The sequence below is a fragment of the Cataglyphis hispanica genome, chromosome 10 (assembly GCF_021464435.1).
Source record: "Cataglyphis hispanica isolate Lineage 1 chromosome 10, ULB_Chis1_1.0, whole genome shotgun sequence".
In the NCBI taxonomy this organism is placed as follows: Eukaryota; Metazoa; Arthropoda; class Insecta; order Hymenoptera; family Formicidae; genus Cataglyphis; species Cataglyphis hispanica.
In genome coordinates this window covers 605,601-677,689 of record NC_065963.1, presented here as the reverse complement: position 1 = coordinate 677,689, position 72,089 = coordinate 605,601, and the positions used below count along the sequence as shown (strand labels likewise).

General features: G+C 31.3%; 1 protein-coding gene across 8 annotated transcripts; it reads right to left on the bottom strand.

The window, feature by feature from the left end:
* Positions 1 to 29,000: 29,000 nt before the first annotated feature.
* Positions 29,001 to 66,654, bottom strand: LOC126852224 (transmembrane protein KIAA1109). 8 transcript variants are annotated; one of them, XM_050596769.1, is made up of 49 exons: positions 66,387 to 66,654; positions 66,183 to 66,326; positions 65,734 to 66,056; positions 63,343 to 65,621; positions 62,946 to 63,241; positions 62,528 to 62,831; positions 61,947 to 62,264; positions 61,201 to 61,588; positions 60,628 to 61,131; positions 60,049 to 60,307; positions 59,641 to 59,982; positions 59,482 to 59,558; positions 59,058 to 59,391; positions 58,761 to 58,942; positions 58,452 to 58,674; positions 57,983 to 58,362; positions 57,752 to 57,913; positions 57,526 to 57,651; positions 54,708 to 54,846; positions 53,681 to 53,929; positions 53,050 to 53,306; positions 48,527 to 48,556; positions 48,115 to 48,418; positions 47,577 to 47,975; positions 46,988 to 47,497; positions 42,555 to 42,970; positions 41,977 to 42,421; positions 41,651 to 41,898; positions 40,343 to 41,040; positions 40,055 to 40,215; positions 39,760 to 39,971; positions 38,719 to 38,948; positions 38,439 to 38,657; positions 38,235 to 38,306; positions 38,009 to 38,164; positions 37,758 to 37,937; positions 37,428 to 37,632; positions 36,961 to 37,343; positions 36,480 to 36,880; positions 36,052 to 36,381; positions 35,650 to 35,961; positions 34,605 to 34,797; positions 33,901 to 34,124; positions 33,542 to 33,826; positions 33,267 to 33,455; positions 32,958 to 33,167; positions 30,311 to 30,441; positions 29,993 to 30,204; positions 29,001 to 29,914 (listed from the first exon to the last, which is right to left on the bottom strand). In XM_050596769.1, exons 1-49 carry the CDS (start codon positions 66,637 to 66,639, stop codon positions 29,695 to 29,697), a joined length of 15,114 nt encoding a protein of 5,037 aa, XP_050452726.1. In that variant the 5' UTR covers positions 66,640 to 66,654; the 3' UTR covers positions 29,001 to 29,694. The 8 variants fall into 8 exon arrangements, with proteins under 8 accessions (XP_050452726.1, XP_050452732.1, XP_050452727.1 ...); XM_050596775.1 differs by lacking the exon at positions 54,708 to 54,846 and adding an exon at positions 57,058 to 57,103 and having other exon boundaries at positions 62,955 to 63,241; XM_050596770.1 differs by having other exon boundaries at positions 62,955 to 63,241.
* Positions 66,655 to 72,089: the final 5,435 nt, after the last annotated feature.

Genomic DNA, 72,089 nt, shown 5'->3' with positions numbered 1-72,089 from the left:
TATCGTCGCATTTAATATAATAAATTAAACTATCTGTATCGGTGTACATGACTTTACAATTTTCGCGATATAACGGTAACATGTATTCGTGATGAAATTCGTACAAACACACTTTCGATATATCAAGTATGCACATACCGACGTAGATCGGTTTATTGAATTTTACCTCAAGTTTACGCAGTTCAATGGCGATCAGATTCTCAGGAAAGACACTTCTGCTGTGAAAATTCGGTTTTGCGATCATTGCCTCTGCATCGTATCGTCCGTCTCATTTTGTTAATAATTTTACATCAACGTGATTGCGCACGTTTTCCATAGTTTTACCGAATACCGCGTTATTCATTAATTTGTACAAATTTTTTTCGAAATCATTTCTCGCGAGTGTTCGAAATTTTGTATTGAGTTCGATGTAATCGCGGAGCCATGCGGATTGAGCAAATTGCAATACGGGATGTATTTTTGTGACGCGAAGACCATGACGCATACACTGCTGCAGGTTGCGATAATGTATGACATAACGTTTTTTATCGCATAGAGTCGCGAGGAGCTTGTCCTCCCGCTTACCGGGAGGTTTATCGCGTATTGGGCAAAACGGCAGATCAGCATGCGCATCATGAAGATGTTGCGGATACTCCAGATCGATCTCGAGAATATAACCTGTTGGCGAATCCGAAGCGATCGCGCTAATGTTAAAATCAGAGATGTCATCAAAAATCGACATAAGGCAATGGTTGACACATTGCCCATCCATATAAGTTGTTTACATCAAAGTACATTAAATACGATGAAGATTTCGATAGATCGTACGACTGCATATACTTGTTATTAGCATGCGCGTATCTGCTGGAACATTGACTCAAACCACCGCGTATCCTCCATTCGATAAACATAACCATGTCGATATCAGTAAATAATTCGAACGTAATATTTGTATGTTTCAACATGGCATCCCACGTGTAACCGGGGAGAGTAAAGTAATACGCAGGATCGAAGCCATAACTTTTAATGCAACTTTCGCGGAAATTTTCAAAAATATCTGCTAATAACAAGACATCTGTTTTTAAATATAGATATTTAATATTCGCCTAGCGTTCAAATAGAGAACCGCTTCCAGACTTAGCGTGCGCGTAATCGCTCTCGGATACAGTGTCACCGGTCAAAGAACTGTGAAATAAATCGCGCGGTGGTAAACACGTATCTTCCAGCCTGTCGATGTAGTCGATTTGTACGGAAAGACGCCCTTCCGTGTTAATAAATTGAAATTGTCTTTATTTTGAAATTTCGATTTTAAAATGTTGAGTTTATTTTTATTTAAAAGAGATGCCAATTTGTCAAGGCTGGCTGAAAAAAATTTATATGAATCTATAAAACGCAATTTGATATGATTTTTTTTTTCTGCAAGTTTAACATTTTTTTGTAAAAAGTATTTATTTTTCTTTTGTTATCGGTAATATGTCGATTTACCCTCCGAACGCTGTAGCTATTTTCTTGATAATAAAATGTGAATCGTAACTGGATAAATTACGAAAAACTGATGGAATGTAAAAAGAGTCCTTATAATTTAAATTGCAATTTGAATGCGCGGGACCTCAGTACCGCCCAGTCAGATGGCAATGATCGCGTACTCGTGTATTGTCTGGCGCGAATGGTTTCTCGCAAATGTGACAATGCATCGCGCTGTGAAATGTCTCCCATTGTTCGTGCGAGAGAGTTACCATAGGGACATTCGTAGATATTATATTTTTTACGCGGTGCGCTAATTTTTCAAGTTCGTCAGCGAATGCGATACAATCGACTCTGCGATAAGACCAATACGCGGATAATGTTTCGTCTTACGAACACTGCATGTAGTATCCAACGCTAAATACCTAATGTTGAAATGTGTACATAGACGTCGTCGGATCACTGTTGGTCTTCTTTAGCACGCCACTCCAAATAAACAATGAATGGAAGCCGCTCCTTTCTGTTATAATTGTCGAAGCTGAGCCACTTGTTGTTCTCGTTCGGTAAACGGATGGCGCACTCGTTCATTTCTCTATAGTCCACCGTATGTGACTGCAACTTGTTGTCGGATTCAAAATAGTGTAAACATCTGTAAAAGAAAAATAAAATTTTTTTTTTCATTTAATTTTTCATTTGCATATATTTAATAAAAAGAAAAATATAAAATATACGTACCGATCGTAAATGTATTTTTGACCATTATGTTTGCTCAATTGCGAGCTCACGAGCCGGGATAAATTCCTGATCCACGCAAAATCCGGCGTTGTCGTCCCGTGAATCTTGCACGTAAAACAAGTTGTCGTATTTATCTCTCTTTAGCTCGCTCAGTCGAATCGGGACAATGTTTCTTTCTTCGAGGCAATATACATTTATGGAGATATCATTGATACATTCAAATTTTTTAATTTGATTCACAGTTACTGGAAACTCAATATCCTGGAGATTCAGTACTGTCGTATAATGTGGATACGATGATTCTCGTTCTGCATTTCTTTAACTGGATATAGAGCAGCAACCACTGACCACGCGAAACACGCATTATCATTAGATTGCACGTTTATTACTGCTCTCTTCTTCATTATTTCTTGCGGTAATTTTACGTGACATCCCGCGCGCATTGGATTATATTTGTTTATGTTTATAATTAAATCAAGTATTCGCGACAAAGCCCACCCACTATCGCGTTCTTGAAATTCTTCGAGCGATGCTGGGCTCGATAAAGCGCCGCTCGTACCATTCGCATAAATCTGATGTACGAAATAGTTCATAGTTTCTTGTATTTATGCTTTTATTTGCGCGCTTGTCACCTGTCACAAACTCGCCGTTGAACACAATATTCACTTTCACATTAAAATGTTTTTTTATCGCGTTTTGCATGTGTTCGAGCACAATGTCTTTGATGTCCTCAAGAAATTGGCGCGGTTCGATATAGTTTGTGTTAATCACTGCACCGGTCAATATGTTTTCGAACGCGGTATCGATCTCTCGCCAAACCAGTCTTTTTCGCGTTATTGTTATCACTATAATCACCAACATTAGGTATAAACTGTCTCTGTAATCGAGTCTTTACATCTTCGAGTCGCGCGATTCTGGCCACCAAAGATTGTCGAATTCCGATCGAGAAACGTGGACGCTTGGCACGATTACTTTCTTCGAGCTGTTTGATAAATTCTTTGTACCGCTGCGCCTACGCGAAGTATTTGCCTAAGATAGCGACTTGGTGCGACAGCTCCAACAGGTCGCGTTCAGTCTGTTCGGTATTTTCCATGTTTTTTTCTTCTTTTTATTGTGTACAAATTGGGCACATATTACACGGAAAGATCTGATACAATGGATTGCTGCAATTGGAGCAGAATCGATCATTCACTGCATCATGTAACTCAATCACATGCCTCCAAATTGCATACATGTATCCGAAATCAATATCTGATACAGCAATCATGGACGAAGTGCATAAAGGTAAAGCACCACCTGTGGAATAACAAAAGTAGAACACTTTGTACGTCCATTTAGCACAATGATTTCCGAATGAGACACTACCCTGTCGACTATTTCCTCAACTTAAGATCTTCACTTTGATCACTAATATAATTACTGTCATCGGACAATGCATGATCTTCATCAGACTCGTTTAATATTGCCTTGAAATTATTATTGTTTACTTGTTCCATTTTTCTAGATTATCACCAAAGATTATCACAAAATCTTCTTCTATACTGAACACTTGACACACAATACAGTATCCGCTATACTTTTTTTCGATCGATGTATACCGTCTCAAATCGTATACTGCAGTTTTGACGCCCTTCGTTCTTCATTATATATATTTCATTCGGCTATCAAATCATCTGTGAATGCATCGATGTCTGTCGTTGAATGAATGTTGCTACGCAAGCGCTTCTTAAGGATAGATACTAGTTTTCCACCGCTTTCGAGAAACACTCCAGTGAATTCCATCGTACACGCGATACACGAACGTGAAATCAGTTTAAAAAAACGTCATACAGATGATCTATATTATTACCTTTTTACAAGTAATTTTTTTCTTAAATACCTTTCATTTAATGACTGGCGAGTTCGTAATTTCTGCGTAACAGAATTCAATCCTGGTTGTAATGCAGCAAATAATAATGGTTAATTGAATTTACGTAAGTTATTAAATTTTATAATATTACTAAATTTAATAATATTACTAAAAATATATTTATTAATACAATTTTATATTACAGAAGAAGAAGCCCTTCCCCTACCAACACCACCATCGTTCCGCAGGCACCACTGCAGCATCATTTCTACTTTTCATTTTATTTTACGCACGCACACATGTATATACACACTTTTATAAATAAAAAAATGTATTAATATTAAAAATATTAATTATTTCTATATTTCCTTCTTTCCTTTTCTCGTCTTTGTTAGATATACAACCGCGGAGTGATGGGTGGACGAGGGATAACGCGAAGCGTTCGTAAGGCGGTGCGTTAGAGAGGAACAGCGCGAGGCGTTCGTAAAGCGATGCATTAGAGAAAGATAGCGCTAATGGTTGCATGCATGTGAAAAATTATATTAATATTAAAAAAAACATCTCCTTCTTTCCTTTTCTCGTCTTTTGTTTATATCTGTGCCGATAAACGGTTATTCCTATAAAAAAAATTCTCAACGTTCAGACCGCACGTGCAATATACGCTATTTGTTTATAATGTTTATAAAGCAGCCAGACATCGGCGCTCGCCTTTATGCACCGGTTTAAACATGTCCCATGATAAGCGTCTCTTCGGCTCTTCCTAGAAAAAAATTCCCTTCATACCGCACGTGTAATAGATGCTATTTGTTTACAATAAATATAGCAGCCAGACATCGGCACTCGTCTTTGAAATATGTCCGCTTCCGCGATAAGCGTCCCCTGCCCGCGATAAGCATCCCCTGCCTGCGCGATGTCATACCCCCCGCGCTCACAAGTTCCCCGCGCGGCTTCCTCTCGACCCGCATCCCAGAGGACCAAAGTTTGAACTCTCATAGTATTCCTACTTCCAGTCATCCTATAATATATATAGGATATTCCAGATCAATAGGAACAAAACTCGTGTGCAGATAGAGTGGATTAAACTGAGTCGAAAAATCCTTTATAATTTTTTTTGTATAACGCTTAATAAAAGAATTAATATTGAATAAAGTCTGATCAATTATCACCGATCTTTAGCCAAGCGCACGTCGGTGAGTCGCGTTGTACAGCTGAGCGTTCACGCACATTACCAAGCGCGCGGCTCACCGACGTGCGCCCAACTAAAGATTAGCGATGATTGGCCAGATTTTACTCAATAATAATTCTTTTATTAAACGTTATACAAAAAAATGATAAAGGACTTTTCGATTCAATTTGGTTCGCTCTATTTCGCACACGAGTTTTGTCTCCATTGATCTGGGACACCCTATATATATATATATATATATATATATATATATATATATATATATACTATGTCTATATATATATATATCTATATATGTATATATGTATATATATATATATATATATATATATCTATATATGTATATATATATATATATATATATCTATATATGTATATATGTATATATATATATATATATATATATATATATATAGACTTTATTTATTAATTTATGTTATTATAGTAGATATGTAACAAATGTTATTGCATATAACATAAAAGTTTTGTTTTTTTTTAATTTATTTTAGGCAATTTTTTTTGTTGAAAATTTTTTATGAGATATAAATATCATTTACGTGAAAGAAATATGATAAAGAAGAAAGGAGTAATCTTGAAAAGAACTAGAAAATAAATTGTTATTTTAAAATATGAGAAACTTATTTATTACATTTTCAAGGAGAATGATATTTCCGAAATTCCTCAATATTTGATATGTTCATTTGATAGATTTTTTATAAAAAGATCGCCGCAAATGACGCGCTACGATCAATAGTTTTCGATTTTTTAAAGGTGTACAGTGTGCATTGTAGTTTGCGACATTCTCTTTTTAATAAAAAATCCTATGAAACTAAACTATTAAATTAATAGATCTCGGAAATAACATTTTTGCCGCATTTTTTATGTGCATATACAAGAGTGTTCGGAAATTCAACCGACAAACTTTCAGAGATTGTCGAAGGATCATTTTTTGCAAATGGACCTAGAGTCGGAAACGTGTCATTACATCGTTACGATATACCATAGACATATATAACTAGACAGAGCATTGCCTACCCCCTTCTAAAAAAAATCTGTCCCTCAGTAAGTAATAGGACTGCGATAGAAACAGGAAATGTACGGACAGTCTCTCTCTCTTCGCGCATGCGCTGTTTTGAAAAATAAGGAAATAAGGAATACACACACACACGCATGCGCGCATACATTATCTAATAATAAATGTATTTTGGCTAACAATAAATTTCTATCATGTCTTTCATATAAAATAATTTCCTTATTGTTTTTATCATTTCATATTTTTATTTAACGTGTAAAAATTTAATTTATTTAATTTCTAAATTTAATTTGTAACTTTAAATTTTATTTTAATAAAATTAAATTACTTATATAAATTAAATAAACTCTAAATTAAATAAATAATAAATTAACAAATAAATTAATTATATTAATAAACTAATTTAAATAATTATTTATAATTTAAATTTCCAAATCTTAATTAAAATTGTTATATAATATAAAAAGGAAAACTCTTTTTGTAACAACATTAAAAGACAAACGCATTTATTTGTAAAATATATTTTGCTTACATATAATTAAAAAGACTATTATTGCAACATTAAAAAATAAACGTATTCATTTATAAAATATAAATTGCTTACATATAATAAAAAGAAACTATATTATTGCACCAAAATTAAAAAACAAACGCATTAATTTATAAAATATAAATTGCTTACATATAATAAAAAAACTATTATTGCACCAAAATTAAAAGATAAATGCATTCATTTATAAAATATAAATTGTTTATATATTAATTTGCTTGAATATATTTTATATGTAATATATATACATATATATATATATATATATATACATATATATATATATATATATATATATATATATATATATATATATGTAAAATATTAATAATTTATTGATTTTTAAAGATAATCAATCTTGAATGTATGTGTTGATCTTATTCGTTTTGCGGCATCATTTTTAGCTTTTGCTATATGATTTAATCTTACTATTAAATATTTTTTTATAATTAGTTTTATTAATTGATGTCGATGATTTTCTAAATAAGTTTGCTCTAAAATATGATTTAAATAATCTTTGGAACTAAAAATACTGGAATTTATATTTTTTAACGTTTTCAAGCATAACATGGAGATTACATTCTTTTTTATTACTTAATTAATCTTTTGGATTAGTTTTTAAAATTTTTTCAGTTATAATGCATATTTGTATTACATCAGATGAAGTATTAGTAAGAGCTCCTCTATATTTTTAGATTTGCAATTTAATGTTTTTGTGCCTGTTAAATATTTTTTACAGTTTGTACAGCACAAATATTTTGCTATACTTTTTGATACAAAACCTGCAATATATATAATTACTTCATAAGCATATTCACTTAAATTAGTTTCGAAATTAATGCAATAGTCATGTTCCTGAAAAAATAAATTGGTTTCATCAAGAATTTCTTCTGATCGTTCTTCTAATACTTTATCATTTATGACTAGTTTAGTGTCATCTAATATATGACAATTTGGTGTTATGTAAAATGCGCACATCTGCTTTCGCCATTAATCGTTTCAAAGCAGATTTGAATTCCCATGCAGTAGGATTATTATTAAAACCTCCTCGGCTGTGGATTGCACTAAAAAATGTTTCGAGGTAATCTTGTGACAATTTATATGTCATCAAGAATTTGAAATGATTATCTTCAAACAACATTTCGGCAATACCAATCGTACTTTGTAAGGAAATTATCATTCCTATGAAACCTGTTTTTCGTGAGGAATTCAATATTGATTGTTGTTGGTCGCGTAATGAAGACAGGTACATAATGCAATCATCAACTTGTATTTTAATATTGTCAAGATTTTGTCGTGTAATGCATGTTTTGTAGAAGTTTTACAAAATAAATTTCTGCTATTTAGTAAGTCAAAAATATTGTTTATATAGATACAAAAACGGGATGTTGCAGCGGATTCTTCTCTGGATATTTTAATATTTCTCTACAAAATATCATTGCATTAGCTACACTTAAACTTAATGTTTGGGCAACAAGCGCAACTTTCATTTTTTTCTTGCTCCCACATTATGTGGCGTTTGCATATTTTTGTGCCTCTTTTTCTTGTAACTGTACAAGTTTAATAAAATATAACCAATTAATTATATTATTGTCTCTATCGATAAGAATACCTTTAAAAGCTAAACAATTTCTAATTAATTTGAGCATATGACAAGGATCTAAAATTATGTAAATATTTTTTTCTGTTGAAGGATGAGTAAAAAATTTAAGATTAAAAGGTTTAAGATTGTCAATATCGAAAGAAGCACCAAATTTTTTATAATATAAATATATTTTTTATAAATATTAATAAATTACATGCAGTACCATCAGCTGTTATAGAAACAACATTTGCATCGATTGCATGTAATTCTATTAAACATTTATTAATAATTGCTACACGTTCATCGCCAGATAAGCTAATAATTAAATAATATGCTATAGGAAGTTTTCAATCATCATTTATTAACTAATATTACAACTAACGCATAACGTACTGTAAGTTTGTTATTATTTTCAATATTAATACCAATATCAACATATCCACAACATTCTTTATCATATTCAATATTAGATATTCAACTTTTTCTTTTATAGATATTTCATCCATTGTCATACTAAAATATAACGGTTTATTATTTTATCTTCTCTTCTTGCACTTTACCTTTATTGATTCGATAGCTTGTTCATTGATACCAGGTTCACAATTGATATTTTTATACCATCTTGAAAGCGTTTTGGGATGAGGAAGACTATTCATAAAATTATTTTTTATATCTTCGTATGCTTTTGCTGAATAAAAAAGCGTTACTGCAAAAGATTGGAGTTTTTCTGAATATTTTTGTTTCGACGACGTTAAAGTTCTATTAATTAATTTTATTACTGGCGCACTAACTGATCCCTAAATAAACATGGAAGATATAAAATTTATTAAAAATATTAATATACAATTTCTTTATTTCTTTAGAAGTACAATATTGTAATTTATAACAATATTGTAATTTCCTGTAACCTTTATCAAAAAAAAAAAAATAAACATATATATATATAAATGTATATTGAATAATATAACAATGAGTTTTAATTAATAACAATTAATTAGCGATGATGGCAAATAATTTAGGCGCGGTAATTGTTGCACAAATATTTTATTATCTTAATATGGTAATGTAACAAAAATTTTTTTATTATTACCAATTAATTGCTATGTTAGAGTTTAAATTATTTTATAGAGAAACTTATTATATCCATTATTTTATAAAGAAACTTATTATATACATATACTGAGTATTCGTTCTATATCGTCTGATATTAAATTATTCTCTTTTAAATGAAACAATAATTTCTCCAAATTCGTTATTTTTTTCTTATAGCTTTGACATCTTTTTTTAATGCATTGATCTGTTTTTTTTTTAAATTTGTAATATGTTTTGTTATTAATTCCAAATATTGTTTTAGTCGTTCAGGGTTTTCTAAATTCCATGATTTAATATCTCCAATATAGCGTGGCTTTTCTATCCGAGGGCGTCTAATGGGAACGTTATGTTGCTTTTTTCAATGAATTTATTTTGTTATTAATAATTTTATTTTTATTATTTATAAAGTAGCAAGAAATAGAATAAAACAAAATTTTATTATATTAATAATAAATATAATAATTATTACTTTATTTTTCTTTAAGAGATTATGAAAATTATTAGTTTGTTTTATATTTTTATTTTTATTTATAATTTTTGCAAATAAACTTTTATTTATATGTGGTTGTTCTTTATCAGTATATGTTTGTGTATTTAGTTCTTCATCATTTTTTTAAAATGAACTTTCATTCGTTGTATGCGTATGGTTGTTCATTGTCAGTACATGTTTGTGTATTTGTTTCTTTATTATTTTTTTGATATAAACTTTCATTCGTTATATGCGGTTGTTCTTTGTCAGTACATAATTGTGTATTTATTTCTTTATTATTTTCTTGAAATAAACTTTCATTCGTTGTATGTGGTTGATTTCTGACAATATATATCTCTGTATTAATTTCTTTAGTATATTGATCAAAATTTGTATCAAATTCTATATTATCTTTAATTAATATTGATGGTAAAGTATCTGATTTTAAATATATTCTGTCCGAATTTGATATTACAGAAGGTTTATATGACGAAGCATCAAAATGTAATTGACAAATAAAAGTATTCTTGATTTCTTGCCACGATATTCTATGTTTAAATTTAATAAATTCTATCCATTTTTTTAAATTTCTTCTTTAGAAAGTAATCTGTAATAGAAAAGAAGAAATTATTATAAAAATTATACTAAATATGATATTAACAAATTTATGATATCACATTAAAGTAACTCAAATTCCTTCTGCATTTAGATTTATTGTCTTTTCCTATAATATCATAATTGTAAATAATATATAGCAATATTTTATATAAAATTTATCTGAGATATATTTGAAAACATTTCTGTGTATAGAATTGTGAAATGTCAAAACTGATAAATGAGAGTAGCAATTATATTGTTATATATATAAATAAATACATGGTAATAAAATAAATACTTACTTATGAAAAAGTATTCCGTTAATTTGCTCACAATTGCAAATTGCACACTTTCAAGGCATTTTTATATATTTGTAAGAGATAAATGAATAAATTGTATTTGACTTAACCAATGTACGCATGCGCGATGAGAGAGAGACTGCCCGTACACTCCCTGTTTCTATCGCAGTCCTATTACTCGCCCAGACATGTTTTTAGCGGCATGCTCCGTCTATTCATATATGTCTATGCGATAGACAGAGTATTTGAAAAAGGTCGGATCTCGAAATATCTCAAAAAATTTCAGTTTTATAAAAAACTGTTTTAGACAAAAGTTGTAGGATAGTTAAAAGATTTATTTACTGACTTTATGAGTTTGACCTAATACGCGCTTTAACAACAGTGTATAACAGTACATAACAATACTATTCGGAGTACAACAATACACAACACTATTGTTTGGAGTATGTAAAACTCAAGTCTACAAAAAAATGAAAATTTTTATTTACTCGAGTCTGTAATAAAAAATGGGTTAAAACATCATACGACGCATTCGAGCGATTAGGATAATAACGTTTTGAAAAAGGTTACAAGAATATAATAAAGAATAGAGCGATAATAAAGAATAGAGGATTTTATTTAAAAAAATTTAAGGTGTTCTCGATCTGACCTTAGCGATGCCACTCAAGGTCAAACTCATAAAATCAGTAAATAGATCTTTTTACACTCTACAACTTTTGTCTAAAATAGTTTTTTATAAAATTTATATTTTTTGAGATATATTTCGAGGTTCGATCTTTTTCAACATTGCGGTAGCGATGTAACGACATGTTTCTGACCCTAGGTCTATTTGCAAAAAAATGACAATCTGAAAGTTTATCAGTTGAATTTCCGAACACCCTATATATATATATATATATATATATATATATATATATATATATATTTCAAAATTTTTTTTACACTTTTTAAAATTTACTCTTGTATCATTAGCATTTTTTAAACTTTAATATAAGCTGTTATTATAATTTTTATATCTTGATACATAAAAAAATCTCTAATAATATTATATATAAAGTAGAAAAAGATGCACATATGTAATATATATAATTATATATAGTATATATCTATAATAAGACATATATAAGTAAAAATTTTCAAGTTCTACTCTCTTTTGCATACACTTTTTTCTGCGAGTGATAAATTTATATTCATAATTATATTGTGTTTCTATAACATGATTTGTACATTTATTATTTTATTTGAAAGAATTATAATTTTTTTTGTTTTCATACACACGCACATGTATATACATGTACACTATCGCTCAAAAATATTTATTTAAGTATTTATTCATCTAAAATAATCGTTCTATAAATGTTAGAAACAATTAAAATAATGTAGTAATCATGTGAAAAGTACTTATTTATGTTTATGTATTACCAAAAATTACGTAATTACTAAAAAGGTATGTGCGAAGTAATGTTTAAGGATGTATGGTAGATACAATCGTTGCAAAAAATAGCTGAAATTCAATATTGACGAATATATGTATTTCTTATGTAGTTTTTTTTTTATTAGTACTGATGTCTTTCGGCCCCAGTCTATTATTACAATCTGGTCATTAAGGTCAATTAGCAATTTAGTTCTAACTTAAGATTACTAGGGTTAATTAAACTTAATCTAAAGTCTGCCCACTGGCATCCTTTTAGGTTTTAATAACTTAATTGCACTGGTTAATTGCACTAATATTAGCAATGTCCCTGCTTTTGCACCAATCTATTTACACTAACTCAAAGGGTTTCGTTTTTTTGAGCCTTCGTATTAATTGTAAGTTATCGAGGAGTTAAGTGGCCTCTGGATTCACATTGGTGGAATCGATCTTTATGACTTCTTGCAAACTTCTTGATTGTATTATCAATTGTTTCCATCTCTAGGTCCCTATGAAAGTCGCTATTTCTAATGTATCAAGGAGCATCTACTATGCTCCTCAGCACTTTATTTTGGAATCGTTGTATGATATTCCATCCATCTAAACAGTAATCCTCATAAACGATTCTTCTCCTCCTTCTCTCGAACCCGCAGAATTGGATGAATTTGATAAGGTGATCCAAGAAATCTGCGACGAACTCCCTAACTAACTAACCCTCCCTAACTTGAAGATCCTTCATCTTATCTATCTGGATACCATCCTCTCAATCCTCTTATTATTTCCTAATACAATGACTTATTCTCTCATTCTTACATTTCCATAATCATTTCTCACTCTCCACACATGTTTATTTAATTTTATTTATCTATTAACAAAATTATTGTATAAAAACTGGTTAGAATTAAATATTAATGACAGAATCTGCTCCCTCACTCACTCTGACCGACGTCCTCCGCATCAATGTAACACCCGCGATTAAATGAACACATACATATACACTCACACATACATTCATATACTCAAAGATCAGTTTTTTTATTTTGTTTATATTATTAGATCATAAAAACCATGTATCAGCTTTCTTTAATGAATAAATGTTTATATTTAACTAAATCTAAATATTTCTTGACTTCCTTCTCGTTCCCGATAAAAGATCGCACTTGGTCCCATCTCGAATAATAGGGATTAAATTCCTTGACTAAATGGGGATCACCGAGTGAACGTCAAAAAACAGCGTAACGTGACGTGTATAATCGTTTACCTGATTTTCAGACCTTCGAGTTCGCTCGACCCGATTCTTACGTCCGTAAGACGTTTGATTTCAGGATATTTAAAATAGTTGTTGCGTCCTTCCTTGTGACTCATCCTTCCAAAAGTCTGGATGTAACATCTGCAAAAGTTGCAATGGTGCTGCTCTCCATGTTAGGGATGTCACATGTGTACAACAGGTAGAGAACCGGACCTAAAACATTTCCCTGTGGTATTCCTGCTTTAATTTCTTTAATTTCCGAATACATGTCTTCCTGCCTAACTCTAAAGCATCTATATGCAATGTAGGATTCTAAAATTTGAGAAAATTGTTTCAGCAAATATTGTTGCAATTTATGATTTAGGCCACACTTTAACAAAAGCCTGAGCCTTTTTTTATGGACTTGGTCTATTATCGAGTGTTTATTACAAAAACCAAATTGATGTGTTGGAATCAACTTTTTCTTCTCAATTATTGATTTAAGTAGTACTTTTGAATAGTACTTTTGAGTAATAGTTCAAATAATTTTGATATTACTGGTAAGAGTGATATGGACCTGTAAGATGAGACTTCTTGAGATGGTTTGCCCGGTTTTGCAATCATAATGACCTTCGCCATTTTTCATAAGCTGGGGACATACTTTAATCTGAATGCTGCGTTAATTAAGTTAGCTAGTTTGGTAACAGCTTTCTTTGGAAGGTTTCTTAGAACTTCTCCTATAATGAGGTCGAAGCCTGGCGCTTTCTTCAGATTAATGTTCTTTTTTATTTCCATTGTCACTTCTTTTGGTGTCACTAAAGTGATTTCTATTTCATCTTGGATCTTTTCTATCCAATCTGGTTCATCATCTAGTTGTTCATTTGGTTGAAATATATTTTCCAGGTGCCTAGCAAATCTCTCTGCTTTTTGTTGGTTTCTAACCCACTGTCCGTCTTCTTGCCTGATTGGAGGGGATTAAATTATTGGTCTTTTCAAATTTTTCGTGACTTTCAAGAGTGAATAATCTGTACTGTTGTCATTCATCATCTTTTAAGTAAGCGTTAGAGTTTTTAATTTTTTGTATCTCTCTTTTTAGCTGCTGCGTTGTTTAGTCTAGTTTTATCTTGAGGCCCTTGATTGCTATCGTATCCGCCTTAATTTCTTTTTCTCATTAATTAGTTTTCGTATTTCTTTTAGGTAATTATTTCCAGTGATTTTCCTTCGTATTTTGGAAGTATTTTCCCATGCAGTTTGTAATATGTTCTCAACGAATAATTCTTTTTCCAGCTGTTCCTCATTGCGCAGAGGGATTGAGAGGTTAATTCTTTCCTCTAAGTCAATTTTGAAGCTCTCCCAATCTGTGAATTTATTAATCAGTGTAGGTTTGGCTTCTTTTTTGATAATATCTTCACTAAGTGTTAGGATTATCTGCGTATGATCCGAATTCATATCCCAATCTTCTTCTACTAGAATGAAGTTTGTATCTATATTTCTAACAATAAAAAAATCAATGAGGGATTTTACTCGAGTCTGTTGGCCATTACGTAGGCTTCCCTGTGGATAAAGATATTCTGTTATTCTCTTGTATTGCTTCTAGCAGTTCCTTTTCTTTGGTTGTGGTTAACCTCGATCCCCAATATATATTCTTTGCATTGAAGTCATCACCTATGATGAACCTGTGCCCTAGGTACCTAAGAAAATCTTACCTATTATTGTTCTCTTTTATATTGTTCTCTTTTAATAGAATGTTTCAGTGGACAATAAACCGAATATATATTGAGTGCTCGATTTTAAGTTTTAACACAAATAGAACTTGCTTGTTTATGTTTAGTTTTATATTCTATTTCTTCATAATAAGTTATATTATTTTTAACAATTATGGCGCTCCTTTTGCGTTGTTGTCACACACTGTGATATGAAACACATTATATCCTTTAAAGTTAATAAATGATTGGTTTATAAAGTGCGTTTCCGAGATAAGACACACATCAATATTTTTAGTATTTAGGATTACTTGGAGCCCCTGCTGATGCTGTCTTAATCCATTAGCATTCTATTCTATTATTATGAATTTATTATACATTGATTCACTGGGAATGCTTTAGCACTATTTTCAAGTATAATCATTTTTTCTTCCAACTTGTTTAATTTGTCCAGTATTAACTGTTTTCGGTACCTGTTGTTGATTATTTTCTTGTTTACTTGGTTTGGCATTTTTCGTACCCAATGTCACTTGGCTATACGTTTTGTTGATTATACTTGGTCTTTCCCCTTTTGATTAATATTCTTCTCCTTATCTTGTATTCGTTTGTCTGATTGCTTGGGCAAAACAGGTTTCTTCACATTTTTATTTCTTATTTTTTTGCATTTCTTTAGCTATTTCACAGCTTCGGTAATTAGCAGAATGATTGCTGCTACAGTATACATACTTTGATTCAGTATTTTTTGGCTTTTTACAGTGAGCAGTTAAGTGTTTACCAGCACACCTAACGCATCTAGGATCCTTAGCACAATAGTGCTAAATGTGCCCGTAAGCCTGGCACCTTTTGCATTGTGGTACTAGCTTGGATTTTTTAAGAGGTTATATTACAATCTTAGTTCCCATTATATCTTTAATGGCAAATATTTTGTTAACATTTTCATTATGTTCAAAGATTATCATAAACATGTTTAATGGCACTTTAATTTTCCATTTTAGTTTGTTGACTGCATCTACCACTTTGTAGCCCCTGTCAAGTAAGTTCTTGACTATGTTTTCCCAGGCTTATAAGTATGATGCAGTTTCTTAACTATTATAATTAATTGGTCTTTTCTGCTTGTTTTCATAAGAGTGCCATTGAATATTTTGTTCAGAGCTTCAGTTAGTGCTCTATATTGTTCATTGTTCATTTGATACGTTAATTTTCATAACGCTATCGTTTAAGACTTTGATTTGAAAGTTATCAATTCTTTTTATGGTTAGGAAGTTTAGTAGCTCTTCGTAATTTTTAACTCCCTCTAATATTTAAATATTTAAATTACCCCAGTAAGCAAGAAACATTTGATCAACATTTTAAAATGTTGGTTTTATATAAATTTTCTAAACGTTATGACATAATGTTTTATAAATATATTTAAAATATTTTAATAAATGTATTAATAACTTTTGAAAAAATATTTTAATTTTATAAATATTTTAAAAATATTATTTAATAATATTCCTCTCAAAATATTAATAAAATATTTTACAAACATTAGTCAAAATGTTTGTGTGTGCGTGATTTATTCTTTGATTTCGGAACACTCGTGCCGGCTTCCAGCGTGCCACGTGATCTTACACGATCTCGTGTAAGAGATCTCTCTCATAATAAGTGAGTTACAATGTATTTGCGAGTTATAGTGTTGCACGAAAGAAGAGGAAAGTGTTTCTTCTAGTGTGTTATATTAGCATATTAATATCTTGTAAAAATTAAGTAAAAATTAAGATATTTGTCGATATTTTAATTAAACCGAAGGACGAATTATAGGTTAGATGCATTAAGTTATCTTAATATTCTGTATAAATTTTTAATAAAAATACGCAAAACTTAACCTGATTTTATAATACATATTTTTGTATTAAATTATATGAAAATACAAAAATATTTTCTTGTACTTTATGTTTGTATATATTTGTATTATTATTCCTTATTAAACGATAAAAATAATATTTAGAAATATAAAAATACAATATATATTTAGACATTTTATTAATATTAAAAAAATGTTGAAAACATGTTATATATAATATTTATAAAATAGTAAAAATTAATCAAATTAATGTTAGAATTAATATTAATATGATATTAATATTAAGTTATGCAGATGTTGATACTAATTTTATTTTATTATTGATTTAATTTAATGAGAAACATTATTAGACTCTTAAAACAACATTAATGCAAAATATTACTTGTAACAAAATAAAAAATGTTATTTCAACATTATCGAAACCTCAAAATCAGTGTCAAAGTTTGTTCATAATGATGTTGCAACAATGTTAAAAACTACATAAATGACAACATTACTATGTTAGTGAATATCATTATAATAACGTTGTAGTAATGATTTTTTGCTTACTGGGATAGGTGGTGGTATAGTTTTCTTGGTTTTGTTGTTTTAGTTACCTATTCAGTCTTTTGTAGGGGCGATAATGTGGTATCCATTTTTCGCTTTTTGTTGTTTTTCGTTTTCACTCTGATCCATCTCCTTGGCTAACTCTTCCTCATGTGAAATATTCATTTTTTCTTTTTTCCTCTGATTGCCCGAGTTTTCTTTTCAGGTCGGTATATTTATTCTACAGCACTCTTAGTTGTACTTGCAATTAATTGATGCTTAACGATAATTCATTATTTTCTCTCTCAGCTGTTTTCCATCTCATATACAGTAATTGTTCATTATGCGACCTTGCATAATTTTCGTGTAATACTGCTTGGTTTTTTTGCGTTAAGTCCGCTTGTGTGTGGATAAGTCTGCTGTCTATATCCTATTTTCATATTATTTGGCTTGTTATTTTTATGTGTCTTACTATTATCAAACAACGGTTGACCCTCCCCCCACCTTTAGAATCCTTAGGGTCTACCTCTGAAGAGGGTGGATGGTCCGGGTTATTACCTGAATACCACCTGGGATAATTTCTTCCAAAATAGTTTTTTCCATTGTTCAATTTGTTAATTTTGGTTTGCCCCGAGTATTTTATTTCCCCGGTATCCTCCGACAAGCCGGCGAGCGTTCCCCAATGCTTCACCAGAAGAGGCGCTTGATGGAGCAACCCCGCACGGGCTTATGTTTAGTTTGGGTGAGAAATTGCGTGAACAATTTAATCATAGCTACAGTGTAGACATGTATTTTTGAATTTCTGTTGCCTTATTTCTGAGAATTTTCGAATTTTATGAATCAAAATGATTAACTTTTAGCAGTGACGATATTTCAACTTCACAACATAAAATTTTATTTATAAAAATAAAAGATTTACTCGTACTGAGTGGTTCAGAATATCAGAATAAAAATAAAAACAATTAATAATCACAAAATATACAATATTTTTAACTATTTTATTAATAAATTTAATAATTTGTCATGTCTCTGAGGAGCGTGAAATATGACAACATTGTAAATTTTTATAAATTGACCAGATTGCGCACTCTATACATGAGGCCTACTGGATTATAACATGCGCAGGTTAAGGACCCGAGCACAGACTTTTGCATAAGCGCATAACCATAAGCATAACGAAATTAATTGGTCAATTTCCTTATACATATGCTTATGGACCAATCAATTTCCTTATGATTATGTGCTTAATGTGCAAAAGTCTGTGCTCAGGCACTAAAACTGCATGAAAGGTTGTCAATTTCAAATGGGCAGCAATTGCATATCTTATATAAATATCAAAATTTGCTATAAGTTTGTTCTAGCTACTTCGCATTATTTCGCCCCTCTCATTCTTCTCAGCTGAGTGATGTTGCCATATTTTCACAGTGAATTTTGCATCATATCAGATAATATGATCAATTTCATCGAATTATATTTAATATCTTTTTTCCAGTACTTGTTAAATATTATTTAATCAAATATTTCCTCTATATAAACTACACATTTGCAAATTTTAAACAAATTCTGAATATTATTTTCATCTATTTTGGCCATTTGAATCGATGTGATCACACGTTTTCCATAAGATCATGGGTTAATTTGCTGCAAATTAAAATCCTCATAACTTTTAATTGCTTCAGTGAATCGACTCAGGATTTTTTAATAAATTTCTGAACATATGTAAGAACATATTGTACAATTTTGGTTAAATTCCTAATATTTAAAAAAATAGATACAAAATATCCTTAAAACTAAATTTTTTCTTCATTTATAGCCTTTGTTTTTTATTATAGAGTTACAATAAAATCTTAGCACCCTGATTAATTTTTCCAATGTTTCTGTAAATATTTTCTTGCTCTTCTTGTAAAACCTTCTACAAGTTCTATCGAGACACGACTTTCGTAACTATTTATCAAGTTTATCCCATAATAACTCGGAATTAAGATGATAACTATAGGCGGCTATAATTTTTAGCACGTGCTTCTTACTTAATTGATCCAAAAATGTTTTATACAGTTTTGATGTATGCTTTTGATTATTATTATAAATTATTATTTAAAAAATGAAATTTGTTCTAATTAATTGAGAGCCGGAAGAAACATTTATTTTTTTTAATCTTTTTATATTACCATTTTCGAAGAATTCTATTAATTTTAATAAGATCGCCCAGTACAGAGCCATCGAAACATCCCCAAACTATGACGGACCCTGCACGTCTGATTAAGTATATGATCAAATAACAACATGACATATGTCAATCTCTTACACCATTCAGAAGTTGGTCATAACGCAGGGCAGAAAATGAAAAGGTAGATATCGCCCGCCATATTTCAAATGGATAAAACTTATATAATAATATAAAATATTTACATTATATATTGTTACGTCTTAGCGACGCTTTTCTCTCTCTCTATACCTTAGGGAGAAAAAGTTTAATTCTTTTAATAATAATAAGTACATGAGAATGTACACAGAATTATCTGTAACTGTACGTAATACTTCCTTATTTCTTACTCCTAAATCTCGAGTAATTACCAAACTCGGGAATCAAAGAGAGTGCAGCTACGAATTACCTATAATATATCGCATCGAAGATATTTGGGTTCAATTTACACCTGAACCGCAAGTAAGACAATTACCATCTCAACAACTACGACCATTAACAACTTTATCTTCGGACTACATAACACCAGGATCTCTTGCTATCAGCGGAATATATTCCAAGAAGGATATAAAAAAACTGAGGGATCACATTATGTTTCCTGCAGAGAAACCTGCTCTCTTCAATACAATTGCTAAAGGACTCACTGACCATTCCATCGATACGAACGCAGTCTCCATGTACAATCTGCAAGACAAAGCCTCTCTCAATAAAATAATTGAGAATGCCGCTTCTCAAGTATGGAATGGATTTGTTACATTTGGTTCCGCCGGTATATTTGGCATCCTAGTAATCATCCGCATTATAAAAATTATTGTCGATACTGCTAATTATGGATATGCTCTATGTCGTGAGTAAGACAATTTTGCATTTCCTGCTATCTAAACCGCGCGCTCTATGGTCTAAGATCCTTATCATATATAAGTTGGCACACCTGCTGTGTGAGAGTCGTAGACTCTAAGATTGCGCACGAGTCGAATTAACGTTACGGTAGTTCTATGCAATAAAGAATTCCATTTGTGAGTTGAATCATTACGTTTCCTCTCAATCCCGAAAGTCATCAGGTTATGGGCTCAGAACGTTCTTGAGCCCGATGAACATTCAATAGACCTTTTTCAATGTGTGAAATAAGTCTCACATCGGCACGCACACGTCGTCAATATGACGGATGTGGAAAAGTACAAAATTCCTCTTTTCGACGGTAATTTCGGGAACTGAAAGTTCAGAATGGAGACTTTACTGAACGAGCTTGATCTATTGGAATTCGTTAGAAATCTGTATCACAGCATGATCGAATTTTCGGGAACTGACTCGGTTGCGGAAATTGCGCAAAAGCAATTGGAATTGAAAAATCTAGAAAAACGTGATCTGAAGTGTCGCTCAGATAATTCAGCGTGTCGCGGATAGTCACTTACAGTATATAAAAGACTATGATATTGCATGGGATCTGGACGCTTGATAGAAACATTTGAGCGGAAAAGCATAGCAAGTCAGTTGCTACTGCGGAAGAAAACTCTTGCTAATAAAGTTTCATCCAAATCGTGAAATGGCGAATCATCTTCTAACATTCGATAAGATAACCAGTGAATTGCGAGTGACTAGCGCTAAATTGGAAGAGACAGACCTAGTCTGCCATTTTCTGCTCACTATGCCAACTGAATTCAATCATGTGGTCACAGCAATAGAGACACTCTCGGTGGATAACTTAACTATCAGCTTCGTTAAGACTCGTCTAATGGACGAAGAGGCTAAACGCCTGGATATAAGCAAGAAAAAGCTGGTCGAACCATCTAATGCCTTTTCCGTACAATCAAACAAGGCTAACTCGACTGAAAATACTTTAAGAGGCGAAGGAAATAAGTTCAAAATTCAGTGCCATAAGTGTAGTGACTTTGGACATAAACGAGCCGACTGCAAAAGGAAAGAGAACATTCAGAACTATCGATCGAAGTCGGCAAATGCTGCTGTGAGCTCTCAAAAAGGTGATAATTCTAATCTAGAATTTTATTTTTTGGCATATATAAATGAAAATCAAGTTTCTGATTGGGCTCTGGAGTCTGATGCTACGGAACATCTAGGTAACGAAAACACATCAATAAAAAACATAAAGACACTGAAATATCCCGTTAAAATCAGAGTAGCAAAATCTCGTGTTATGTTACAGGTGGACAAACTTGGTGATGTCGAAGTGTGCTATTCTGTAACTGGAAAGAAAAACTGTGTAATTATCAAGGGGTGCGTTTCGATTCCCTACTCGTGTGCACCCAGACACCCAGAAAGCGTTCAAATTCCTTCCAAATGCTCCTGCCGGACTTTCAAGTGAGACGTTCGACAAATTGTTACTCTATCCACCCGAGAGAGTGTAAAAGCCACCCGACTCGTAAAGCCGGATGGTTTGGGTGGTGGTGACGGGATCGTCTTGTTTGCGCACATTATGGCTCGGACACGACAAAATTTCCCGATCGGATACAGACCCGATCGGACACCGGCTCGATCGGACACATATGGTTGCAATTGGACACAGGCCCGATCGGACATAGGCTGGATTGGATACCGACTTGATCGGACACAGGCCCTAAGTAAGTCTAGTTCATTAAGTCAATATCGGGCATCAGACTATGGAGTGCGTTTAGATTCTATTATTTTCTCAGACACTTTTTGTTAGATTCCGCACATCACCCTCATTCAACTATCACTCATCGGGTGGAGAATCGGACCACAGCCAAGGAAGTGTTGTTAGTTCCCGCCTAGATCATAATTTACTGTTAGTGAGAAAACTGGAGAAGAACTTTTGCGTAATTTTTGAAAAAGAAAAAGGTGTCATTGAAAAAAACGGACTTGTGGCTGTAGTGGTTACGATAACTAACAAACAACTCTACATGCTGGATGTACATGAAGAAGAAAACGCGCTCTTATCGGAATGCATTGAAATATGGCATGCAAGATTGGGACACCTGAGATATAATAGCGTTAAAAAATTACCTCTCGTGGAAGGAATGAACATGAGCACAGACTCACAAACGCTGAATATGTACAAAGTTTATATTGAGGGAAAGCAGACAAAGTTACCTTACAATCAACCGGAAGCGTGCCACGCGGGCATTGGAACTTGTAGTGATGGGGCCTATTAGTCCAATCTCGTACGACGGATGCAATTACATAATTACCTTTCTCGATGACTACTCACACTTTATTGCTGCTTACGTGATGAAATAAAAACCCGAAGTGTTCCATTATTTCAAGATTTATGAAGCGATGGCCACTGCGTATTTTAATTACAAGCTGAGCAGATTCCGTTGTGATAACAGAAGAGAATACCTGTCAAATAAAATGAAACACTATTTTAAAAAAAAGAATATTGCATTCGAATTTACGATAAGATATACGCCGGAACAGAATGGAGCGGCCGAAAGGCTTAATCGTATAATTTGTGAAAAAGCTTACTTTTAAATTCAGAATTGACTAAAGGTTTCTGGTAGGTTGCGGTAAGAAAACAGTAATCTACTTATTGAATCGAAATCCGACGAATGCGTTAAACGGAGAAGTTTCTGCTACCTGTGATATGGTGTAAAACCAAATCTTAAAAGGCTAAAAGTCTTCGGTTGTCTGGCTTATTTCCATTTTCCAAAACAACTCGGAAAATAAAATAAAATAAAATCTACTACGGAAGAGATTAAATTTGACGAATCATAGTTCAGGATAACGACTTTATATATTAAACTTTGGCTTCTCTCAGAAGAACTTCATAAAGATGATATAGAGACCGATGATCGAAATTTATTGGACGCTTGCGACGACTCTTCAGGGGACGAGTTCTATAGTGCGGAAAACGAAGGCACCATACCTTCACCTAAAAAACCAGAAAAAAACCTGAAAATCAACCACGTCGTAGCACGCGCAAAACTTCTAAGCCAAAATTCTTGAATGACTACGCAGTGATGATTTATAATGCAGAAACCTACCTCGCAGACGTACTAGAAAGCTTTGACGATATCAACTCTCGGGAAGACAAAAACATCGCGGTTGGGTAACATCGCATGTAAAAAAGCAAGGTTAGTAATTAAAGGATGTTCCCAACGGCTTGACTTTGATTATAAGGAAACGTACGCTTCGGTAGTGCGTCTAACAACTTTGAGAGTTTTATTAACAATTATTAATGAAACAAATTTGCTCGTATATCAAATACACGTGAAGAATGCGTTTTTACATAGTGATCTAGAAGAAGAAGTTTTTATAAAGGTATCTGAAGGCAGATAATACTTAGGTCTGTAAACTGAATAAAATATTGTAAGGTCTTAAACAGGCACCTCGTGCCTGGAATAGAACTTTTGATACATTCATAAAGACTTTGGGAATGAAAAACTTAGACGCTGATCGATGTTTGTATATAGGTGAATTCCGAGACACAAAGATCTATGTGTTACTGTATGTCGATGACATAATTATATATATTACAATATCGCGGGAAATAATGATAAAAAGATACAAGAAATAAAAGTTGCATTGAAAATTAAGTTTTTCATGAAAGATTTGGAAAAATTCAGCACTTTTCTGGGAATTAAAATATCAAACACAAATGAAAGTCTTTTTCTTAGTCAAGAGCCATATCTTAAGAAATTGTTAACTAAATTTAACATGAGTGAGTGTAAATCGGTTAGAACGTCAATGGAAACTGATTTTGTTAACGACTGTCAAAATGATTTGAATGTTAACAAACCGTATCGCGAATTGGTAGGATGTTTAATGTATTTAACGCAAACGACTAGACCAGATCTTAGTTTCTCAGTTAATTTCTTTAGCAGATTTTAAAATGAACCGAAGGAAATCCATTGGAAAAGATTAAAAAGAATCCTGCGATACATACAGAGAACACTAAACTATGGTCTAATTTATTGTAAATCGAAAAGGGATATCAGAGAACCCTTGATTGGATGCTGACTGGGGAAGTGCGGAAAATCTACGTCTGGCTTTGTGTATCAATTGTTCGGGAACACAGTATGTTGAACCACGCGAAGACAAAATACAGTTGCTCAATCCTCGATGGAAGCTGAATTTGTTGCTTTAGCAACATGTGCGACAGAATATCTCTGGTTAAGGAATCTTATGAACAATCTCGATGTAACTGAAGATAGCCCTGTAGTAATATATGAAGACGACTAAGCATGTATTCATTCTCTAAAGAAATGGGAACATAAACGTTTAAAATATGTCGATATTAAATATAATTTTGTAAAAGATTTACTCGCGAACAAACAAATTGAAGTCAAATATATTAGAACGGACGAACAAACAGCTGATACTATGATACTAAATCTCTAAAAACCATTGCACGTGAAAAAAGTTTAGCCGTAATCATAAGACCATAAGCAAATCGACCAATCACAATCAAGCATTCTAAAACGTAATTAGAATATTTAATTGTGATTGGTTGATTTGCTTACGGTCTTACGATTACGACTAAAATTTTTTCACGTGCAATGGCCTTAACAGGATAGATTTGCGATATGTGTGCAAATCGAGCAATCTTATTAATCTTTGAATTACATATATGTAGCTGCGCCTACGTATATCCCTAAGATACCTAGTGAACCCACTAGTAACTAATCAGTTTCGTGTACGTCATTTCCCTAAAACCACAGTTAGTCCTAGCTCTTGGCGTCCCTAGGGTATAGCTGGTAGAAGCAGGCTGCCCTGTAAAAATAGCAATCTTTTCCTCATTAAGGGCCAATTTCACTACCTTCGGTTAGATTAACCGACAGCAGGGTGGCAATTGAAATGATAAGAATGCTTGGTTTTCATTCACCTCTATTTTTTGTTGCCACCCTGCTGATTTTAACCGTCGGTTAACTTAACCAAAGGCTGTGTTCCGATTCTCCACCTGATGAGTGATAGTTGGATGAGCGGGTGATGGGAGTCTAACGAAAAGTGCCTGAGAGGATAATAGAATCTGAATGCACTCCATCTGATACCCGATACTGACTTAATGAACTAGATTTACTAAACTTTTCAATATCGCCCGCATATTGCGTCACCACCATCCAAACCACCCGGCTTTTGCACTCTATCGGGTGGATAGAGTGACAATTTGAACGTCTGATTTGAAAGTCCGGCGGGAGCATTTGAAAGAATCGTTTTCTAGATATCTGGGTGCACCCAGGTGAGGAATTGGAACGCACCCAAAGGTGGTCAAATTGGCCCTAAAAGCCATTGCATGTTAAAAAAATTTAGTCGTAATCATAAGGTAGAAGCCGTAAGAAAATTGACCAATCACAATCAAACATTCTAAACATAATAAAAATCTTTGAACTGTGATTGATTGATTTACTTACGACTTTACGATTATGACTAAAATTTTTTTACGTGCACTGGCATTAAGGGTGAGTTCAGCTTCCTTCCAAATGCCGCCAGACTTTCAAGTGAGACATTTGTAACGTCCTGCCAATTTTAAAAACTATATTTCAGCTAGTAATTAAGTACCGCTTTTATGCCTGCAAAATATCTATGAAATAATTATGTAATCCATTTGCTTTTATTTTAATTGTTAACTAATTTGTAGTATCGTCACTAGGCAGTCCGTTGTATAATATATCGAAGTACATACACGATATTTTACATAATTCAAAATTGCAACCGAAATCTCACATAAAAGACGGTTGGTCTTTTGCTGCTGACATGAAAGAGAAACTTATTAATGATGACGAAATAATGATATCACTTGACGTTACTGCATTATTTACTAACATTCCTAAAGAGTTAGTTTTGCGCGCTATCGAAAAACGTTGGAATGACATTGCTCCAAACACAAAATTTAATTTGCCTCAATTTTTATATGCAGTGGAAGTTATTCTAGATTCGACTTTTTTATTTTAATGGAAAGTTTTATGAACAGATCTTTGGCAGCCCTATGGGGCCTCCGTTATCATCTATTTTAGTAGATATTGTGATGGATGATTTGGAGACACATTGTTTGAGTCTACTTGGGTTTGCGGTTCCTGTATATTATAGATAAGTAGATGATATTTTTGCTATTGTTCCACGTGCAAATGTTGACGAGATTAATTTGATTTTCAATAGTTATCATCCACGTTTAAAATTCACACATGAAATAGAGTCGGATTCATGTATCAATTTTTAAACACCAGTGTTATCCGTTCCAACGGAAAAATTTTAACAAACTGGTATAGAAAAGCTACGTGTTCCGATAGATACATAAATTTTTATTCGAGCCATCCTTTTAAATATAAGTTGAACACCATTTTTAATCTCGTTGACCATGCTATTTTACTATCTGGCGATCAGTTTCATGGAAAAAACATTGATGTCGTGAAGCAGATCTTACTTAATAATTGTTTTCCGACACACATTATAAATCGTTATATTTGTAAGAGACTGAATTTTTGAAACACCGGAGCAATAGCATTCTAGGTGATGGGGAAAGTGATACAGACAAACCCTCCTACATCGCACTACCGTTTGTCGAAGGCTTGAGTGACGATGTTGGTCGGTTGCTTAAAAATATGGGATTTACAGTGGTTTACAATATACCTAAAAAATTAAATTCATTGATTAAACGTGGCAAGGATAGTTTGCCTATTAGCAATAGAACGGAGGTTGTTTATAAAATAAATTGTAAGAATTGTAGCGCTTCGTATATTGGCCAGACAAAAGACACTTAAGCACCCGAGTCAAGGAACATTGTAATAATATAAAAATGCACGAAAGTAATCTATCCGTAATTAGCAAACACAAATTAAAATTTGATCATGACTTCGATTGGTCAGCGCCTGATATTCTACATAACGAAAAACATGTAAGAAAGAGAGAAATAGCTGAAATGTTTTTATTAAAAAATTTGACAACACTATTAATTCCCAAAAGGATACAGAGAATTTAAACAACATATACGATAAATTAATAAAGGTCGTTTAGTTGATCTCAGTATTCCAAACATAGTGGTTGACACAATGTCAGTTTGACATTTCGATTTTTCTCTTTCTACTTTTTAATTATAACGTAAGTTGCTTAATTCTATTTATTTCATTGTAACATGACTATCATTATTTATTGTATTGTTATTTTAGTTTCACTTGATAAGGACCAAAACCATATGGTCGAAACGTCGTGATATAATAATCAAACAATAAATTGCCAGTTTGGTCGTATAAACACTTGTTTATTAATTTATTTACTGGCGACATTTTTAAAATTAAACATAATATATATATATATATATATATATATATATATATATATAACAATATATATAATGTGTGCATATAAATAGAGAGGCTATAAAAATAATTTCAAATACATATATATATAAATGCACATTTATTCCAGCATCAGCGAATACATATTCAATACATATCGATTTTTGTTGATAAAAAAACAAAAAGTTTATATTTCAATATTTATGAATTCTTGGATATATTTGGTGATATATAAGATATTTTGTAAACTGTGTATGTGTGTGTGTATTAGACAAACAATACAGTTTTCTACCCTTGAAACAATCGTGTCTCATTGAAATCTTTACAAATTAAATCTTTTTATACATATATTCTTAAGAATATATTCGTGCAATGGTGCTGGATGGATTTAATTATTTCACACACACACAACTACTTTATATATTTACATCTATATCAATATAAAACTTTTTACATTATTTAAATTAACAATTTGTTTTCTCTAGAACTCTTTCATGGTCGATAATGATCGAGAATATAGAAAAATCTATTTATATATATAAATCATATCAAACAATTTTGAAGTGAGGTTTGTAAACAAATAAATCATAGCGCGCGCGCAAACAGTGTATACACAATATGTATAAAATAAATATAGAAAAATCACAGATAACATTTTACAGTCTGTCTTTAAGAAACATATATATATGTATAAAATCCGTATTATAATATTAAATATAACTCACAAATTCATACTTATAATGAACAACACATGTGATAAATATTACAATATCTTATATAATTCTGTTTATACATTATCTTATTCAAGATAATAAGAATACGTATTTTTTGCATGCTTGATATATAAAACATTTGTTTTTAGAATATATTCTAAGTTATTATATATATATATATATATATATATATATATATATATATATATATATATTATATATATATATATATATATATATATATATATATATATATATATATATATATATATATATATATATATATATATATATATATATATAATTATATTATTACAGTTCATAAAACAAAAAAGTAAGTGGTATTTTAAACAGACAAAAATGTGAATTGTTATATATTGTTTCATCAGAAAGTCTTAAAATAGTCTCTGTATTGTTATATGAAAAGATCTTTATATAACAAAAGTTTAATTATATAAAGATATACTAAAATAACATAATATTTTTTTAATTAAGATAAAGAATATAGTATCTATTAACAAAAATTATACATGCTATGTATATTAGCAGTATACATTTGCTTCAATACACATCATTTTACATTTTATTATTATAATTACATTTACAATTCTCTACTGAAGCACCTCACAGCATGTATGTCTGAATATCATTTTTATAAATATAAGTGTTTCACATTGTTTCTCTCTCTTTCTCTCTCTCTCTTTCTCTTTACAAAGAACAATTATTATCATCAATTATTATCACTATTCTATTTATTCCAATTATACCATGTTTTATTTTTTAAAATCTATAAACTATTTTAATAACATACAATAAAAAAAATTATACATAGGCTTGATCAAGGGCTTGATGTTACTTTATGTATAGACTTCTTTATCGCACCTGAAATAACATTAATTATTATATCGTTCTTGCACCGTTATTGAACCATTATCAATATAATTCGAATACTAGGAAGGAGAGATCACATTATATACATTTCATATTTTTATAAAAACATAAGAAAAGATCAATTTGGTATTATTTTTCTCTTTTATGTTCTTTTTGTTCGTCCGATGGCTCTTCGCGAACGGCTAATACCATTCTTAACATAAGAACAGCAAGCAATTTATCTAAAGGATCCATAAATCCTCGTTGTATCCATTTTGGAATCGTCGTGCGTGCATGAGAGAATCCTAATTTTTGAAGGATATAATCGATGCCGTAAGGTTCTATACTTTTACCGGCCCACGAGAGTAGTCTTGACAGAAATACACGACAAGCGTTATTCTCATTAGTTGCGATAAAAAAAGGAATTTAATTTAAAAAAGTAACTCACCTTACTGTTGGTTCCAAGTGCCACGTTTTACATCTATAGGATCGCCAATCTTTTATAAACATTTCAGCCGGATCAAACTGTTTACGTTTTTTGTCATCTTCTGAAGTGACGCTAGATATGCTGGATACATTAGCCGCTGTACCTGCGTTTGTATTTTTTCTCTCTTGCTGATCAGGACTGTGTGCTCTCGCACTCATACTCTGCATCGTGTGCTATGTAATGAAAGAAATTTAAGATACGAATTAAGATACTTTTTTTCTTTAAAAATAAAATTCAAAGCTATTTTTAATATGTCCTGAAATTTTTTTAGACTCTTACCATTCTTTCCTTTTCTTTTACATATGATGTAATGAGATCATGTAGAAAGAAAAAGGCTTCAGCATCAACGGTAACAAATATGTGATCTTCAAACTCCGTTATAAAACTGCATTCAACCAATGGTTTCTCGCCTGCAAATCAAAATAATAGATTACGATAACAGTGTTTTTTCAAAGATAATTATTAAAATTAAATATTTTTGTATATTTTTAAAGAGTTATATTTTGCAACATATACTCTTTTATAAATACATATAACAATAACTAATACAATTAATTTTCTATGCTTACTTAAGTATTGTCAATCACACACACACACACACACACGCACGCACGCACGCACGCACGCACGCACGCACGCACGCACGCACGCACACAACGCTGGTTATATCAAATAATTATAAAAGATGATATTAAAAAAGTGCCAATTTTTGCTTCCAATCACATCTATTTCTAATGATTGAATCTTGGAAAGAAAGTCTTTAAATTGATTAATGTTCGTAGAATGTAATCATAAGCAGAATAGAAATTTCTCCGAAACAATTTCTTTCCAAGACTATTTTATTCATTTTTGTTCATGCAAGATAGATTATATTAGATTATATCGCGGAAGAGACGACTTTCAAAAAACATTATATTCATAATGATAAAGTATAATCTTATGAGTTTCGTAAAAAATGATTGCAGTTTCCATTCGCTGAAATCACGAATATAAGGAGCAATAAGCTAATCCTCAAAATGTTTTCTTGAAGAGGTAATCTTTTTCTCCTTCGAGTTTTATTGGCCTGGACTGATCTTAATAGATGATGGATCAAAATAAACCGGTCATCAATACATAAATTAATAAATAATAATAAACTTCCTTGTTAGATGAGAATGTTCATCAGCTTTGAAGAATTTTTTGCTACTTTTCTTCTTTCTTCTTTTATAGGGAAAAGAAGAATAAGTAAGATATGATAAAATAATGGTATTTAAAGATAAAAAGGAAAAAGAAAAAATATGAAAAAAAAGAGAAGATAAATAAAAGCAAAATTTAAAAGTTTAAATATTTAGATTAGAAGCTTCAAGAAAAAAAATTAAAGCTTTGACCATTTCGGGGAGACACTTTTTGAGTAAGTTACGAACTTAATAAGCAGGCAATATCTTTAAATTTTGTTATCAGATTTAGTAAAGTTGATCTTGCCTAATAATGACATTCGGTAAGAGTATCGAAAAATCGGAAGTGCAGACGTATCGAGAAACGTGGTACCTGTACGTAAAAACGTATCTTTACACGTAAAAACATGTCTCTCAACAGAAATGCTAATAGATTATTGGAAATATTATATATATAAAAATACAAATATAGAACATGTCTCTTGACAGAAACTAATAAATTATTGGAAATACATATAAAATTGTAATATATAATGAATATGTAAAATTCAGAGATAGATAAATCAGATAGATAAGAAATGATTTTCAGATTCTATGAGCATGCTTTGCCGGCATCACAAGCCTAATGCGGACGTAATTAATGCCAATTTGCTAGTAAGCTGATATATCGCGCGAATTTTGCTCCTGGATACCAATTATGTTACACACAAAACAATTTTCAATGTGCAAAAATGCGAAAAAAAACTGTAAGATATCTTTTATGTGGGCACTATGAGAAAACGTTAAACCGTAAAATCATGTATTTTAAACAAAAAATAATTTTTCGGGTTCGTTAAATATTACAATGCATTAAAATCAATATAAATATGATTGAAAAACTAACTTCAATAACATGATATCCCTCCCCACTCCCATATTTCAAATATAATCATATATTTCACGAATATTGATAATTTAAGAATTTTTCTCGAGGTATACACAATTTAAAATTTAAATCATTAAAATGAGTTCAAAAAGAAAAAAAAAAGAAAAAAAAACCAAGTTAAAACGTCAAAATATAAATTTTGAATAAGTCATTCTAAAAGGTAAAATTGACATTTTTTTTCAATATTGCATCCTTTCTGCATTCTCTACATAAGTATACATACTTATATTTTGCAAACACACCACTGTACATAACATACAAAGTGCAACTTAAGCTATTTAAGAAGACTGCAAACTTCAACTCGTTCGTCGTTATTTTCTGTTTATATTTGTTAAATAATGTTTAGATTATTTATAGATATTTTACTTAAGCATCTTTCTAATATAATAATATGAAAAGCATACCAAACATATTGCTCTAAGATCCTTTCCCTACCATTCCAAATATAAACTTCTCATTCTCTGTATTTACTGTATAAAATTTGCTTGAAAAATTCTAAAAATATATGAAAAGACCAATTGCTGAATAATTCGCGCATTGTGTAATGCTATGATTTGTGCGTTTCAAAGAATTCAACAAAAAAAAAGATTGACGCGATATACACTCATTAATGTATACATAATTTAATTTAAATTTTCAAATAAAATTATTGTAAGTTATTCACGCGTACATCGCATGTCATTATGTGTTTGTTTATCTCTTATTTTCATATCTCATAGAAAATTGTTGCATATCAATCGCTTTATATGTAAGAACAAATGACAGATTACACAGATGCATATTGATTACAAAAATAAAACAATTACGTAACAATTGTTTGATAAATTGATTTACGTATAACATTTACCTATAACATCTGGCGTTTTGGCGGTTTGTAAATGTTCAGTTTTCAAATGCAACTGCAACGAAGGCAAAGCAAATATCACCTCTCGCGTGTGCGAATGTTCTTGCAGCTTGCCAGATGTTGCGGATGTACTTCTTCCACGTGACGCGTTATTACCATCCACCAATGTACTTTCTATCTTATCCCTCTCGACGCATGGAAATCTATCTACCGCTGTATAATAAAAAAAGGACAAACAAAAACAAATAATATATAATGTTATAAAAATAAAGGGATAAATAAAATAAACTTTCATACGGATTTAATACATACCGTCAATCTCACTACTAGCAAATGCATAATGAAACCATTCTTGTAAAGATTTAAATTGCGGCGGAAATAAAACACTTCGACTTAATCTACAGACAGTTGCCATGGAATGATGTCTCGCGTGTTGTTCCTGCTGGTGACCTAGACTGATGGTCAACGTTTGTACGATGTGAACATCGTATGTGTTAGGCGCTACAAGAAAGGAGAGAAAGATAAAAATTTAACAAATTGACATGTTAAAAAAATAGACGCATGCAATATTTAATATTCATTCCTACTTTCAACACTTGGTATTTCTTGGGCTTCAGTAGCGAAACTTATACAGGGCTCCTTCAGCGAGAATATAGCCCAGCTCTTGCTTTTGAAATTAATTCCATGGAAACATGCTAAGCTAATATTACATCCATGAAGTTCCATTGTGCCGCCGAGGACAGTGCCAGTTGACGGCAAAGAAAATTTTAAGCTTCCTAATTGAAGACCGGCTACTTGGGCTAATACTCTTTGCCAGTGTCTATGATGTCTAGCGTCCGATATCGCATTCTGGTTTAAACTCCATGGACCTCCTATATAATAATTTTAATTAATATCGTACATCTTTATTATAAAGCGAGTGATGATTGTAGCAATTTGTATTTACCATCGGATCTCTTTTTCTGTTGCCTTTTCTTAAAACTGCTGTTATTTATCCTTTGATGTTTTGGTTGCAAGGAGCTAAATACGCGCTTACTACTCTTAAATTGTTGACTAAAAAACTCGTCCAGTTTGTAAAACATTTTTAGTAAGTCAGCTGTTGTTGACTTACTGATCATGATTTGTAATTGATCCCAACCCAGATCACCATGCATAAAAATAACGGCGGGCCTGTACATATTAACATTTCTTTCTTGTTTCATATCTTCATACATTGTTATGTAACAATATAACAACATTTGCAAGGACAATTTGATTTAAATGAATTGAAATATGTATATATATACAGGGTGTCCCAGCTAACTTGACCACCTTAAATATCTCGCTTATTTTTAATGATAGAAAGATAGTATATATATATATATATATATATATATATATATATATATATATATATATATATATATAGATACATACAAACTATCTTTCTATCATTAAAAATAAGTGAGATATTCAAGGTAGTCAAGTTAGCTAGGACATCCTGTATATATATATATATATATATATATATATATATATATATATATATATATATATATATATATATATATATATATATATATATATATATATATATATATATATATATATATATATATATATATATATATATATATATATATATATATATATATATATATATATACATACCTTCGTGTTGGCATGAAAGCATCACCGTTATTGCTACGATTAATTTTCCATTCATCTCTGAGAGTAACATCCAACGAAGACACTCGAGACATTAACACACTTGTTCCCATATAATCCAATCGTAATTCTAATGCAAATAATTTTAATCCTACTGTATGATCAGGCTCTATTCCAGGTTCTTCTCGAATGTGTACTATATGAAATACAATTATAAGTATAAAAAATTAATAGATTAAATTCTTTAATATCAATGTATATTAGAGTTGGGCATTTATGCATAAAATATAATAGTCTCGATATCTAAGCGTAAACAATATAAATTATGTTTAACATGTCAAAAGATTCTACAAGCTGGATTTTACACTGATAAAAAAAAATAATAAATATTTCATATTATTATATAAATTTTATATAATATATATAATACGTAGTTTTGAAATCTACTTATTTGGCACAACCTTTATATTACAAAGTGTTTTAGAATCCTAGTTACAAACTTTGAGGAGTAGTAAGAATTAATGAAAGCATCATTTTTTATTAAGCAACTCCAACTTTTCCATGCGTTCTTAAGGAACTACGCGTCCTGGAATCCTGGCGCCTGCCGATAGACAACCTAACGGTAAGAAACACAGACCTGGACCAACAACACTACAAAAAAATGTTCAATGTCTTCCTCTTACTTCATTACACTCATTACATCTGCGCAACATTCGACAGTCTTACATTTTCAAAAATGGCAGAATTATTCTTGATTTGATGAACAGCTTCATTGATTTAGTCAATCAATTTCTTTCTAGTATCAGCAAGGGTAATGTACAATACTTTTGACATGTCCCCAAAGGTAAAAATCAAGAGAGCTGAAGTCAGAAGAGCGTGCAGGTCATGCGATAAGCCAGGATTCCAGGACGCGTAATTCCTTAAAGTTGTTTAATAAAAAACAATGCTTTCATCCGAATCTTATCACCACTCCTTAAAGTTTGTGTAATGAAGATTCTGAACTTCTCTGTACATTAAATAGCTTAATTTTATTAGAAAAAAAACTCACTGTAAGTATCGATTCTACTCAATTCGATTGTCCCACCGACTATACCACCTTTCGCGTCTAGACTCGATCCTCCTAGACCGATGCCTATGTATAAATTTTTATGTCCCGTGCTGCCAATAGACAGTCTACCATCCGATCTGAAATCTTTCGTCATCCAACTAACGTTGCCCATTACGTTACCCATATTCATATGCACATTTAAACGTGTGAAATTCACAGCAAATAACACCAATGTTTCCCACGCGGATTCTCTCAATTTAATCTCCGACGATATTTGTTTGTCCGTAGTAAAGCTCCATGCTCTCCCGATATCTGTTACAAAAATGTAATTATTTATTTGTATAAGTTTCAAGCGTTTCATTAATTTTTGTAATTGCGTAAAATGCACTATATTGTAAATACCTTTTAATCGCGCGGGTTTTGGCATATCATTTTCCAAACTTAACTTCAATTTTTCTCTATTTAATATAGGACTTCTTTCAGGTGCGCTTTTTGATAACGGATCGCATGTATGTCTATCGTAATGTTTTAACAATGAGCTGCCTATGACCGCTTCTTCCTGATTTAACAGACAACTCCCATCCCCTTCTGAGTATGCGGTACCTGAACTTAAATCTCCCAGAAACAAGCGTCTCACTATGCTGCGTCTGTACCATGCCTTTGGAAAAGCCAGAATTTCTGTTAATCGACGCATGTCATATTTAAACGAGGCAGATCCGATATCGATAATTGCTGAAAAAGATTAATATTTAAAAAATTTATTGCACGAGAGTTTATCTAGATAAACTGGTATACATGTGCTCGACATCTTGATACATTTATATGCGTACTTGAAAATCGTATGACAGCACGGCTAGTATCCGAAAGCTTTTTAAGTTGTTCGCTTTGAAAGTTTTGTTTTCTGCTTCTCGATAAATGAAATTTAACAAATTCGACATTTATACTCAATGAATCTTTTCTCTCGCTATCTGACAAGGGTGACCATTGTGCTTCCTTTAGCCCTGTCTTCTTCCCGCCACCATAGGGATGAAAAATGTAAACGGAAAAATCCGCTAAACAACCCGTGACGGATAATCCACCGATGGCTGAGCCCATTTCCTTTCCCATTGTTTGAGATTTAAATTCCCGAAATTCTATCAGTTCTTCCTCGGCCCGTTTCGAGGAGAATATAATGTCGAGGGATGGTAACTGCAGCATACATTCTACTCGTGAAACTGGTAAACACGAGAATCTACAATAAAAATTATTATTTATTAGCAAACGTTAAATTTCTCTTTTAAAATTTATAATACATCGCGATTTTTCTTTTACCTAAATGTAGATGGCTGCATATGAAAATATACTATAACGTCAACGGGGAAACTGGCATAAACGTAATTGCTATTTGCAGCCGTGGCAGCCCACGATGTGTTTTCTGTATTTTCCAGTAGAAAGCTCGCATTCGTTTGCGCGCTACTCTGGAAGTTATTCTTGCTTGGAATTGGCTCTAAAGTTTGCTCGAGAAATTCAAGAATATGAGGACTAATGATAGTTTCCTCCGGAATGCTTTGAAGAGTCATCCAAGCAAACAGACTGGCTTTTTTAGTACTAGATTTTCTGAGCATTGTCATCGTAATTGGATTCAAAAGACTATTTTCAGTGGATACGCGAGGAGATAATGGTTCCTCTGGAAGGGTTTTCGATTCATAATGAACCTACAAAAAAAAAATATGCTTTCTTTATATCCACTGTTTGAAGAATCGCAATGCCGGTACTCTAAATAAAATCTTAAATTTTACCTTAACATCTAAACCAGGAATATGAAAAATTGTTAAATCTACCAAAGGCACATTTACATTATGCTGCAAATATCTTAATCGAGATGTGCTAGTCGTCGACGGCTTTTCTTTACTGTTCAAATATTTTCTGCTACTATTGGGACTGCCAGATTGAAATTCGAACATACCACCGGAACACGATCTTTCTTTCTTCATTCTACTCAAGCTGTAAAAAAGAAAAAGAATTTATATTACACAAAAAATTATTATTATTTATATATTCTTATACATATAAAAATTAAGAATACGTTAAGAAAGAAAGTTAAAAAATGCGATGCTATAAATATTTACAATTTAATTTCATCTTCCTTTCCTGGATCTTTTGTATGCAATACGCATTTCCCGCTATTAATTAAAACTTTGACATCGAGCTCAAAGTCTATATTTGGTTCTTGAGTTTTCTGAGAAGCAATGTATGGAGATGACGTCGATGAAGCTTGTTCTTTCCCAAATGAATCAAGCAACGGTGCACTAAAAAAAATTGATATAAGCCTAACGTATTTCATACAGATATATTTTGCAATTATTAAGAATACACATACTTTCCCTCCATACTATCGTAACTAGATGTACAACTAGTATCTCTATTTTTTTTTCTTAATTCAACTCGTTCTCCTTCTATCTCAATAGTCTCTGGCCATTCCAGTTCCCCTTCTGGTAAACTCAAATCAGAACTAGCGCTTGGTAAGGATGATTGCCTAATAAAAGTAAATATTTATTTTACACTTTTCTTTTCTTTTTTTATTGTTAATGTAACTTCAGACATACCTTCCCATTGTATGTGTATCACTAAAGGTAACTCGTGGTCCACCAAGTCCTTTTACACGCAGGGAAGCTGATCTGTCATTGTTAATTCAATAAAAAATAATTTGTAAAAATTTATGTCAGTTAAAAAACTTATTATTTTTAAATTCAATTAGAAAATACTTTAAAAAAAATAACGATATTTAATTGGACATGTAAAATGCATACCGACTTGGACCGCTTCTAGGGCTGCTTTCATAACTCGCCGAATTTGCTGAATTAATTTCCGTATTAATATCTTCTGGACTTTCTAAATGATGTTCTGGAGTAGGCGAAGGTACAATAAATGATCTCGAACGATACGTATTCGGTTTACTACCGAGACCTAATTTACCCTTGATACCGGAAGCTTTAACCGATTGCCTCCTTAACTTTTGTATCATGTCTCTGGAAAATAAATTTTAGCAGCCAAAACGTAAAAAAAAAGAAAAAAAAATTCACAACATACCTTCTAAAATCTTTAAATACCATTGCTTCTAATTCATGTAGACGTTTCATTTCTTGCTCGATTGTTCCGTGCGAAGCACCCAATGAGCGCAAATCATTTATAATTTTGGCTTGTTCGTTCATTTCCTTTTCTATCAATTGCGATCTCTTCTTTGCATCAAGTGTAGGATCAAAAATAAATGCTGGTAGATTATCCGTCCAATTTTTTGATTTTTTCATTAATATGCTTTCCTGTAATTACAATTTTAGTTCTAAATAAGATATCATTGTAGTGTAATTCTGAAATCTTGAACTAACAAAATATTGCAATCTTTTTCATATATATTTTTCATATTTAAAAATAATTATATATATTTTAAACAAATATAATTAAATATAAAAAGGTAAGTATTATGTATTTTTATTTCATTTACTATATATTTTTATATAAATTTTATTGTTGTAACTTGTGTGTGTGAATTATTTCTTCTTATTATCAATCTAAAAATATCTTAAAAAATCATAAAATTAAAGATATTTCAGTATTACATCACACATTTCATTTTAGAATAGCTTATATAAATATATATAAGATAAAACTAAAAAATAACTGCAGATGAAATTTTTATAGTTAAGTAGTCCTGACATGAAATCTTAAAATAGTGTCACGAGTTGATAGTTGATATTTGCGCAAAATAATTAAAAGAAATTAATCCAGTTACTTTTAGCCACACTTTGTAAATATAATAGATTAATTAAATTAATAAAATTTATAAATTTATAATTATTTAAATTTATAAATTTCTCGCATATATATATATATATATATATATATATATATATATATATATATACATATATATTTCATTAAATACGCGGGAATATGAAATAAATGCATTGAAATCAAGATTTACTCATTTACATCACAAAGCAAAATAAATGTATAAACTTATTTCTATTTTATATGACATTTCGTTCTCTATACATTACTTACTTTAAAATACATGTATATAATATAAAAAGTTGCACAAAGATGGCAAAAATAAAATTTATTAAACCATACTTTTTTTTTAACCTGGCTAGTGCTATTTTCCGGTTGATCTCCATCGTCGCTATCATAATCCGGTGGAACGTGAATATCATCTTCTTCTTCAGAACCAGTTAACATTGTCAATGTATGTCCAAGAGCTGACAGCTGTTGTCCTACACTAACATCAAGATGAATATCAACTCCTTCCATTTGCCATTGAACATTCAAAATCCATTTGGCATTATCTAAAAGAAATTAATTATATATTCGCAAAATAATATATATATTTCTAAAATATCAATTTAAAAAAAACTCCAGGATCACACACCAGATTTGTCTTGTTTCTGCGCGATAGTTCTACTACATACTTCATAAGTGCCTTCTGATACAACACATAAATTCATTATATTACTGTCAGTCATATCTGGCTTCCAATCGTCCAAAGAAGTTTCAAAATCTTCTGCAAACCTCAAACATAATCCTACAAATCTATAAGTGACAAAAGATATAGTTTAAAAACGTACATAAAAAGTACATATTTTTATATATGTAAATATTGTGAGCCTATATATAGTATAAAAATAAGAAACTATAGTACTCGCGTGTAAACACATACCTTCCTTTACTAACTAGACTACCGCTACTACATGCCGATATGCTTGTATTTTCCAGCGTCACTACAACAGCTCCTCGCGATTCTCCGTCATAAAGACCTCTGTTTAATCTCCAATTATTTGGCGGTAAGGGATTAAGTGGCAAACAGATACCCATATCATCGACTGTTAATTGTAAAAATAATGTTCCAAGATGAGGCGCGCTGAGCTGACTTGTCAGTTGTCCAAATGGAACCTTCTCAAATACTTGCTGAGTGGCGGTTAATACTTCTTTATTTAAATTAGATCTCTTTTCATTCCAATACTCGTACGCATTCTTATAATTTAACCAAACAAGTATAGCTTTATCGATGGCCATCGGTTGTATATAGATCAATGGACGTTTAAGAGTAATTAAAACCACTTCCTTGTCCTCATCTTGCGCCATCTCTTCCTGAAATGCATTTCGCAGTCCCACTCTAGTGTTGAAGAAAGCAAACTGTTGAAATTCGGGCTCCACTTCTTCAAACAAGACATTTTTCAACAATTGTCCCAGGCTCAAATTAATATCAACTTGAGCTTTGCCGAATAACTTCATATAGGGATTGGGTTGAGTAGCTCCAGAAACATTTTGCACTCTGTTGGATAATTGAAATTCGACTGCACCGGTTTCTAGTCGCACCGCCGAATTTGTCGGAGTTGTTGCGGTCAATTGAATTCTCTGTAAAGAAATAAGCATGTTCTCTCTTTTTCTATATATACAGGGTGATAAAAAAAAGTATCGAACTGGTAAAATATCTCGAAAATAAGACATTTGAAAAAAAAATATTACATACAAAAGTTGTACTGTTTCAATAAACGCATCAAACGATGATATTCATTTGATCTTGAGCGCAATTATAAAGGTCAATTTTAAAATCTAAGAAATTCCCATTTTTTATTCAATATTCTTGTAGTTTTTCTTAAAAAGCTTTTCAAAATATTATAATAAAGTTCTTTTCCATTAAGTATTTTTCCATTAAGAGCTACGAAATTACAAAAAGGTACAGTATCGCCAGCATTACCCGAAAGTGATTTTTATGTGATTTTAATAATGCTACTTAAAGTAATATTGCTATTTAATACTCCTAATTACCACTTAAAACTCTACAATACTTTTATATGTAACATTTTTTTCTCAAATGCCTTGTTTTCGAGATATTTTACTGGTCCGATACTTTTTTTTCACCCTATATATGTCTTTTGATACTTAAGAGACTGTTACAAATTAATAATAGCTTCGATTTTAATTATCAATAAATATAAAAAAAACTGTAAAAAATTCTCCTTACTTTAATACGTATAATCAGTGAAAATAAGATTCGTTTCAAAGTAGAGTTGGTCGATTCGTCGTCTTCGAACCACAACGGCACTGGTTTTTCACCTCCATAAACTTTCTGCACAACCTCGTTTACTTCTTTCATAAATACTTTTTGTACAAATACTAAATGATTTAAGAGATCCGTCGTTAAGGAATGTTCAAATATTCCAATATCTGCGGTTGCGCTTAAGTAGCTACCTTGCCTCAACACGACACCATCTGTGAAACAGTAGAGAAATTTTGTTAAAAAATACGATTAAAATTAAAAATTAAAAAAAAAACACAAGATTTATTTACCTGCTAGTTTACTATCGTTCAAATTACCAGTTCCATCTTGAACGTATTCGGCCGAAACATGCACTTTAGGTAATTCGATACTAGCTTCGGATGGTAGATTCGCTTCAGTTACTTGCAGCTTCGTCGTGAAACTCAGATTATGATGGGGCAAGTCTATAGTAAATTTAGCCTTGCTGCCTGTTATACCGGAACTATTTACCTGGTCCATCTTGTACTGTGCTTGAAGAGATGGTAATAATGCCGCGGTTATGCTCAGGCTTTGAAGTATTATGTGGAATTGCATAACAATAGGTTCCAAAAGACTGGACATAGTCTGCGGTTTTTCTTTTTCCATGTCCATCGAGGGAGCCGGCGCATAATGATGTGGACTGCCCGGGGCCGCGTCCACGTCATCCTGTTGTAGTCCCCGTGACATTCTCGATGATGTTCGAGTAACTCTTAGTTCCTATAGAAATATATAGAGAGATATATCTTAGTACATAGAGATATATTTTTCTTTATATATATATATATATATATATATATATATATATATTTTTTTAAATAAGTTGAGCAAGCTAGATAAGATTGATATCTACCTGTAACGTTGACGATAATTGCTTGCTACCTCTTGTCATCATTCCGTGCAAGGCTACAGGATGCTGCGGTATATCGATATTAACAGCACCGATGGTTAGTAGACCGCTATTCTTGTCCTTTTGACGCCTTGTGATGCTGGAATATAGAGCCTGAGATTTTCCAACTGTGACTTTTACGACTGTCTGTTGACTGGGGGCAACGCCCTCCAGTAAAACGATCATAGTCCTTCCAACTTGTCCGGTCATACTGCATTCTAAACTCGCGGGTCGTGATTTCTTGCGGCAAGTCAAACTAGCATGTAAACTAGTGATCTCCGCTTCGAGCTTCAAGCCGCTTAAAGTGGCTAATAATCTGGTTCTATGGATTCGCGCGACGCCAAAAATAATTAATCTCGTTCTTTCACCCGTTACAATATCTACAATTATAACATTCGATTATCATACCAATGCTGAAAAAAAAAATAGTGTATTCAGGGTGTCTACTCAAATCTTGTAAGAAAACTCCCCGTAAATAACTTGATATTCCAGATATTTTTGTTGAGAATTTTAGGTAAAAATTGCATAAAAAAAATATTTTTTATGCAATTTTTTCAAATAAATTATTTTTATATTTTTTAATGTTTTTTGCTTTTAAAAAACACAGAATTAAAATTCATTTAAAATTTCAAGTGCTACATTTGCAAATGAACTAAGAAAAATTGAATAGCTTTCATAAGATAAACATTCTTCATTTGCATAACATTTTCATTTTTTTATCATTAAAAATCACAATAAAAAATATGCACTGCATATCCAATGTTTTATTAAAAAATTGAATATATGAACAGATATATATATATATATATATACATAATTTTTTTTATTATGTTTAATTTTAAAAATGTCGCCAGTAAATAAATTAATAAACAAGTGTTTATACGACCAAACTGGCAATTTATTGTTTGATTATTATATCACGACGTTTCGACCATATGGTTTTGGTCCTTATCAAGTGAAACTAAAATTACAATACAATAAATAATGATAGTCATGTTACAAAGAAAAAATAGGATTAAGCAACTTACGTTATAATTAAAAAGTAGAAAGAGAAAAATCGAAATGTCAAACTGACATTGTGTCAACCACTATGTTTGGAATACTGAGATCAACTAAACGACCTTTATTAATTTATCGTATATGTTGTTTAAATTCTCTGTATCTTTTGGGAATTAATAGTGTTGTCAAATTTTTTAATAAAAACATTTCAGCTATTTCTCTCTTTCTTACATGTTTTTCGTTATGTAGAATATCAGGCGCTGACCAATCGAAGTCATGATCAAATTTTAATTTGTGTTTGCTAATTACGGATAGATTACTTTCGCGCATTTTTATATTATTACAATGTTCCTTGACTCGGGTGCTTAAGTGTCTTTTGTCTGGCCAATATACGAAGCGCTACAATTCTTACAATTTATTTTATAAACAACCTCCGTTCTATTGCTAATAGGCAAACTATCCTTGCCACGTTTAATCAATGAATTTAATTTTTTAGGTATATTGTAAACCACTGTAAATCCCATATTTTTAAGCAACCGACCAACATCGTCACTCAAGCCTTCGACAAACGGTAGTGCGATGTAGGAGGGTTTGTCTGTATCAATTTCCCCATCACCTAGAATACTACTGCTCCGGTGTTTCAAAAAATTCAGTCTCTTACAAATATAACGATTTACAATGTGTGTCGGAAAACAATTATTAAGTAAGATCTGCTTCACGACATCAATGTTTTTTCCATGAAACTGGTCGTCAGATAGTAAAATAGCATGGTCAACAAGATTAAAAATGGTGTTCAACTTATATTTAAAAGGATGGCTCGAATAAAAATTTATGTATCTATCGGAACACGTAGCTTTTCTATACCAGTTTGTTAAAATTTTTCCGTTGGAACGGATAACACTGGTGTTTAAAAAATTGATACATGAATCCGACTCTATTTCATGTGTGAATTTTAAACGTGGATGATAACTATTGAAAATCAAATTAATCTCGTCAACATTTGCACGTGGAACAATAGCAAAAATATCATCTACGTATCTATAATATACAGGAACCGCAAACCCAAGTAGACTCAAACAATGTGTCTCCAAATCATCCATCACAATATCTGCTAAAATAGGTGATAACGGAGAACCCATAGGGCTGCCAAAGATCTGTTCATAAAACTTTCCATTAAAAGAAAAACTAGTCGAATCTAGAATAACTTCCACTGCATATAAAAATTGAGGCAAATTAAATTTTGTGTTTGGAGCGATGTCATTCCAACGTTTTTCGATAGCGCGCAAAACTAACTCTTTAGGAATGTTAGTAAATAATGCAGTAACGTCAAGTGATATCATTATTTCGTCATCATTAATAAGTTTCTCTTTCATGTCAGCAGCAAAAGACCAACAATTGAACAAAGATCCAAGTAGACAGTTAACTTGCAGAATTAATTTACTTATCAAATCTTGGCGGGACAATGGCTTAATAGATGTGACCACATACAAACATTTAAACATCACGAACGGGAATTTGCCACGTTGTTATGGGGATTGCCAAAGATTCATAAAACTGGTTTTCCACTACGTATCATAGTATCGTCACTAGGCAGTCCGTTGTATAATATATCGAAGTACATACACGATATTTTACATAATTCAAAATTGCAACCGAAATCTCACATAAAAGACGGTTGGTCTTTTGCTGCTGACATGAAAGAGAAACTTATTAATGATGACGAAATAATGATATCACTTGACGTTACTGCATTATTTACTAACATTCCTAAAGAGTTAGTTTTGCGCGCTATCGAAAAACGTTGGAATGACATCGCTCCAAACACAAAATTTAATTTGCCTCAATTTTTATATGCAGTGGAAGTTATTCTAGATTCGACTAGTTTTTCTTTTAATGGAAAGTTTTATGAACAGATCTTTGGCAGCCCTATGGGTTCTCCGTTATCACCTATTTTAGCAGATATTGTGATGGATGATTTGGAGACACATTGTTTGAGTCTACTTGGGTTTGCGGTTCCTGTATATTATAGATACGTAGATGATATTTTTGCTATTGTTCCACGTGCAAATGTTGACGAGATTAATTTGATTTTCAATAGTTATCATCCACGTTTAAAATTCACACATGAAATAGAGTCGGATTCATGTATCAATTTTTTAAACACCAGTGTTATCCGTTCCAACGGAAAAATTTTAACAAACTGGTATAGAAAAGCTACGTGTTCCGATAGATACATAAATTTTTATTCGAGCCATCCTTTTAAATATAAGTTGAACACCATTTTTAATCTTGTTGACCATGCTATTTTACTATCTGACGACCAGTTTCATGGAAAAAACATTGATGTCGTGAAGCAGATCTTACTTAATAATTGTTTTCCGACACACATTGTAAATCGTTATATTTGTAAGAGACTGAATTTTTGAAACACCGGAGCAGTAGCATTCTAGGTGATGGGGAAATTGATACAGACAAACCCTCCTACATCGCACTACCGTTTGTCGAAGGCTTGAGTGACGATGTTGGTCGGTTGCTTAAAAATATGGGATTTACAGTGGTTTACAATATACCTAAAAAATTAAATTCATTGATTAAACGTGGCAAGGATAGTTTGCCTATTAGCAATAGAACGGAGGTTGTTTATAAAATAAATTGTAAGAATTGTAGCGCTTCGTATATTGGCCAGACAAAAAGACACTTAAGCACCCGAGTCAAGGAACATTGTAATAATATAAAAATGCGCGAAAGTAATCTATCCGTAATTAGCAAACACAAATTAAAATTTGATCATGACTTCGATTGGTCAGCGCCTGATATTCTACATAACGAAAAACATGTAAGAAAGAGAGAAATAGCTGAAATGTTTTTTATTAAAAAATTTGACAACACTATTAATTCCCAAAAAGATACAGAGAATTTAAACAACATATACGATAAATTAATAAAGGTCGTTTAGTTGATCTCAGTATTCCAAACATAGTGGTTGACACAATGTCAGTTTGACATTTCGATTTTTCTCTTTCTACTTTTTAATTATAACGTAAGTTGCTTAATCCTATTTATTTCTTTGTAACATGACTATCATTATTTATTGTATTGTAATTTTAGTTTCACTTGATAAGGACCAAAACCATATGGTCGAAACGTCGTGATATAATAATCAAACAATAAATTGCCAGTTTGGTCGTATAAACACTTGTTTAATAATTTTTTTTTTAAATACAAAGTTTCCTTGGCTTATCCTATTACTTTGCGTAAAAATGAATTTAAAAAAAAAGATTCTCTGAGTCCTAATAAAATTTCATAAGAATTTCCTGATTTTTTTAGGTACAAAAAATCTGAGAATTCTGGATTTTTCAGAGCGTAGACGCCCTGGTGAAAAAAAATTTAACACTCACTTAATTCTCTCGATGGAGGAACGGGTGTTGAACTATTCTCCGCATTCAATCCCTTCTCGATGTCAATATCTTTGGTCTCGTTCAAGATTTCGTACTTTCTGCCACTTTTAGAATGTTCCGCCGCATCCGCCGGTATCGAAAACCGATGAGTGATAGTTTTAGTCTCCGGACGAGTCGCGTACAAATCAAGAAGATAGTATATAGTTTTCCAGCATCGTGGCGTCAAGTGCGCGCCTTGATCCTTACATGTCACATCTGTGCATTTATCTAAATTCGATCCGCTAGGAGTTGCTCCGAAACTGGGCGTAATAACACCCTCGCTCAAATTGATGTATCCCTTCACGCTTTTACCGGTGCTTCGTAATTTTTGTGCGAAACTCTGTGGCCGCGATCGTTGCACAGTCGTACCTGGTAATAGCTTCGGTTGGTTGAGCTCAACGAAGCTACTACGTAATAGTGGTGCCTCCATTTTTTTGCCACTAATGAGAAATTGTTCTTGCAAATCAGATGCTAAAAGCAAAGTATTAAATTTTTTATTACACGCACAGATACAACTTTATTCTCGTGTGACTAATAAAAATACGCTTACTGGACGACGAGCCGTTCTTCGCGGCGGTATCATTGACGATTATATTAGTGTTTTGTTTCCCTTCTGGTTGTTGCTCTTTCAATTCCATTTGTGTCTCCTTAACGTTCTGATACATATTACTTATCTGATGCAATAATCTGAGAAGAGGCATATTCACTTGCTGACTTATATATCGGATATTTAAACTAATATTAACCACTGTGCTAGTATGCTTCTTCAATTGACCCCTTGATATGTATAAAACATTTTGCTTCTGTATCATATCGTCCACTGTCATATCGGCCATTTTTTTCACATCGATGTCTACGCCAATTCTTTCGCATAGAAACGCTGGCGTCTCCGGTGGTATATCGAGATAAAATTTTGCGTTACTTCCTTTTCTTGGTTGATACTTGTTATCTATATAAAATAAAATAAATATATACATATGTATAAAAGTGTAACATATATATATATATATATATATATATATATATATATATATATAAAAGATACTCCTCACACATCTTTATATCTATAATTTAATAATTTTGCTTACTTTTCTTTTTGTCTGTAACTTTTCCAAATTCGCTCACGACTATATCAATGCGCATAGTGTCCATATTGCCTACAAGAGACAAATTTGAGCCTAACGAATCTAAGGAAGACATGTTATTTACATTTCCTGATCCAATAACTGATAACATCTGTTGCGGCATAACCGATAAAGATGACAATAGTGGCTCAAATATCAGATGTGCGTCTAATAATCTAAGAGAATCTTTCATTGGATACAGAAAAGCACCGCTCTGTACATCTGAATCTTCGGTGTCGTCGGTGGTCATAGTGTTGATTTTTGAGTCCTTCAAAAGAAAAAAAGAAAGTAAATAAATTTTTTTAGTTTAATTCTCATATTTAAGCAACATATCTATATTATAAAATAGCAAACAACGCAAAATTTTGAAATATACCTTCATAGGTTTTTGCTCTGTACGAAAGACCTATGTAAGCAAGGAAATAAACATGAAAGTAAACACACACAATTTTTTAACATACATTTATAAATTTTTACATTCCTACAAATACATCTCTTACATATTTTAAGAAAGACTATATAGATAATGTCTAATAATATTGTAGGGGCAGGGGAGAGAGTGCATTTAATATTCCATTAGCGCATCTCTGAATGCTCGCATCTCGAAATGTTCGCACCTCTAGCGACACAATTATATTAGGGATTTTATCCCAGCACACGCGCTGGGCCCGAATGGGAGACTGGCCGATTTGTGCCGGGTATAAAAGCCGGCCTGGCCGACGAATCCGCATCAGTTTTCATCCTGAATCTTGCCTGTCTGCAACCTCTGGGAGCTACTGAGGCTTTCCTACCAGAAACCTACAACGAATCCGATTTGATCAATGATCCAATTCCATCTGGGACAACATGATCGATAGCTCCTGAGAGACCTTAGACATCCTGCGATTACATCAATTTGCCACTAGATATGCTATTACTTTCAAGAAGATTTAACATGGAAATCGATGACATGTAGAGATTTGAGGAAGAAATCTTAAGAGACCCAGTCTCGCCTTCGGTCTCTTAAAATGTGAAAATCATGAACTAGATCCAAAAGTGAGGCCATCATGGTCATCACTTCAACGGAAAAGACCCGCTTGCTTTCTTGGAATAAACAGAAGAACTACATCACAAATATGACTATAACAAAGATTTATTGCTCCCTTTATTGCTATGAGGCGACGCGCTCCTATGATACAGAAATAACCGCCAGATTTGGACCATTTGGGATTTTTGCAACAAGCTCAAGGCTCACTTCCTAGAAAAGAAACGCTATCCCGAATCATCATTAGACACTAGCCCGCCTCCGCCGCCGCGTACAGCCGAATGCTGTAGGCGCTGCAAACAGAGAAGATATACCTAAGACTGTAAGCATCTACCCAAAAAATTCTGCTCGCGCTGCAAGAAAAACAATTTCATGACTGCCACCTGCCAAAGAGAATTGCGAAGTAGGCCAGGAATGTCAGACCATCACTTGTGTCTATATAATCTACAACTCTCAACCGCACATCTCCAAGTCCGAATCCTGTAATCATCTGGGCTCTCTGCATTTTGATACCGCATGCCCACGCGTTACTTCTTATAAATACTGTAGCTATAAGAGTCGCATTTTGTGTATGCCATGGCCTTTAAGAATATCCGCGATCACAACACTTTGTATATGACAGCTTATATATTTAGAGAAATAAATCAAGTATTGAGTCAGATCAGGGCATAGCAATTGGATCCTTACCCTTCTAACGAATGCTGGTATCGACGAGCCGATCCGCGGCATCAGGAATGATGTATAGTTACAGTATAATAATACATATAATATATGTATAACATATGTAATAATAGTAAAAATGTACGGAGTATCTCAGAATTTATTCGACAAACTGCGAAAGGATATTCTACAAGTGAAAATAAGAAAAAAAATATTATATAAAGTTTAGTTAGAGAAAATTTTTATCACAAAGTTATAACACAAATATTGAAACGGAACATGAACTAGATAGCCATGTATTTTCCATTGTGTAGAATACGAAAGGTCGAACGTGCTTAATGCAGAATATAAGAGGTCAAACGTGTTTATCTTTTCTGTGTAATCATATCATTTACTATTTTTAAAAAATTCAAACTACCAGTGAACTAGCATTACTATCAAAATGTCAAGAGTGTTTTCAAATAAAGAATACACTGATATACACTAACTCTGCACAATAAAAAATCCATTGTTATCTATTTCTGTAAACGTTTCGTTTTAATATTTGCTTAGAATTTTGTAATAAGGCGTTTTTAGCCAAACTTCACATAATATTTCTTATTTCCATTTGTAGAAAATCCAAAGTTTGCCCTGTGAAGTTGGCCCTCCATTTTCAAAATTTAAAAGAATTTGTTAGAGTTCTGGATGCCTCCCGAAGAGTTCTAGAATTCTCTATCGGTTTCAGAAATAGTTTTGTCGTTTAAAGCATCGAAAATTGCATTTGATGATACGGAAGGAGGGGCAATTTCACATTTTTCGCAACTTTAAGGCAATATAACTTTTTTGTTATCAACTTTAGCACTTTGGTTATTAAAGCTAATTGATAAAACTCTTCGGGAAGGCTATCAGAATTCTCAATAAAATTGCCCGATACCGAAAAAAATTTTCACGCCTATGGAACTTAGAATTTTTGCCGCTTCGCGACTTCAACTAGCCAGAACTTTTTTATTTTGCATCGTGTGTTAATAATTATCGTTAGAACTCTTCGGGGGGCTGCCAGAAAGGGGGGCTGTCAACAGAACTGCCGGATATCGAAAAAAATTTCATCCCTATGGGACTTGAACTACGGGGTGAAAATTTTTTTCGGTAACAGGCCATTTTATTGAGAGTTCTGATAGTCCCCCCGAAAAGTTTTATCAATTATCCTTAATAACCAAAGTGCTAAAGTTGATAACAAAAAAGTTATATTGCCTTAAAGTTGCGAAAAATGTAAAGTTGCCCCCTCCTCTCCCCGTATCTTTAAATGTTATTTTCGGTACTTTAAACGACAGAACTATTTCTAAAATCGATAGAGAACTCTTCGGGGAACATCCAGAACTCTAATAAATTCTTTTAAATTTTGAAAATAAAGGGGTCAACTTCACAAGGGTAAAGTTTGTCGAGTAAACTCTGGAATAATCCGAATAGTATAATACGATTATACAAAGTGTACAAAAAGTGGCAAAATTCTTTAATATTTGGAAAAATACGCGTTTTCGAAAAAAAGTTTTATGTAAAATATATATATTATAAAATATATTATAGTTTTATATGGCGTATTACATAGAAATATTATTATATGAATTGAATATGCGTCAAGGTCACCTTCAATTTCTTAAATAAAAAATATATATTTTTTATTGTATATTTTTGTAGCTTACCTCGAGAGCTTTTCAAAACTATAATAAAGTATTTTTTCATTAAATATTTTTTGAATTATTTTATATCTTAATCTGACATATTTTAATATAAAATATCTTGTAAATTATTATTTAATTTTCGATAATTGTACTGTAATACTTTTATGTACAGAATGAGATGAATCAAATAGTATAGATGAATCAAATAGTATAAAAAAAATTATTTAAAAAAAAAGTTGTATTTACAATATATTTTGTTATAACATTTTTTTTTTAATACCGTTTGATTTATTTCATTATTTTGTACATAAAAATCTTACAATAAGATTATTGAAAACTAAATATTTTGCAAGATATTTTATATTTTATATCAAAGTATGACAGATTCAGATATAAAATAACTCAAAAAGTATTCAATGAAAAAATACTTTATTATAGTATTTTGAAAAGCTCTCGAGATAAGCTACAAGAATATGCAAAGAAAATAGAGGTTTCCATTAAAAAAATTGAAAGTGATCTTCATGTGACGTTGACAACGCTATTCAAAGTCATAATAATATTGCTATGTAATGCGCCATATAAAACTTTATAACTTTTGTATGAAACATTTTTTTCGAAAATGCAAATTTTCCGAAATATTAAAAGATTTCGACTTTTTGTACCTGCGTAGTATAACACCATGTACTATACAGGGTGTCCCAAAACTGGCGGAAAAGTTTTTAATGACAGATTCTTCACGAAATTCTAAACCAAAAAGCTCTTTACAAAAAAGTGATCCGATGAATAGAATTTGAATGGCGAGGTATTGAAGTTGACATATGGGAGTATATGAAATTCGCGCGGTCAGGATCGGCACGATCAAGTTTGACTCATGACTCGTGTACGGCGGTGATGCTTTTCTTATTTCTCTACATTTAATTATTTATTATTGATTTAGTATTGATTTATTCTCTATTACGTACTAGTTGCTTAATCTCTAAATACAGAAAAATTTGGGAAACTAATTTAAGTTATTTGAGTGAGTAATTAATTAATTGATTCATAAAATTATGATCAATTTGTTATTTAATAATTATTTATTTTACATTTGTCATTTGTTAAGTTAATCTAATCAATATTCCATGTTTAAGGACTATGCAACTAGTATGTAAAGTACACAAATAATTATCAATTAATAAAGATAAATCAATTGTAATGAGATTAATTACTATGTAATTCATATTATTAATAGCAGAATAATGTATAGTAATAAGAAACATGCATCGTCGAGGTATGTCAACTTCAATGCCTCACTATTCAAATTCTTTTCATCGGATCACTTTTTTGTAAAGAGCTTTTTTGCTTAGAATTTCATGAAGAATCTGTCATTAAAAATTTTTCCGCCAGTTCTGGGGCACCCTGTATATATCTATCATATATATATATATATATATATATATATATCATATATCATATATATATATAACATGTAGTATAACATATAATTCAACATATAATATAATATAATATACGACTACATAATATAATAAAATATATGTATATACATTAAATACTTACCCAATTGCCCTTTAAATTTCCTTTGTCATTATCTTTTATAAATTCTTGCTGCTTTGCCATCCAGCTGTACAAATCTTCTCCTGTATTTATAGGTTTAGTAGAATGATTTGTAGGAGATGTTATTTGTTCTAGGCTTCCAGTGCTATGTTGACTACCATGACCTACGCCTTCAGAATAAATGCTAGGATTGGAGCCAAGCTGATGCGAATGCGAGATATGAATTTGCGGGGTCTTCTCTTCTCTCAATGTTCCATAGCCTATAAAAATAATGTATTAATTATAATAAATATAACTCTAGAGATATGATATTATTATTAATAATAATCAAAAGATTAGTTACAAGCAATAAATAACAATGTAACAATGATAGAAATTTTCAAAATTTTCGAAAGAGAATCAGTATGTCAAGAACATTAGTAAAAAAATATAAAAATATCCCTAAATTTTTTCATGATAAAATAAATTATATTTAAAATGAGGTCATATGCACATAACATATAGTTTAATTGTCATTATTGTCAAATTACTAATGCCGCTATTACTTCAAACAAGTCAATTTATAGAAATAAAATTGACTTAATTACTAACTGTATAAGGAAAATTAAACAGTTTTCTGTCCCTTATTACTTACTTATATTATTCGCTTCTCGTGTTTGACCGAATAGTCCATTGCTGGTAAGTAAAGGAAAAACAATACTTGCACGAGTACTAGCGGGTACTTGCGTCTGTTGCAATGTTTTTCCTCTCTTTGCGACAGCTATGGGCGGAGAAGGAGAGGAATATGAATCCGGGCCTGGAACTGGTGTTGCTATAGGAGTCGTATCTTTCCCACGAGGAGAACTTACAGGAACCGTCAAACCATCGCCACCACTACATATACCTAGTCACGTTACCACACAAAATCAAGACAATTATATAAGATAATAATAATGTTAAATTTGTTAATTAACAGGATAGATTCACAAAAGCTAATCAGTTAAAAGAAAGCAGGGAAAGAGACGCTCAAGCAAGCACATATACAAACATTTATATACATAGGATCAAGCTTTATGAAAACAACACACAAGGTGCTCTCTGTTAGATAAATTAATGATGAACTCAATATATCAGGAAGGTAACTTTTACAAGATAATATTTCGTTTTAAATCAGAGTGCATAAAAAATGTGTATAAAAATATAAGAGGTTGAAATAATTTGTTTAAATATTTCTAAAAGAAAAAAAAGAGCTAAAAAATCTTTAATTATTTTATATAATATACTCAATTGTAAATAAAAATCTTTCCATTCTAAATATAAAGTTTCTTCTCGTGAAATACACTTTATTGTATAAGTGTATATATATATATATATATATATATATATATATATATATATATATATATATATATATATATATATATATATATATACATTTTTCTTTTTTTGTTATATGTATAATTATATGTATAAAGCAATATTGTAATAAATAACATAAAACAAAAATAATTGTATTCGCTAATTACATATGTCTGTATATTTTATATAATAATATTAATAATATAATTATAATAATATTAATATTTAAATTATATATTAAAATTTTTTTCTTTGTTTAATGCTCTGCCCTATTGTCTGCAGATATTTATAATATTATTAATGCTTGTTATGATTTGTAATACCTGATGTTTTATCTTGTCCGCTCTTGATATGCGCATGTTTATGCATATGGTCCGTGTGGATGAGCATAGCACATTCATCTGTGACTTCCTGATCATCAATATCTCCCGCACTACCCTCTCCATCGGTTAATAGATTCTCCTATAAGTATCAGCAAAAACCAACACTCAAAATATATATATATATATATATATATATATATATATATATATAACTTCTTTTAATATTTTTTCAAAGCAAAATTTTTTTAAGAAGACGATTTTACCAAAAGTAATATATTTTACTAACATTAAACGTGTAATCAATAAACTGTTTTTTCGACTTTTCTGTAATTGTAATGCCTATTTAAGTCGAAAGAAAACGCTTTAATGCTGATCTTGTGATGATATAAGAGAATATAGCGCTACAATTAAATAATTTTTAATATAAAAAAATATATATAAAAATACTTTATATAATAATCAAATAGATTTCAGCTATTTCATATATAATTATTTATTAGCCACATTTATATTCTTTAAGCTAAGCATGGCCATACCTGATGTGATAAATACATATGATATACATATAAGACATAAAATTGCTATATATTAGCATATATTACAAGTTGTTAAAAGCATACGTATGTGATATAATCTTTACAAGAAAACATAAAAATATCCTTCTCTGATTTGATAGATTTTGGGAATGATGTAGAGAACAGCTTAAAATACTAGCTAATTATTTTTTTATAAGCGTGTTTTCTCATATATTTAACAGTTAAAACAAAAAATGATTCGATATGTAATTTTGAGCAAATATATATTGTCAAATTCATAAAATCATAAAATATATAGAAAAATATATTAGACAAAAGTTTTATCATTCTTAATGCTATGCATTTAAATGATATATTTCTAAAAATATTTCCATTCACAATTAGTAATTTTGTAAATTTCAAATATATTATAAAACCAAAAATTAAGAAACATTTAGTACCAAATTAAACACAATACTTATCTGAAACTTTTCTATATATCTCATGATGTTGACAAAATATTTAATTCAAATCACACATTCTGAATTATCTTTAAAGAATTATTTCAAAATGTGTGAGATCTAAATATGAGATTATCCTTACATATCTAAATGTGAGATTATCCTTATATATATATCTTTTATCTATAATATTTCTCTATAGTATATTTAAAGCTCATCAAAATCAGAGAAAGGCATTTCCATATGTATTTCTTGTTAGTCACTATTTAATAATAATTTTGCACGCAAGAAGAATTTTAAAGCATTTAGTTCAATTAAAAAAATATAATATATATATATATATATATATATATATATATATATATATATAGCGTGTCCTAGACCACCTTTTCTTTCAAAAACTAAGCATTTTAGAGAAAAACGTTTTGAACAAAATTGTATGGTTTGAGGGAACATAAGATGGTGTCATTGGTTTGACCTTGGATGGCATCGTTAAGGTCAAGTCAAGGACACCTTTAATTTCTTAAATGGAATCACCTATTTTTTATTACATATTCTTATAGCTTATGTCGAGAGCTTTCCAAAACATTATATAATATTATATACTAATACTAAATATACTAATATTTTTCATTAAGAATTTTTTGAGTTATTTTGTATCTTAATCTGACATATTTTAGTATAAAATATAAAATATCTCAAAAATAATTTAGTATTCGATAATTGTATTGTAATACTTTTATGTATAAAATAATGATGAATAAAATGGTGTACAAAAAATAATTGTTTTTAAAAAAAAGTATGCAATTATTTGCAATATATTTTTTTATAACAATTATTTATTTTTTCTTTACACCATTTGATTCATCTTATTATTCTGTACATAAAAGTATTCCGATACACTTATCGAACACTAAATAATTTTCGAGATATTTTGTATTTTATACTAAAATATGTCAGATTAAGATACAAAATAACTCAAAAAATTCTTAATGAAAAAATGCTTTATTATAGTGTTTTGGAAAACTTGACATAAGCTATAAGAATATGCAATAAAAAATAGAGATTCCATTTAAGAAATTAAAGGTGTCCTTGACTTGACCTTAACGATGCCATCCAAGGTCAATCCAATGACACCATCTTATGTTCCCCTCAAAACACAATTTTTGTTCAAAACGTTTTTCTCTAAAATGCTTAGTTTTTGAAAGAAAAGGAGTGTACGGGTAGTCTAGGACACTCTGTGTATGTGTGTGTGTGTGTTCGTGTGTGTATGTATGTCGTGTGTGTGTGTGTGTGTATAAATAAACGTTTTTGTTGTATATATTGTATAATGCATAAATTTTGTAAAAATATTTTTTATTGCAAAATTCTTACTCCTTTTCATATCGATTTCTTCTTCCACTTTTGTCTTATTTATTTGCTGAAAGAAAAAGTGACTAGCAAATTATATTTTTTCTATTAGTTACTCTTCAAGATCTTAAATCAGAAAACGGAAAAGAGATACAAAATATATACATATATTAATTAATCTTATGTTATAGATATATAAACTGTGTGTCAAATTTATTATTATCAATTTGAATATTTTGAATAAATTCATATTTATTAACAACTTTTTAATAAACAACAAGCTTTTTTAAAAATTTTTTGTAGAGTAATCAAAATCATAATCTTGACAATAAGATCAAGGGCATTTGCGATATTTTACACACCAAAATAAATAATTAGCTAGTATTTTTTAGCATTTTAGAAAATTCAATCAATCATTAAGCATCACTAATTGATCCTTAAATCATCAAACACTGAATGCTTACTAATTCATCTACACAATGTATATCTTACCTCATCTGGATCCGATACAGCAAATGTAACGTTCAATGGTTTAACATGCTTTGTTTTGTAATTATGCTCCAACAACAATGGTGTATAAAGTACATTCTTCCATTGTCTGCTTAATACAATAACACCCTAATGAAAATAATAATAATATAAAATCTATATTGCGCGCAAAATATAAATTATAAATTTTACAAAGAATTTATACGTTAATTGTTTTCAAAATTATTACCTGTCGAAGTGTTGAAAGAAGCGGTAGGTCAGATTCTTTCAAATTAGCTTCAATATTTGCAATGTCGGATAATAAAACGTAATTCTGTAATATAGTGCATAATTGACAAGAGGGATCTTCTTGCAATGTTTTGGCCAATGGTGTTAATCTTCCATAACGACTCTGCAAAAATGTTGGAAAATTATTAAGATTGTAAACAATATATAACAATTCCTCAATATATCATTATACCTTCATAGGCATATGTATTCCTTGCACGTCTAACGCTTCTGCCATAAGACAAGCAACAATCGCGGTGGATCTACGATACATTGTTCTAAACATATGAACGATCCGAATTGCAAATTTGTTACTGGGATTCATCCATGCATTTATCGCTGGCGATGCCGTGCTGAGCAAATTCCAATCCAATCTTGTATAATCGATTTTCCTCGTTATTGGAGTACGTGGAGGCGCGGCGAAGTTAAACCATACAGTTTTCAACTCGATAACGCATGATACAGTATTGCCATTCGCCACTTTGGACGTGAGACTGTTGCATGTAGCGCTCATATTCATCTGAGCGCTGGTGGATACACTTGCCGGCTTTGTCTCAGTCTCTGTGATAGTTGCTATAAACGTTGAAAAATTAAAGGTAAAGTAAATAAAATAAGCGAGTAATAATTTTGTGTCAATATTATTAGAACTGTAGCTCTTTTACCAGCAGTATTATTATCCAATTCCTCTTGGCTCTTAATGCTATCTGTACACAATATTTCAGTTTCATTCTTTTTGTTATTATCACCGTTTTCATTTTTTTCAAACTGAGATCTCTTCACTACTTTCAATTTAATTCCCTCTAAACCGCACTCGAACATTATAAATCCCAATCTATCCTCTCCACATCCCATAGTAAATTCTTCGGTGGCTTGCGGTGTCTGTTTCTAAAATATGTGTAATAAATTATTTTTTATGTATAAATTATCTTACGTCTCATTGAGGTAATATTCAGGAAGAGATCTGTATATACATTTAGCTTTTCTTTATCATCGATCGCGTGATGTAAATAATAATCGACACACTTTAGCGGCGACGTCATTCTTGTGCACGTAAATAATACTTTCGAATAATGTGCAGGTATAGCCGTTATGACCGCGTCCTTCAATATTGAAGATTCATTTCTTAGCCTTCTTAATTGAGAATGCGCTTTGCCTATCAAAAAAAAAAATAAAATTTTATATTACATAATATATGAAATACTCTCATATGATATATATATATATATATATATATATATATATATATATATATATTTACTTATATATACCAATATTTAAAGTAACTATAATCTCTTCCTGTTGCTTTTCCGACGTTTCTATGTACACAGTTTCTCCTCCTACGTCAGCTACAACTGCGGTAGTTTGATGTCCGGGTAAAAATGCTTTGCTGATCTTGTTCACTTTCTTTTGATTCGGTAATGCGGCTGGTTTATGGAACATTTGGACGACCTCTCGGGCCTGTTTCCCCAAATAAAATCTAGCGGTAACGTCGTCGAGACAAATCGCAAATAATGACACGCACGTCAAGTCGCGGATATTTTCTAATGCGGAGAACGATATAATCTCTTCGACAACGGATGCTTGTAACAATGTTAAGTTCAACTGAAAATAATATTAAAATACAACTGAAGAACATATGCGTGAGAAAAACCCATAGAAAACTTTTTATCATATTTTGCAAAATTATTATACCTTCGGTAAGATAATACTGCCTTGTACTTGTGTCGTAATACTTTCTTCGTAAACATTCGTTTGTAGCGCGATCTTACCTATTGATAAAAATAAAAAATCTATAAATATACACACTGATCCCTGATGATTGATGTAGCAAAATGTGTTGTAAAAACTAACATTTGTCATCACCTTGATCGTTTTTTCTTTCTGCTGTCGATCGTTTCGAACTGGTTTGGACTTGACTCCAATATGATAAACTCTGATCTTGTTTTAAAATATTTGCACTCTCCACTTTGCTTATGCATTCATTGTGAAGATGATTTAAAATCGTTAATGGATGTAAAGTGGCCAAAGTTGGGATAATACTATCGATAAAACGCTGAAGCGATTCTAAAACCATGGGGCTTAACATAATATCAACGTCTCCTTTAAATTTGACAATAACTGTTGTACGTAATCCAGTTTCGTGCAATATCGCCAATAATTCTTCCTCGTTATGCATCGCATTATCCTCTTCGCCTGCATAGAAATTCTTAGATTTTTTCGAGACCATTCAAATATGTAATTTTCTCAATAATACCGTACCTTCTGCTCTATTTAACGATACATCGTCCCACAAGTAAGGATGTGTAGGCGTTTTGTTGGATGAACCTACAACAGGTGAGCCGTCCGAACGTGTTATCATCTTTAATGATGTAAAACCTTCGGTGACTGTTTCAAGTTTTGGCACGTATCGTCCGCCAACGTAAACCAATCTACCATCTTCCATGCGTTGAAATACAGGAGTGGTAAAGGCATCGCCACCCATAGGTAATGAGGACTGATTCCAATTTGTACAACGAACCTAACAGATTTTGTTCCATATACTTAGATTTTGTATAAATATTATTATTATTATATAGTATATTATTTATATCATTGTTTATATATAAAGTATATTATTTAAATATAAAGTATATATTCATTATTAATTATTATATACTATTAATTATATATATATATATATATATACACACACACACAATATATATATATATATATATATATATATATATATATATATATATATATATATATATATATATATATATATATATATATATATATATATATATAAAAAAAATGAACAAGATGCAAATAAGTTTGTATCAATAACAAAAGTACCTGTGTCAAGTGGCTGACGTAACTGGACATCAATAACGGCGAATCTACGATCGGTTTATTCACTTGCATGTGTAAGTTTACAAGTGTGACATCTTCTTGCGAAGATACAGCAGAGATAAAACTAGTAGATGATACGGAGTGGCTGTCTGAAGAGTCTTGTATGCCGCGACTATTTTCAGTTTGATCCATTTCATTTTGAAAACTAGCGTTTCTGTTGATCCTGGGGCTTCTCTTTGTATTTAATATCTGCGTTTTCGCTCTCTCCAACGTATGCGCCTTGTCTACCACTGAGTGATTCATATTGGTCGAGCTCTCGACGATGGACAGATCTGACGAGAATTTTTTCTTCATACTGTCATTGCGATTTAAGACACAACCAGAGCCGACGATGGATTGGCGTAAGCTGGATGTTCGACTCCCGCTTAATCCATGACTCATATCTTCATCGGCCGAATAAAATGCTTCCGAGTGATTTTCCGACGACATGGATATCGTACGTTGTACCTTTTAAACATAACGGTAAATACACACAAACACGATAAATAATAACGTATTTAAAATGATATCCTTTACCTCTTGCTTCAGTCGCTCTTCCGAGTTTGTCCTCGCGTATAATGAATGATGAGAATCTGATACGTTCATTCCTTCACGTTGTTCATCTTTTCCAGTCAAGCATATACATGCAGAGATATTAAATTCAGTTGGAACCACAGGTAAAGATTGCGGACTATTTGCAGATTCAAGCGTTTCTATATTTTCCGTTGCAGTAAAGTAGTCCACGGCTAATTTGGAATCAGACACGCTACTCTTGGGCGCAGTTTCAATCTCTGGTACGTTTAAGATGGATTTACTTCGTTCTACATTCAGTTTAGAATCAGAATCCAATTTTTGAGGTAGCGTCTGTGTTACAGGACTAGCATCGATCAAACGAGAATACGGTACATCTTTCACATTCGGCCCACTATAATACCAAAAAGAGTTTATAATATAATGCCATTGTAAAAAACATTTTCCGCAAATAGATATTTCCAATTAATTTTTTTATCTTTTTCGATAACATTTATTTTTTTTTCTTTTTTTTTCTTTTAATTTCCAGCAAATAACACTATTTCAGTTTTATTAGCAATATAAATTTGGTTTTGATTAATAGAACCAAAAAAAAATGCATATAGCTCTATTCTGCAAATATCTAAACTTTAAATTCTCTTGATATTAATAATTGAATAAGATATTGTTCAGAGATTAAATCATAATATCAAAAAAGAAAAAAAAAGTGCAGAAATAATTAAAAAAACACTGTTACAAATTTTTAAGATTACCGCATTGATGTATAGGAAAATCTTCTACCCAGCGGTTTCCTGTCGCCACTAGATATCAATGGACTTGCAGACGCAACGTTTAATTTTGTACAAATACTTTCTTCCTTATTATGATCAGTAACAGATTTTGGACGTTCGACACCCTTCTTTGTAACTTGCGTACCATCTTGACTAAGTGCTACTTTTAATCCTGTCATAGGATGGCATACATCTTGCAAAGATATATCTTGCAAACTGTATGGCGGTGTGTGAAATATCAATTGCCTGTCGTGTAAAATAGATTGTCCAAATCCTTTCTCTTTACCAGGCTCATAAATTCTGAAAATATAATAAAAGTAAGTTATATATAAATAGAAAATATATAATCTACATTAAATATATATATATATATATATATATATATATATATATATATATATAATACTTATAATTAATGAATTAATATATAAATAATATTTACAATTAGTATATTAATATTTATAAACAATTATATTAAAACAGAATATTCCATTATTTGTCGGCATTAAGTCGACATTTAAGTCCGGACATGTTTAATACAGCAAGAGAAAACAGGTGTTCACCTGTAGGCAGCAATATTGATACCATCCTGAAGATCTTGATAGCTCGGTTTGAAAAATTTCGGTCCGTTTCGATTATTGCCAAAGAATACGCAGCCTCCTATACAGCCGCACTTCGTTGCTTTTACCCCGCTCTCCTGCAGCCACAAAAACCACAAGCGTTTTGTCGCTTCGTCATGCATCTTTAGATATTTATTTTGTACTAAATGCAAATTATGCTCTGGAGCTGGAAGAGAAATGGCGGCTTCTAAAATAACCGGACCCAGAGATATCGATCCCACCTCAAGCCATATATCTGATCCGTCACCTATATTATACGTGTATAGAAAAAAAATGTGTTAAACTTTTTTTATTAATTAAAAATTAAAATATATTCACGTTTACACACAAGATTTTTAGATTCATAATCACAGATACATACGAAAAATACCTGACATCCGACTGCTTGCATTATTATGAGATCTTCCGCTGCCTGTTGTATTAGTATTACTTGTATTCGCGAAGTAATCTGCCGCAGATACAAACTGCCGAATCGATATAGTAGGTAGAACAGCGGTGACGCCCGATTTGACTTGGTGTCCATGAAGATTACAAGTGGCAACACGAATCGGAGATATCCAGAACTGTATAACAGTACCCGCTTCTTGTAGATATAAATCAATAGCATCTATAGATAGTCTCGTCATTCGATATTTTATATCCTCGGAACTCGGGCATCTAAACACATTGAAATTTAACTCGATAAGTAAATATAATATAAATAATAAATAAAAATGTCGAGAGACATTTATTATATAATAAATATGGAGAGGATATACCTGTAATGTTTATCAACATCGCTTTCTGGACATTGCAGCGGAGGAAGGCCATGGTGACATTGAAACGGTAAATCAGGTGGACGTAGACTGTTTTCAGTATTCTTCGCCATTAACAGAAAAGTTTCCAATGATGTAACAAAGTGATGTAATTGAGGGGACGTGATCTTTCCGCTTAATTTGCCCAATTGCACTTCGATCAACCATGCATACTCAAGTGTCTCCTGATCCAAACTCCTTCCTTCGTTACTGAACATAGCATGCCCTCTGACTTGTAGTGCGCTTAGCATCAAATGTCCTTGATTTAAATGATGTTCTTTGCTCGATCTCGCCACATTATCTGTAAGTAGAGCAATAGCAGGAGAGAGTAATAACTGTAATTGTGTTTCCTTGTAACTTTTTCTCATTTCAAATCCAAAGCGTTCTAGGATTATAATCGGACACGACGGATCGTTTTCATTACAATTCTTAATTAAATGGGCTTGAATGTCATGCATAGTAACACCGACGGTCACTTCTAAGGATCTGTAATCTCTCGGATCAAACGGCTTGGATTTTAATTCCTCATCTTCTACAGATGGCTCGACACTGCTATTTTGTACATCCTTATCTTTGCTTCTTTCTGCATTACTGGGTGTCGAACTAGCTCTACTTTGTTGCATATCGGTAAACGTTTGATAATCTCCAAATATGTTTTCTTTCAAGTGCATGAAGTTTTTTAACAAAGACCCATACAAAATCAATACGGATGGGCCGATTTCAAGTTCCACACTAACTTTATCAGGCGTTATGGATTGTGGATCAAACTTTTGCGCGCCGCTTCTTGCCCACTGCAAGCCCGGTGATTTTCTACATTTTGGAATTCGCATAGGAGACAGAAGAATCTCCTCTTTTTCTGGAGTTGTTATATTGGCTTGCGGAGTAGGACCCAGGGGTGGGCATAAATGATAAGTATAATTGATACTCAACGCTACGATTGGTACAGACCAACAATCGACCCAGCCCGATTCTTTTTGACAAAAATTCCTCCATTTTTTACCTCTGTTCAATTCGTGCAAATGTTTATGGGTCCCATCGCGTGTCATGATCTTCGCATTTTTATTTAGTGCTAGTAAAATAATACGATTGGTATTAACCTCCGGCAAATAGAACGAAAGATCAACGCTTTCTCCTTGAATCCAAAAACGCAACGATATCGTAACAGGCAGAAAGTCTACGAATGGAAGATCAAACGACAGATCAAAAAATTCCCCACAGAAAGCAATGTGCGCGTTCTCTTGGTTCTGAGATGAGCAATCGATCCAATTGTATTCATTACAGACTGTAATCAGTTCAAATTCCTTCAAGAGTAAACTAAATTTCCAAGTGTATGGAACAAAGTGTAGAATGTCGGGTCTTGCCTTGCTCGCCCAGTCATTGATCATATCTTGAAAAAAATCTTTGTGCAAATAGACTAAATTAGCAGTAGCTTTACATCCAGTTAAATTCAGTGTCCATTCTTGATGATCGTTCCATCTGATAGGATAATGACACTTTACTCCAAATTCCAAGGTTTCACTTTCGACCAGACTTCGATATTGTAGACTGGTCGTGGCCTCCAAATGTAGAAGCTGACCTGTTATTTTTGTCGTATACCCGTCCTGTAATACTATCCACGGCATTGTAATTTCCAAATATGATCCTGGCCCTACGTTAATATGAACGGCATTAGTTTCTCTATTTTTACTGAAAAGTATATCAATTGTCGCTTCATTCAGTGTTGATAATCTAATGTCGAATGATTGAACTTGTCTTTTATCTCCTGGTTTAGGTGATTTCGTAATCTTCAATGGTTGATAATTGTTGGGAAAAAAGAATTTAAATAGATGCTCCCGTTGCCTATCGGCCCATGGACCGTAACTGAAATCCGTGCCCTTTCCACATTTGATATCAATACCCCATATAGGAGGCATCGCTTCAACCATATCTCCGTTCACCAATTGTATCATTTCAGGATGTTCTGGTACAACGCCAGATTCGTCCATATAATAATAAACTTCCATATGGTTCGAACTTAAAACAACAAAACCTTCTCCCATGTATCTGGGTGGATCATCAACCATACCGGTGTATTTTGGGCTTGGGGCTAAAATAACTTTGAAATTCTCTGCCTTACACTTGGTAAAGTGCATAAAATGATCATGCCTAGATGCCGCTGGTTTTGTGGAATATACAAAATGCGCTTCCTCCACAGTTATAGATAACGTAGTTGGTACTAAACGATTACCAAATACCAATCTTCCCTAAAAAAGCAGAAACATATACATTGCAACAATATTTTTAAAAAAGTTTGCTTATGAATAAAGATACAAAAGAGAATTAAGGCAATGTAGAAAAAATATTGTTATCACTAACTGTGCAAATATCTAATTTAATAACTGGTATCAGATCTCTCCAAGTACGCGCAATCACATGAGCTTCCTTCTTTCTAATATTATCCACATGACGAGATACGTCCATTGTATTGATTTGCGAATGACGAGTTTCATTAGCTGTATTATTTAAAGATTCCCCGTCCTGGTCATCAATGTTTATATTGTGATCATTTTCATCAGGAAACATTTGCGGTGTAAGACCAAAAGATTTTTCCAATTGTGCGTAAAGTTGACAGCGATTGTAGACGTGTAATTCAAATCCATTCAGCATAACTGACAACCGTGTGTCAGAATGTGAAAGATCTATAAAATAAAAAATTTTAATTATATTCTCATATTTTATTATATCATTATATCATTATATTATTATATCATTATATTACTTTTGTTTTAAAATTTATTATATTAAATACCAGAAAGAGTATTTACCTTCTGATACATCTTTGGGGACATAGCTTCTCCACCATCTAAATATAAGCCAACCATCCTGGATTCTAAAACTATAATCCATTGTAATGTAAACTATGTCCCTAAACATTATTTTCCCACTTAAAGCACTTAGTGTGAAGGAACCTGCAAAGCAAAAATAAAATAAATCCTTGAAGTGATTCAAGAACAATTATATGTCCTTACCAACTTTAATATATCCATCTCTAATAACAAATCGATTTAATAATTTTGTTAATATATAACCAGCCACTCTGCTATTGTAATAAGCGATATAAACAATCCAAAAGATTGCGGATACTAATGAACATAACAACCACATAAAGTTGCTATCCATTTTAAGGTCATCCAGGATGACATGATCGGAATAATTCCAAAAAGCTGGTTCAATTCCAAAAAAAGATGAGATAGTAACATTGGTTGCTTTATTTTCTTCCATGATAGTGTTATTCTCTTCTGTTTCTTGAATTAGAAATTGTTACTCATAGCACATTTTATTTACTCACTCTGAAAAAATAGAAAAAGATCTACTTAATACATTTAATAATAAGAATAAATTTTTAATATTTTAAAATTTATAGAAGATTAAATTATATATATATATATATATATATATATATATATATTTAATCTTCTATAAATTTTAAAATATTAAAAATTTATTCTTATTATTTAATATTATATATATAATATAATAATTTAATGATTTATATACAAGGTGATGCAGAAATACACTGACAAACTTGGGTAATGAGTTTTTGGGCAATGAATTTTTCACATAAAAACAAGTAAAAAATGTCATATGAACATATGTCTGAATGTCTGGTTTATGAGTTATAATCAAAGTCCTAGTTTATGAAATTAAAATCGCTAATGAAGAACGCTTCACCAATGCATCACAGATGCTTGCGAAATTATATGTAACTATCATGAGACTTTTGAAAGGGTGCAACAATCCATGATTTGACATGTCCATATGTGCATTGAAGCAGGATGAGAGCATTTTGAGCTTTTATTGTAAATAGTCAGTTTTTGTTTATAACTAATAAACCAGGCATTCCCGGACATATGTTCATATGACATTTTTTTTCTTGTTTTTATGTAAAGAACTGTCGGTGTATTTCTGAATCACCCTTATAAGAATTTTATATTATATATATATATATATATATATATATATATATATATATATATATATATATTATTTAATCTTCTATATAAATTTTTAAATGTTGAAAATTTATTATTATTATTTCATATCTATATTATGAATTCATATTACCTAAATTATCATCATAATTCGTCGTATATTCGTCACAACAATATAAAAAAATTTGATATATTTTAACACATGCAATTAATAAAATTTGACATATTAATGTTAAAATATCCGATATATATCGCGAGAAACTAAAAATGCCTATATACATGTCCAATAAACAAGTTTGATAAATTGAAGAGCATTAATGTATTTATTCATATGTACAAAAAAAATGTAATATGAAATTTTTTTCTTTAAAGATAATTCGCCGCAATAGAGTAACGATCCTCTCTATGCAAGATGTATGATTATCTATTTAATGCAAACGACAACATTTTAATTGGATGATTTACCTTTATTAGTCACTCGGGTATAAAGTGCACATTGAAATTTTGAAATGTAAAATCTCTTTTTCATGTTTTTATGGTTATCATTACAGTAAACCTAGAACAAGATATCAGAAAACTGTCATCACAATGAATTACGCATAACCACTGACACTGATCAGTCTGATCACTGACATTGAAATCCATAGACATAAAATCTTAGAACATGGAAGGGGAACTGAAAAGTGTCCGAAGGAAATGAGAAAGAAAATCATAGTTGCCTCTCTTTCGTGAGTAACTGCTCGAAAGTGCGCATGCTCGCCATTTAAGCGGGGAGCACACCTTTTGCATAAGCGCATAATTATAAGCATAAGGAAATTGATTGGTTCATTTCCTTATGTATATATTTGTGTACCAATCAATTTCTTTATGTTTATGGTTACGCGCTTATGCAAAAGTGTGTGCTCCCCGCTTTACTGACGCATACAAGTATCTATAGATATACATACCTCCACAAATCAATCATGTATGTTTTCTTTTTTTAATGAATAAATCATGGAAAAAATTAGAAAATAAATAAATAAATAAATAAATAAATAAATAAATAAATAAATAACTAAATAAATAAGTAAATAAATGAGTAAATAAGTAAATAAATAAATAAATAAATAAATAAGTAAATAAATAAATAAATAAGTAAATAAGTAAAATAGAGTAAAATAAGTAAATAAGTAAATAAAGTAAATAAACGAAATAAATAAAATAGATAAATGAATATAAATAAGTAAATAAGGTAAATAAATGGATAGAATAAATGAATAAATGAATAAAATAGAATGTAAATAATGAGAATAAAATAAGTAAGTAATAAATGAAGTAAATAAAATAAATAGTAGTAAATAAGTAGAATAAATAAATAAGTAAATAAGTAATAAATACAAGTATAAGTAAATATAAATGAAATAATAATAAGATAGTAATAAATGAAATAAATAAATAAATTAATTAATTAATTAATTAAATAAATAAATATATAAATAAATAAATAAATGATGAAATGCATGAGTCAAGAAATGAATAAAAATAAATAAACGAGTCAAAATAAATAAATAATAAAATCAGTTAATGAATAAATAAATAAATCGAGTAAAAAAAATCTTTGAGTAAATGTAACGAACAAATAATTGAATAAATAAAAAATAAATTAATCAATATTGGGATTTAGCAAACTATGCATAAATTTAATATATAATATAATATATTATAATTTATAATATATTTAATATATATAACAAAATAAGACTTCTTTTTCTTATTAACATGGATCCCAAATGAATAGTTGATGTAACAGTTGTTGCATATTTGCAGCATCTCCATTTATTTCTTCTATAAAAATAAAAGGTATGTTATATAAGAGAAAGGAGAAAATGAAAATTAAATATTAAACTTTCTTAAGAAATACAAATAATAATGATTTACTACTTACAGGACATAATGATTGACGTTGTGTCAATCCAATGTTTCACATCAAACTGAAGCACTCGGCATTATTTCATTTATTTTGTGTGCCGTGTATTTGTTTTACAGTTGTTGCATTAATATAAGCAAAAAATTGCAAGAGGAGAAGCAACAACTGTTGTATCAACAATTGCAATATTTGCAAAATAAGTAGGAGCAGCAGCAGCAACAACAGCAGCAGCAGAAGCAGCAGCAGCAGCTACTGCCACCGCCGGAAAAATGGATCAAAATGGTATTATATTATTTTTTATTATTTATTTTTTTTTCATTAAAATATTAATAAATATGCATTGTAATATTATCATTCAATGTTTATTAGTTATCTGTATATATCTTTATTTTTTCAGATACTCATAGAAAAAGAGCAGAAGGTCGATCCTGCGCCCATTATATTACCAATGGGGTGGCAGGGGCGAAAATAGTGGCCGAGGAAAGGCCGGCCTTGGCGGTCGAGGAAGAAGCATCTCTAGCAGCCGAGGAAGAGGCGGCCGTGAAAATGTGTAGGATCGTAATGGTCCCATAATAATTCAAAATTATTTTTTAAATTAAATTTATGTAAATATTTTTTAAATTATGAAATAATAAAATAAAAATTAATAAAAAACAATATATAATTGAGGAATAATTAAGTTAAAAATTTTTTTCTTTTATCCTTTTTTCCTTCATATAAAATAGAGTATATTACATAATATAATGTGATATGATGTGGCTACAGGCGAAGATCTACGTCTATAAAAAAAATCTAACGTGCCAATGGTGATACCTTATATAGGTGGTGTAGAAAATCACCACATTCATTATTGTTTTATTTCATTTATTATTGTTTGACAACACATTATTGTTTGACACAAACATATATATTATGTGATCCGTATATACGTTTGTACGTAATTTCTCATACAATAAAATGTGTGATTTTTGTTTTTGTTGTTTCCACACAGATATTCTGTCTTTCAAATCATCGATTTGAGATGCATTTTTACATAAATTAAAAACTTTAAGTAATTTATATACGTCTCTTTAATTATAATATATTATATATGTATAATAACTCTATAATATTATATACAAGGTGTCCCAAAACTACCGGACTTTCTCTTAATAGCAGATTCCTTAGAACATTTTAAGACAAAAATCCTAATACAAAAATGTCGAGGCTATAATAATTTAAACGGGAAGCGATTATATTTTACAAATGAGAGGGCTGAGATTTCATGTGCTCAGGTACAGCGAAATAACAAGTAAAAAAAAGTGCTTTATAAATGGGATGCCTTTTTTATGATATTATGATTATCGTATAAATTTACAATAGCATTGTCATTATATGGTTTTTCGCTTCTCTACGCATTGCATTCTTTTTACGACTAATGGATGCGAAAACTAAATAAGGCAAAAATGATTAAAAAATTATTCAAAAATTTGCGACATGTTCCAACTTCAGCTGTCAAAGTGATAGATTAATATTACAATAAAAGTGTCTACTATATGTTATGAAAATAAACGATTACAATTTGTATTTTATTACAAAGATTCCAAAAATAAATAAATGTCAAATCTAATTCTATTATAATTTATTTGTCTAGCATATCATAGCAAATACTTTCATGATAATATTGATTGACCACTTTGACAGTTGAAGTTGAAACATATGTCGCAAAATTTTACTTGAATCATTTTTAAGATGCATTTTGGTTCTAGCATTCATTATTCGTAAAAAAATATATTAATGCAATGCGTTAGAGAAGTGGGAAAACATATAATTACAATGCTATTGTAAATTTATACAATAATCACATAATATTATACAAAGAGCATCCCATTTATAGAATACTTTTTTCATTTGTTATTTCGCCGTGCCTGAGCGCGCGAAATCTCAGCTCTCATTCGTAAAATATAATTGCTTTCCGTTTAAAAACTATTATAGCCTCGACATTTTTGTATTAGGACATTTTTGTATTTTCATCTTAAAATGTTCTAAGGAATCTGCCATTAAAAGGAAGTCCGGCAGTTTTGAGATACCCTGTATATACATAAAAGTAATAGATATAGATAGATAGATATAGATATACGATTTATTGATTCCCCTTGGGGTTACAATCACTTACAATTTACGAATACTTACAACTACCTTAACTCTAGCTTACAACTATCTTAACTCTAACTTATTTTATCCTAACCTTTACATTTCTAACCTACCTACACATATACACCCACCGCTACTTGCCCTACCCTAACTTGGGACCTCCGCTTCTTGCTCATATCATGTTTCCTTCCTTTCACACACCTTTATTCCATCCATCATCCTCTCTCTCTTCTCTCTCTCTCCTCTCTCTCTCTCTCTTCTCTTCCTCTTGATCTTCCTTCTAATTCTCTATCCACCTTTCCTCATCATTCTCACCTCGTCTTAATCTCCATTCCTTCACCACTCTCTCCTGCCTTTCCCACATCTTTCCCAGCATCTCCATGCTTTCCATCCTCCCATTTCCATTTTTCCATGCTCCTCCACGTTTTCCACTCTCTTCATCCTTTCCATTCCATTTCCATTCCACCTGTACCTTACCATCCTTTACCATCACTTTCCCCAGTCCTCTTCAGATACTCTGGATCCACTCCCTTGATTTCTCCATGCACCTATTGTCCTTACCTTCTATCCTTTCCATCTTTCCTTTTATCCATCTCATGTCCTTTTCATCCATTCCATCCATCCTCCATTCCATCCTTTCTTCTTCCACCTTCCATTTCTTCCACTTCTTCTTCCATCTTTCTTCCCCTACCTTTCCACCT

Excerpts from the sequence above, each read along its gene's own strand:
- LOC126852224 (XM_050596769.1), bottom strand. The coding sequence starts at position 66,639 with ATGGAAGAAAATAAAGCAACCAATGTTACTATCTCATCTTTTTTTGGA. Across the intron at positions 62,265-62,527 it reads ATCAATATTGCTGCCTACAG|AATTTATGAGCCTGGTAAAG; the intron begins GTGAACACCTGT and ends TTATATTTTCAG. Across the intron at positions 38,658-38,718 it reads GTATTTAAAGATTTTAGAAG|AGACATGATACAAAAGTTAA; the intron begins GTATGTTGTGAA and ends TTTATTTTCCAG.